Source organism: Lactuca serriola, chromosome 7 (assembly GCF_051521515.1).
Source record: "Lactuca serriola cultivar US96UC23 chromosome 7, Lser_US96UC23_V15, whole genome shotgun sequence".
Lineage (NCBI taxonomy): Eukaryota > Viridiplantae > Streptophyta > Magnoliopsida > Asterales > Asteraceae > Lactuca > Lactuca serriola.
The window spans coordinates 191518637-191590725 of record NC_136414.1 but is presented as its reverse complement, the minus strand read 5'-3'; the positions used below and the strand labels follow the sequence as shown (position 1 = coordinate 191590725).

Sequence of the window (72089 nt, the reverse complement as noted above, 5' to 3'; positions counted from 1 at the left end):
CTCACGTATAACTCTGCCAGCCTCTCCGCAAAAGAGCTCTCACTAATGGCAAGAAAATGAGCGCTCTTCGTCAACCTGTCCACAATCACCCAAATTGCATCGACACCCCTAGCATTCCTCGGCAATTTGGTGATGAAATCCATGGTAATCTGTTCCCAATTCCACTCGGGAATCTCTAACGGCTGCAACTTACCATGCGGACGCTGGTGCTCGGCCTTGACCTTACGATAGGTCAAATACCTCTCTACGAACCATGCGACATCCCTCTTCATGCAGGGCCACCAATACTCCCTTTTTAGGTCCAAATACATCTTAGTGGCCCTAAGATGGATCGAGAACTTCGATTTATGCGCCTCCTCCATCAAAATGGTACGTGCTCCACCCACAAACGGTACCCAAATCCGACCCTAAAAGGTCATAAGTCCGCAACTATCGGTAACTAACTCCGACACCTGCCCGATCACTTGTTCCCTTTTGCGGTTCTACGGTCTCACGGCCTCCGCCTGGGCCCCTCGAATGGTGTCCCACACCAGAGTCATCACTGTCAATCTCATACAAACATCCCGTATCGGGGCGCCCTCCGCCCTACGGCTCAGGGCATCGGCTACAACATTATCCTTGCCTGGGTGATACAGTATCTCGTAGTCGTAATCCTTTACCACATCCAACAATCTCCTCTGACGCATATTTAGATTGTGATGATCCATCAGGAGCTTCAAGCTCTTGTGGTCCGTGTATATGGTACACCGAACCCCATACAGATAGTGACGCCAGATCTTGAGGGCGAACCCTACTGCCCCCAACTCCAGATCGTGGGTGGGATACCTCGACTCATGAGGTTCCAGCTGCCTCGATGCATATGCTATCACATGCCCCCTTTGCATAAGCACCGCTCCCAACCCTGATATCGACGCATCATAGTACACCAGAAAATCCTCCATCCCTTCTGGTACTGCGAGCACCGGGGCTTCACACAACCTCTAGCGAAGTGTCTCAAACGAGGTTTACTGCTCCGTACCCCACGAAAAAGTAACACCCTTCCGGGTCAACTTGGTAAGTGGCACGGCGATTTTGGAGAAATCCCTAATAAATCTCCGATAATATCCAGCCAACCCAAAGAAACTCCTGATCTCAGTAGGTGACCTCAACATTCCCCAACTCATCACTGCCTTGATCTTGGCCGGATCAACCAATATCCCCTTCTGGTTAACGAGGTGCCCTAGGAACTGGACCTCTCGTAACCAAAAGTCACACTTGGAGAATTTGGTGTATAGCCTCTCCGATCTCAGAACTCCGAGAATCTCCCTCAAATGCTCCTCATGCTGCTCTCTAGATCTCGAATATACCAATATATCATCGATAAATACGATCACCGAACGATCCAACATCAGCCGACACACCCTGTTCATGAGATCCATGAACGCTGCTGCTGCATTGGTGAGCCCGAATGGCATCACCACAAACTCGTAATGCCTGTAAGGCATACTGAATGTTGTCTTCTAGATATCTTCATCCCGTACCCTCATCTGGTGATACCCCCAATCTCAGGTCTAACTTGTAGAACCAAGACGCCCCCTGCAACTGAGCGAAAAGATCGTCGATCCTCGGTAACGGATAACGGTTCTTGACCGTTAACTTGTTCAACTCCCGGTAATCAATGCACATCTGGTGTGAACCAACCTTTTTCTTGACAAAAAGGATCGGCGCTCCCCAAGGCGAGCTACTCGGTCTAATAAACCCCTTCCCCAGTAGCTCCTGGAGCTGTGAGGATAACTCCTGCATCTATGGCGGCGCAAGGCGATAGGGTGTCTTGGCAATAGGTGCCGCCACCAGAATCAAATCAAAACGAAACTCCACTTGCCTCTCAGGAGGCACACCCGACAACTCCTCGCGGAAAACATCGGGGAACTCCCACACAATCGAGACCTCGTCAATCGAACTGGGTCTCCCAGCAGCCATTCGCGTGTCCATCACATAGGCCACAAACCCCCCTACAGCCCTGCTGTAGACTCTGCCTTGACCTGGTAGCCGAACAAAATGCTAACTCAGGACGGGTACCCTCACCGTACACTGTAAGCACTCCCCCACTAGGGTCTCGTATAGTCACCAACTGACGTTCACAATCTATAATAGCTCCAAATTGACTCAACCAATCCATGCCCTCTATAACACATACATCCCCCATCGCAGTCGGGACTAGATCAATCGGGAACCCCACACCGAAGATCTCCAGACTACATCCTCGAATCACCTCGGTGGCATACACCGCTCGCTCGTTAGCTATAGAAACTCGCAGAGGCCGACTCAATGCCTCCCGACAAATACTAATATGATGACTAAAAGCTAACGACACAAAAGATCGACTCGCTCCCGAGTCAAATAGCACTAAGGCAGGTACAAAATTCACAAGAAAAGTACCTAAGCATAACATAATATAAGCATAATATCTCAACTCAAAATAAATAGAAAGAAGAATACATACCGGCCACAACGTCGGGTGCTGTGCGGACCTCCTCCGCTGTCAACTGGAAGGCTCTCCCGCGAGCCTTCGGCGCCTCGACCTTCGCTGGCCGAACCTCATAAGCCCTAGCAGCAGGCGCAGATCCCTGATGAAGCTGAGGGCACTCGTCCTTCCGATGGCCGGTCTGGTTGCAATGAAAGCAAACCGAAAACCCCTTGGGGCAATCCCTTGCGATATGCCCCTCCTTCCCGCACTTGTAGCTTAACCCCGCTCTGCACGACCCCTCTTGACTCTTGCCGCACTTCCCACAAGTACGGACCTTCGCACCCCCAGATCTCGAATCAGCGGGCCTAGCCCGCTTGGCTACCGGCTACGACTCCGCCTCCTCCCTGGCCTGAGTCACCAGCTCTATCTCCCTCTTGTGGGCATTTTCCTGGAGTTCGGCAAATGTACGGTATGTCGAATTCGCCACCAACTCCCGAATGTCCCTCCTCAGTACACTCAGATACCGGCTCATACGAGCCTGCTCTGTAGACACCTCCTCCCAGCAAAACATCGCCCTCTCATGGAACTTCCGCGTAATACCAGTAACCGAATCAGTACCCTGCTTGAGGGTCATGAACTCTTGAGCTAGTCGTTCCCTTTCCACAGGGGAACGTACTCATCCCAGAACATGGTGGTGAACCTCTCCCAGGTCACCACAGTAAGCTCAGCTGGGGTGAAATCTGCTGACTCAAACTTCCACCAGTCCTTCGCCCCCAGGCGAAGCTGGTTCAGCGCTGTCACAACTAGAAATTTTGTGTCATGTAATCTCTATACTCAAGTTAATGTGAATCAAAAACTTAAGAGCATGTGTGATACCTATTATTATGACATCAAAAACATCAATCAAATACATCATACAAGTACTACAAATAGTCATCAAACAATTGGAAACCCTAGAAGTTCTTGTTTAGGTCCACTTTGGACTAGGACTTCCTTATTGGACCCAAATGGACCAATAAGCTTCCAATTTGACTATCATGGGCTTAGAACCCTAATTGGGCTCTAATTGGACCCACAATCATTTATTTCAACATTTTGGGCCATTTTGGGCCTAGAATGAAATGAATTAAAAGCTTTGATCCATGATTAACCTAATCTAGCTCAATAAAGCATAAAAATCACAATTTTATTTTATAAGGCGAATGATCAGCCAAACTAACTTTAATATTGGGCTTAGGGGCAAAAAGCCCAAAAATCCTTTCTTCTCTCTCCATTCTCGGCCCAAGCCCAAGGAAAAGGGAGAGTTGACTTTGGATTGCCACCTCACTTTTATTTGTTGGGTATCCATGCACACAACTCATATTTCCAAGCAAGTATCACTTCAAAGATCACTTCTCCTTTTCCCTCCCTCACTCTCGGCCGAAACACACACACACACATACACAAATATCTCTCAAACTCTCTCTAGAATACTCAAGAACACATCCTCCCTCTCCACTCAAAAATCTCGAAAATTAGGAGGCTTTCAAGAGGATATTTCCACAAACTCTTCATCTAAGGTAAGGTTATGCTTGGATCTATGACTTAGATTCTTTGTTTTATCAAAATCTTTTCCTAATCCATGCAAAAATCGTGATCTTACATCCTAGAAGCACATCAAACTCGAGATCATCAAGAAAAGGGTGCTAAGGCCAAAAATCACCAAGTTTTCTTCCATCTTTTCTTCAAAAACCGAAATCACACCCTAAGGTGAGCTTCATACTCCCTATTTTTCTGTTTTATAAGTTTTGTGGGGGGGGGGGAATACAAGTGAAAGTGTAGATCTATATGTGTTTTGTATGCCTTGTATGATTTCTATGCTTATATGTGTGTTTTTGTGTGTTTATGATGTTGGATCTAGCCATAAACCCCTAAAAATCGTGATATACATTATGTTAAAGGATACTAGCATCAAATATATTTCTACATACAAAGTGTTCCAAGAAAAATAGCTAAATGGCTTAATAACATTTCCTTTGGGCTAAAAACTCAATTTTTGGACATAAAATGTTAAAAATATAAAGTTAAAGGGCCCAAAATGAAATATTTAGAAATCTGATGGGTGAGATGAGTCAAAACAGTTTCCATAATGTATTTTCTGAAAATATACTTTTTGGAGGATTAAAAACATAAATTTCAAGCTTAATGGGCTAAAAATGGCATTTTCGGCCCAATAGGGCCCAATATGCGAAATTTTCTGTTTTGGAGGACCAAAACTGTGTTTTTCTGTAAAACAGTGGACTACTAGTGTTCCAAGTACTTTTCAAAGGTTTAAAATGCTTTTCAAATTTAAAAAGGACCAAATTTGCAAAAATTTTCCAATTTGGGCCAAAATTGTAAAAACTGCGAAAAAGAGGGGTTATAACCGAGGAAACTGTATTTTCAGGGACTCAAACTGTTTTCTATGAAAAATATGCTGAAAAATATCAATTTCAATAATTTTTGGTGTTAAAATGTCAAGAAAAATGGTTTAAGGACCAAACCGGAAAGTTATTTAATTAGAGGGTTGAAAAATGTAAATTTACAAACAAAGAGGGGCTGAAAACAGAAAATTTTCAAGGCTAATTCAATACACTCAACTTGATCAAATATTGGCACCGCAACTACCGACGAAATACAATACACAACAATACCAAAAATCGTTGTTAAACGAATTGGTTCGGTCTCGAACCAATAAAAATCTGAAACTACTAACGCGACGATACCTCGATTCACACAAGTAACATTTGGGAATTTAATACACACGTGAGAGTGCACAGACGTCGACGCACCATCTTTGGGCCCCAAAGTGTAAAATCTTGTTTGTTGGGCCTAGCTAGCCCAATGACCTGATCTTAAGGCCCGAAGACTTCTACCTCACGAGTTGTTGGGTCTTACACGATCTAACACAGCGTAAAAGGATTTTCAATGGCTTTTATACTATTGTTCCCCAAGGGTCCTTTGGTATTGCTAGTAAAGTCGGTATTTTATGCGAGGCGGGTCAAGGGTCCCTCGTACTCTTTTTTTTTATCCCCAACCGGCTAATGGAGTCATCGAGGTCTTCGTGCCCTGTTTCTCTTCGGATGTGGGATTACTCGAAGTCAGGGCGGTTGGATAATGTGATTAGTACGGATGACGCCTACGGGATCGTTAGTATAGTTATAAACTGGTCGTTTGTGTAACGCGTGTTTATAGCAATTTATCATGCGAAAAAATAATCCGACGTCGCCTGGAATTAATGACTTCACACGCTGCAATGGTTTTATTTTCAACTTCATGGAATTCAAAGAATTAGGAAAACATCGGGTTTTCCTAGGGTTTTCTTTCAATACATACGGTTTTGAAATGTACACAAGTTTGATGAACATTTTTTTTACAACTATAGAAACAAACAAGCATACTTATGGATCTTCACAAATGTTTTCAAAAACTCTTTTCAGAAAATATCGGATTTTCTGGTGGTTTTCAAAATTATACAAAACGTTGCTTTTCAAAAACTGCTTATGAACTCACCAACATTTCACATGTTGACGTTTTTCAAAATGCTTGTATTTCACATGTTGACGTTTTACATACTCGCGCAGACAGCATGGCTGGTTTTCATCACCCTGGAGACCCCTATTTCCCTAATTAGGGAAACAATGGATGGCTAGAGGAGGAGGAGCCTGAGGAAGAACCTGAAGAGGAACCTGAGGAAGACCCCGAAGAGGAATCTGACGGGGAACCGGAAGCAGAAATCAAGGGCGAGCCTGCCGAACCCGAAGAAGACGAAGAGAATTTCGAAGAGGAGCTCGATGACAGCGAAGGGGATGATTCGGACGCAGAGTCCGAGGTCATCAACCCCCCTTACCCGATCAGGGTGCCTGCTTACCGTGTGGGCCCCACTGGTCCTACCCCTCCTTGGGGCATTGATCTTTGGAGATGGAGTAGACATCAGGGACAGTGACCCCCGTTTGGCATGTCACGTGAGTTCTTTGACCTGAGGGACGGAGGACCGGCCGACCGATCCCTACCGGTCATGGTGAGACGATTACGGGACACCGGCGACCTTGCTCAGGGCACTGCTGATCAGGTACGCCAGCTGTGGACTAGGGTCGAGCGTGCGGAATAGGAGACGCGTGACGTCCTTTGGGAGTTTCACATGAGGCAGGTAAGGTGGGAGTCTCGACTTCAGGACGCAGAACGCTTGGTGGCTCGTCTTCAGGGAGCATCCACATCCTCGGCACCACCTCCGGATGCAGCTCATCACGGTTAGGGATAGACTTGTCTTAGTAGGTCGTTAGGAACTATGCTATGTACTCCGACTCTATGTTTAAGTGACTACACTACTCATAGAGCCGTTATGCTGTCGAAATAGCGTCACTTATGTATGCTCTTACGAGCAAAATTTTCTTGTATTAAATGCGGATAATATTAATGAACTTTTGTGTGCTTTGCTATGATATTACAAATTGCTATGTGTTGACAAGTTATGATTGTATGTCCGATGGTAGTAATGTCTAAGTTCGTACCATGCACCTAGTTAGTAGGATCACAACCTCACAGAAACCACATACCCTCAACATCTTTTCGTTTCGTGACAGAAAGATGCCTCTCCGACCTACTCGTGGAAACCCAGGACCAACTCCACCCGAGGTTGACTCCACTGCATTCCAGGCAGCCGTGTCTGCTGCAGTCACCGCAGCTATGGCACAACTCCATCAGGGGAATAACGGAGGAGGCAACGGGCAAGGGGCAGGAAGTTCGAACAACGGGATGAATCAAGGACCTACCAAAACATGTACCTACAAGGACTTCACGAACGCCAAACCACGAACTTTTAACGGCACTGGAGGGGTGATCACTCTGAAGCGATGGATCGAGAAGGTGGAATCGGTATTCGAGATATGCGAATGCCCCGAGTAGATGAAGGTGAAGTTCGCGGCCTGCACTTTTGTGGACCAAGCACTCACTTGGTGGAACGGACACGTGGAAGCCATGACGCTCCCTGTAGCCAACTCTATACCATGGGCAGAAATGAAAGAAATGTTAATGGCTGAGTACTGCCCACGAGGCGAAATACAGAAGATGGAGCAAGAGCTATGAACCTCACTGTGCAGAATGAGAATATCGATGCCTACATATCGAGATTTAGTGAACTATCTCTGCTGTGCCCGGGTATGATCACCTCGGAAGGAAAGAAGATTGAGCGATTCATCTGGGGACTGACATCACCCATTCAAGGGAATGTGATAGTTGCGAACCCTGAAACATTTGAAAGTGCGAAGAGATTGGCGAAGAGGCTGTATGATCATAACAACAAGAAGGGCAAGAAGCCAGTGGAGGCTGAGAAGAAAAATGCGGGTGATGGCAAGAAAGGGAAGAACAACAAGAGGAAGGGACGTCAGGGCCCCGAGACCTCTAAAAAGCAGCAGACAGTGGCAGTTAACGCTGTCACCGCACCGGTTCCAGCCGCACCACATGCTCCAGCCTCAGCTGCTTCAAATGCTTCAAGACCTTATTCCGGTAATCTTCCCAAATGCAATAAGTGCGGTCTCCATCATAACGGAGAATGCAGGGATTTTCATTGCACCATTTGCAACCGAAGGGGACACACTGCAAGGTACTGCAGGAATTATCCTCCCCAGAATCAAAATAAGGGAAACAACCACAACAACAACAACAACAACAACCATCGCAATAACAACAACACCAATGCCGGCGGCAATAATGCAGGGCCTAGCCACCTGCTTCGGGTGTGGAAGGACGGGGCATTTCTGCCGAGATTGCCCTAACAACAACAATTCAGGAAACAAAGGAGCAGGAAGGATACTGACTATGGGTCAGGGTGAGGCGGTTCAGGACCCCGTAGTTGTGACCGGTACGTTCCTCTTAAATCACACTTATGCATGCATCTTATTTGACACCGGAGCGGAGCGAAGTTTCGTAAGCGAGAAGTTTAAACATTTATTAAAACAACAACCCCAAAAGCTAAATGAAACCTATACGGTGGAAATGGCCAATGGGAAAACTGAATCCACTGGGGAAATCTACATCGGATGTACCCTAACCCTTAACCAACACGTCTTTCGAATAGACCTAATGCCAGTGTCAATTAGGAGTTTCGATTTGATTATCGGCATGGATTGGTTAAGCCCCCACCATGCTGAGATTATGTGTCACGAGAAGGCCGTTCGCCTTCGTCTCCCAAATCACGAAACCCTAGTAATTTACGGAGACAAACCCAGCATGAATCTTCGCCTCATCTCGTGCATCAAGGCACAAAAACATCTACGAAAGAACAACTTGGCGTTCTTGGCTCACATAGTGGATAAGGCCAAGGAAGAAACTAACATCCAAGATATTCCGGTAGCGTGTGAATTTCCAGACGTGTTTCCTAAAGATCTTCCGGGAGTACCCCCAGAGAGACAGGTTGAGTTTCGAATCGACCTCGTTCCAGGAGCAACTCCTCTCGCTAAATCACCCTATCGGTTGGCTCCTACTGAAATGCAGGAATTGTCCAACCAACTCAGTGAGCTTCTGGACAAGGGATTTATCCGACCTAGCTACTCGCCATGGGGAGCTCCAGTGCTCTTTGTCAAAAAGAAGGACGGATCTTTTAGAATGTGCATCGACTACAGAGAGTTAAATAAACTCACTGTTAAAAACCGCTACCCACTCCCATGAATCGATGATCTATTCGACCAGCTCCAAGGAGCTAGTTATTTTTCAAAAATAGATCTACGGTCCGGATACCACCAACTCAAAGTCCGGGAAGAGGATATTCCTAAAACCACTTTCCGAACCCGCTACGGACATTATGAATTCGTCGTAATGCCCTTCGGTCTAACAAATGCACCTGCCGCATTTATGGACCTAATGAATCGAATCTGTCGACCGTTCCTCGACAACTTCGTCATTGTGTTTATCGATGACATCCTCATCTATTCTCGAAGCAAAGAAGAGCATGGCCAACATCTCCGACAAGTCCTAGAAACTCTACGATCAGAAAAGCTTTACGCCAAACTCTCCAAGTGTGAGTTATGGCTCCGGAATGTGAACTTCCTAGGCCACGTAGCTAGCCAAGATGGAATTCATGTGGATCCCTCTAAGGTCAAAGCTGTGGAAGGATAGGCAACCCCGACGACGCCCACAGAAATTCGTCAGTTCTTAGGCCTAGCGGGCTACTATAGGAGATTCATTCAAAACTTCTCTAAGATCGCCAAGCCACTTACCTCGCTTACGCAAAAGGGCGTACCATTCAAATGGACAGACAAACAAGAGATTGCGTTTCGAACCTTGAAGCAAGCTCTCTGTAGCGCTCCAGTACTATCTCTACCTGAAGGAACGGAAGATTTTGTAGTCTACTGTGACGCGTCGAATCAGGGCTTAGGTTGCGTTCTCATGCAACGTGGAAAGGGTGATAGCATACGCGTCCCGCCAATTAAAGACGCACAAAGTAAATTATACGACCCATGACCTAGAATTGGGAGCCGTGGTCTTCGCTCTGAAAATTTGGAGGCACTACCTGTACGGTACGAAGTGCACCATCTTCACGGACCACAAGAGTCTCCAGCACATCTTGAACCAGAAGGAGCTGAACATGAGACAACGAAGATGGGTTGAATTGCTAAACGACTACGAGTGCGAAATCAAGTACCACCCAGGCAAGGCCAACGTGGTAGCTGATGCATTAAGTCGGAAGGAGTACTCTAATCGCCGTGCTAAAGCTCTCTCGATAACCATTCAATCTCATCTGGCCACTCAAATTGCATCAGTCCAGTCGGAGGCCATGAGGACGGAAAATAGAGCTAGCGAGGCATTACGCGGGATGGAGAAGAATCTTGAGGCAAGGGAGAATGGAGTATACTACTTCATGAACCGTATTTGGGTCCCAAAAATCGGAGGATTTAGGGAGGTTGTTATGAAGGAAGCCCACAAGACACGATACTCCATTCATCCCGATTCAGACAAGATGTATTTGGACATTAAACAACACTATTGGTGGCCTAACATGAAGGCGGAAATCGCGACCTACGTTGGTAAGTGCCTTACGTGCGCCAAGGTAAAGGTGGAGTACCAGAAACCCTCAGGATTGTTACAGCAACCGGTAATCCCTGAGTGGAAATGGGAGGGGATTTCTATGGATTTTGTGACCAAGCTACCCAAGACGTCGCACGGACTGGACACCATATGGGTAATAGTCGACCGAATGACGAAGTCCGCCCATTTCCTGCCTATAAAGGAATCCTACAAGATGGAAAGACTGACACGTTTGTACATTCGAGAGATCGTGAGACTCCATGGAGTACCAGTGTCTATTATCTCGGATAGGGATAGTAGATTCACTTCGCGCTTTTGGCAATCACTCCACAAGGCAATGGGAACTCATCTCGACATGAGCACCGCGTATCACCCACAAACGGACGGTCAAAGTGAGCGAACCATTCAAACGCTTGAAGACATGCTTCGTGCATGTGTGATAGACTTTAGGAAGTCTTGGGATACCCACCTACCTTTGATCGAGTTCTCATATAACAATAGTTATCATTCGAGCATCAAGGTGGCTCCTTTCGAAGCACTGTACGGACGTAAATGTAGATCACCGTTATGTTGGGCGGAAGTAGGTGACACCCAGCTAGCAAGAACACCTACGTCGGACAAGGCACTAACGGGACCGGAGATCATTCACGAAACCACAGAAAAGATCGTTCAAATCAGAGCTTGATTGCAAGCATCGCGTGACCGACAAAAGAGTCACGCTGACAAACGGCGAAAGCCCTTAGAATTTCAGTTCGGTGATCGAGTACTGTTGAAAGTCTCACCCTGGAAAGGGGTTATACGTTTCGGAAAACGGGGAAAGCTGAACCCACGATACATTGGACCTTTCGAAATCGTCGCCCGAATAGGTCCGGTAGCATACCAACTGCAACTACCCGCAGAATTAAACGGTGTACACCCTGTGTTTCATGTCTCTAATATGAAGAAGTGCCTATCAGATGAAACCCTTGTCATTCCTCTTGAGGAAATCGAAATCAATGAGAATCTCCTGTTCGTTGAAGAACCAATCGAAATCATGGATAGGGAGGTGAAGCGTACTAAGCAAAGTCGCATCCCGATCGTGAAAGTACGGTGGAACGCAAAGCATGGGCTAGAATTCACATGGGAACGCGAAGACCAAATGAAGCAAAAGTACCCTCACCTATTCTAGCATTCTCAAATCTAGCTTTCAAACAGAATTTCGGGACGAAATTCCCTCTAACGGGGGGATGATGTCACAACTAGAAATTTTGTGTCATGTAATCTCTATACTCAAGTTAATGTGAATCAAAAACTTAAGAGCATGTGTGATACCTATTATTATGACATCAAAAACTTCAATCAAATACATCATACAAGTACTACAAATAGTCATCAAACAATTGGAAACCCTAGAAGTTCTTGTTTAGGTCCACTTTGGACTAGGACTTCCTTATTGGACCCAAATGGACCAATAAGCTTCCAATTTGACTATCATGGGCTTAGAACCCTAATTGGGCTCTAATGGGACCCACAATCATTTATTTCAACATTTTGGGCCATTTTGGGTCATTTTGCGCCTAGAATGAAATGAATTAAAAGCTTTGATCCATGATTAACCTAATCTAGCTCAATAAAGCATAAAAATCACAATTTTATTTTATAAGGCGAATGATCAGCCAAACTAACTTTAATATTGGGCTTAGGGGCAAAAAGCCCAAAAATCCTTTCTTCTCTCTCCATTCTCGGCCCAAGCCCAAGGAAAAGGGAGAGTTGACTTTGGATTGCCACCTCACTTTTATTTGTTGGGTATCCATGCACACAACTCATATTTCCAAGCAAGTATCACTTCAAAGATCACTTCTCCTTTTCCCTCCCTCACTCTCGGTCGAAACACACACACACACACATACACAAATATCTCTCAAACTCTCTCTAGAATACTCAAGAACACATCCTCCCTCTCCACTCAAAAATCTCGAAAATTAGGAGGCTTTCAAGAGGATATTTCCACAAACTCTTCATCTAAGGTAAGGTTATGCTTGGATCTATGACTTAGATTCTTTGTTTTATCAAAATCTTTTCCTAATCCATGCAAAAATCGTGATCTTACATCCTAGAAGCACATCAAACTCGAGATCATCAAGAAAAGGGTGCTAAGGCCAAAAATCACCAAGTTTTCTTCCATCTTTTCTTCAAAAACCGAAATCACACCCTAAGGTGAGCTTCATACTCCCTATTTTTCTGTTTTATAAGTTTTGTGGGGGGGGGGGAATACAAGTGAAAGTGTAGATCTATATGTGTTTTGTATGCCTTGTATGATTTCTATGCTTATATGTGTGTTTTTGTGTGTTTATGATGTTGGATCTAGCCATAAACCCCTAAAAATCGTGATATACATTATGTTAAAGGATACTAGCATCAAATATATTTCTACATACAAAGTGTTCCAAGAAAAATAGCTAAATGGCTTAATAACATTTCCTTTGGGCTAAAAACTCAATTTTTGGACATAAAATGTTAAAAATATAAAGTTAAAGGGCCCAAAATGAAATATTTCGAAATCTGATGGGTGAGATGAGTCAAAACAGTTTCCATAATGTATTTTCTGAAAATATACTTTTTGGAGGATTAAAAACATAAATTTCAAGCTTAATGGGCTAAAAATGGCATTTTCGGCCCAATAGGGCCCAATATGCGAAATTTTCTGTTTTGGAGGACCAAAACTGTGTTTTTCTGTAAAACAGTGGACTACTAGTGTTCCAAGTACTTTTCAAAGGTTTAAAATGCTTTTCAAATTTAAAAGGACCAAATTTGCAAAAATTTTCCAATTTGGGCCAAAATTGTAAAAACTGCGAAAAAGAGGGGTTATAACCGAGGAAACTGTATTTTCAGGGACTCAAACTGTTTTCTATGAAAAATATGCTGAAAAATATCAATTTCAATAATTTTTGGTGTTAAAATGTCAAGAAAAATGGTTTAAGGACCAAACCGGAAAGTTATTTAATTAGAGGGTTGAAAAATGTAAATTTACAAACAAAGAGGGGCTGAAAACAGAAAATTTTCAAGGCTAATTCAATACACTCAACTTGATCAAATATTGGCACCGCAACTACCGACGAAATACAATACACAACAATACCAAAAATCGTTGTTAAACGAATTGGTTCGGTCTCGAACCAATAAAAATCCGAAACTACTAACGCGACGATATCTCGATTCACACAAGTAACATTTGGGAATTTAATACACACGTGAGAGTGCACAGACGTCGACGCACCATCTTTGGGCCCCAAAGTGTAAAATCTTGTTTGTTGGGCCTAGCTAGCCCAATGACCTGATCTTAAGGCCCGAAGACTTCTACCTCACGAGTTGTTGGGTCTTACACGATCTAACACAGCGTAAAAGGATTTTCAATGGCTTTTATACTATTGGTCCCCAAGGGTCCTTTGGTATTGCTAGTAAAGTCGGTATTTTATGCGAGGCGGGTCAAGGGCCCCTCGTACTCTTTTTTTATCCCCAACCGGCTAATGGAGTCATCGAGGTCTTCGTGCCCTGTTTCTCTTCGGATGTGGGATTACTCGAAGTCAGGGCGGTTGGATAACGTGATTAGTACGGACGACGCCTACGGGATCGTTAGTATAGTTATAAACTGGTCGTTTGTGTAACGCGTGTTTATAGCAATTTATCATGCGCAAAAATAATCCGACGTCGCCTGGAATTAATGACTTCACACGCTGCGATGGTTTTATTTTCAACTTCATGGAATTCAAAGAATTAGGAAAACATCGGGTTTTCCTAGGGTTTTCTTTCAATACATACGGTTTTGAAATGTACACAAGTTTGATGAACATTTTTTTTACAACTATAGAAACAAACAAGCATACTTATGGATCTTCACAAATGTTTTCAAAAACTCTTTTCAGAAAATATCGGATTTTCTGGTGGTTTTCAAAATGATACAAAACGTTGCTTTTCAAAAACTGCTTATGAACTCACCAACATTTTACATGTTGACGTTTTTCAAAATGCTTGTATTCTCAGGTAACCAGTGAATCAAAGGAAAATGTACTCAGTGATGGCTTGCACTTTACTTATTAATGAATCGAACAATTTATTTTTGGGAATGTAATGTTTAAACAATGTACTTCATGTAAACTTTATCGGTTGTACTATATTAATGCATGGTGATCAATGTTGTTATGTTTCATATATATTCAATGTTATGGTATTCAATTAAGTCACGACAGCCCTCGGACGTTTCCGCCGTCTGGTTCGGGGGTGTGACAAGCGCGAACCGCACTCTCAGGTGCTCTGGACATGAACAAGTGTAAAAGCACCCCTCAACATCTGTAATCCACCTCATGGCAGCAATCGGATCCTGTGTCCCATCAAACTCTGGTGGTTTCGTGTTGTTGAACTCCCGGTACAGCAATGAGTCACCCCCCTGCGGCCTAGCAGCCGCACCAGCTGTGGTGTCTGCAGCAACAACAACATCAGTAAGAGCAGCATACTGCTCATCAAAAGTCTCAATCAGTGTGATCTTGATAGACCCAAACATCTCCGGTATCTCCGCCCGAATGCCCGCAGCCACCTCCTCATGAATCGGCCGACGGATCTCCTTGTCGCTGACACCGCTGCTCTCAGGTGTGTGTCGTGTCCCAACCATGATGTCTCTGAAATACAGCATAAAAACATCAGAGACTCGATCGAGAATACTCGCACTCGATAACGCAACCCTACCCGTCCTCCAGTATCCTAAGGATTCTTACTTGGACTGCTCATTGATCCGGTGTTTTCAGTAGTACGGGCCCTAAACTACCGACCACACCGCATCAGCATTCACCCCAAGTCCTCCTCCTTGGATCCCGGATCGCAAGTACTCTACTCTCTCTATGTATTGGCTACCCTCTGGTAGACCTCTCATGAGCTCCTCACTGCTACCTACTCACTCTCAAGGCATCTCATAGCAATAGTAATCTCCTAGGCTAAGGCATCACAAATCAGGCCACTCTAGTCCTAATATGAATACCTAGCCTACTTTAGCATGCATAACATAACATATCATATCTCAAAACACATAATGTAAGGGTATTTTGGGGATTCACCGTTCGGGTGCTGGCTGACCGTACACAATGCTCTGCTCTGGTTGTCTCAAAACTTCTTGCTCTTTTTATAAAACTTAGATCTTATTGTTCAAAATTTCTCAAATCCTCAGTTTGAGTTCAGATACGCCTGAAGGTGCATCCGAGTCCCTCAAACCAAGGCTCTGATACCAACTTGTAACAACGTAATTTTCAAAACAAAATTTTCATTTTTCAACAACCACAATTACATATAAAAACATTCTCAAAGGAGTATTTCACAATTTTTATTACTCAAAACATATCCCCAAGATCATAGACAAATATCCACTATGTGTGTACGGTTCACGTCGGGGCCTTCCCACGGTCCTCGCTAGTACCTGAAACACATAACACAAAAACTATAAGCATAAATGCTTAGTGAGTTCCCCAAAATACCGCATACAACACATACGCCACTCGAGGCTAAAGTACGACCTTCCGGTCGATCTGTCTCAGCGGGACCCTCCAGTCCCATAGCTCGTTGGACCCTCTGGTCCGGTCATAGCTCGTTGGGCCCTCTGGCCCATTCTGTATCGTTGGACCCTCCGGTCCGGTCTGTATCGTTGGACCCTCCGGTCCGGTCTATGCATTCATATAACAACATATATATCACATAGCACATAATATCATACATAGCACATAATATCATACATAGCACATAAGACCCTCCGATCAACATATAAATACCACTCTAGGTAACGTATAGTGAGAAGACTCACCTCAGATGTCTCGGTAAATCTCTGACTCGGTAGAAATATGGTCTAGCCTCCGCCTAATCACATAAAGCAAATACTCTCATAAATATAATCCTCGAGACTAGACTCAACCCTCTCTTGGCACCCTCAGAAGGGTAAAAGAGCATTTTACCCCTCTCTTGACACAAAGGCGCCATTGTTGACCAAATCCTAAAAGTCAACAAAAGTCAATGGTCAAACTTTGACCCGACTCGTCGAGTTCATACGAGTGACTCGGCGAGTCCATGCGGGTTCTCTGAATCCTTTTAAACCTCTCAGACATGATGAGTTCCCTCTTCACTCGTCGAGTTACTCGGCAACGAATCGTGGGGCAACCCCGACTCGACTCGTCGAGTCTTCATATGGACTTGGCGAGTTGCTCCCATGAGAACATCCATCTGACCTCCTGAGGTCAGATCTGTTCCTCCAATCCATAGATCCAGCTTCCATATAGTCCATAATCTCGTAAAGGTCGAATCTTGGGCACTCATGCAAGGTCCTCTATGCTCATTTGAGTGAAATCCCTCATTTAATGGCAACTCTAGCTAATTACTCCAAGGGGAAGGCATAAAGCCGAATAAGATGGACACTTTGGACCTCTTAGGGTCCAGATCTATGAATCATTTCACCATGGAACCTCTCTTACTCTAGATCTAAGCTAAATAAAGCATGAAGAAACCCTAAATTCGACTATAACAACAAAATAGGAGAATGGACTCGAGTTTATACCTCAAAGATGAAGATTCAAGCTGAAAGCTCTCTGGAATGAAGTCCTCTTGCCCCCTTCTTGCTGGAAGCCCTTTCTTCGTTGGCTAAATCACACCAAAAATGACAAAGGAGCTCTAAATCACTCACAACACGCTCAAGATCGAAAGGGATACTCTCTCTGGACAGGTAGCCGCAAATGGAGGCTATAAAGCCCTTTAAATAGGGCTCAGACCCGGGGAATTAGGGCTTCATTAAACAGCGCGGACTCACCGAGTCCACTAGTCGACTCGCCGAGTCCGGTCATTAACCCGGATGGAAAATCGCGACTCTACTCGGTAGTCTAAGCATCAAATTGCCGAGTCCCTCTCAAAATCTCCAAAATGAATGAATAAATAATGTACCTGGAAATCCGAATGTTACAAATCTGTAGTGTTTTTGGGGCTCCACCACCTGTGGATCCCGACGTGTTGCTTGGAGTCATTACCAGAGTTTGGAGATTTGGAGTAATTGATGAACCGGGTGAACCTAATGGTGTATTAGCTGATGTATCATATTGACTTGGGTAGCCTGGTGAGTTTGTGGGCTGAGGTGATTTGGCCCAAGCATTATTACTATGCGATGGCCCAAATTCTTACTCGGGTATATTCGACCCATTTTCATGATCAGGGGTATTCGACACCCGTTCTACATCATCGTTATTGACCTCATCCCCAAAGTCAAAGCCTTTAACAACGAACATCATCTCTGGTGTCGGTTTGATCTTAGACGTACTCTCCCATACCCATCTTCGATTTTCTTCAAAGATTACATCTCTGCTTATATATATATATCAAGCCTGAATTAGGGTCTAGAAGCTTGTGAGCCTTCATGCCTTTCTCTATTCAAATATACACCAATTTCTTGCTTCGATCGTCCAATTTCTTAAGGTGCCCCTTCGCTACCTTCATGTGAACAACACAACCAAAGATTCTCAGGTGACCAACGTGTAGCTTTCTTCCGGTCCACAATTCATATGGTGTAGCCCCATCTAGAGCTTTTGTGCTTAATTGGTTTCATACATAGACTGCATGACTCACCGCCTCGCCTCACAGTACATCGGGTACTACCATCGACTTCAGACAGCTCCAAGCCATCTCAAGCACTGTCCAGTTTCGCCTCTCTACAACCCCATTTTGTTGTGGGGAGTAGGGTGCAGTGTAGTGGTGTTCCAATCTAGTTTCACTGCAGTATTCATCAAATTGCTTTGACAGGAACTCACCTCCACGATCTGTCCTTAATACCTTTATCTTTTCACAGATTTCAATCTCCACTTTGCTTCTAAAATTCTTGAAGGTACAAAAGGCTTCATCTTTTGTTTTTATTAAGAAGACACACATAACCCTGTTGTAGTCGTCAACTAACAGCATAAAGTATCTGTTACCTGCAGGTGTTGAAGGCGAGACTGGTCCATAAAGGTCGCCATGGACTAGTACTAATTTCTTCCTAGCCCTGAAACTTGTGCTTGCTGGGAACAAGTTTCTTGATTGCTTCCCTTTCAGACACCCCTCACAAGGCTCTGATGGTATCACTATCTTGGGGATCCCATCAATTATTCCCTTTTCAGACATGGACTTCAAGGAGGTAAATTTCACATGGCCTAGCCTTGTGTGCCACAGCCACGATGGATCACTTAGATTGGCTATTAAGCACCTTGGTGTGGCCTCTTCTAGTTGGATTTTGTAGAGCTAGTTTGGAGACTTCTTCAACTTCATTAGCAGCCTTCCAGTATCATCATGAACCCATAGGAAAGGTTCGTTGATTCTGATATCATCGTCTCCTTCAGAAAGTTGGCCAAGGCTGATTATATTGCTGCAAAGATCAGATATGTAATACACATCCTTCAATTTTCTTTCTTCTCCATTCTTGCACTGGAGTAGAATCGATCCTTTCCCTTTGATTCTTACTTTGGACTCATTCCCAAATTTCACAACCCCATGGACTTTCTGTCCAGGCTTTGAAACTTGCTTTTGTCCCTAGTAATGTGTTGCTGGCCCAGTGTCAAGGTACCACACCTCTGACTGATTCAAGGCTCCCCCATTTGGCTTCACTTCAGGCTTCACTCTTTCTTCATTTAGAAATACTTCCCCTGTCTCTTCAAAGGTTGACAACAGCACAATTGGTTCATTATCATCCTGGACTAGATTACTCTCTTGATTTCTTTCTTTCTTTGGGTTCTTGCACTCTGCTGCATAGTGCCCAAACTCCTGGAAATTGTAGCACTGCACACCACTTTTATCTTGACTACTAGATGTGCCTTGGCCTCCTTGATTATGGTGACCACCTCTACCACGACCACCACGACCTCTTCCTGTGCCTCTTCCTCTGCCACGTGAACCACTGAAACCATCTCGGTTTGTCTTTTTTTTGAGTCGCCATCACCTTTCTTCTTGTTCTTCTCTGACCATTGTTGATAGGTCATGAAAAGCTTTCTATCTTCTTGCTCAACATGACACTTCATCCGTTCTTCATAGGCTTTAAGCCTTCCTATTACTTCTTTAACTGACATGGAATTTATATCTTCAAATTGCTCAATTGTTGAAGCAATTTGGAGAAACTTGGATGGTACTTCTTTCAACAGCTTTTTCACAATATAAGCCTCCTCTATAATGTCCCCAAGAGTGTGCATGGTGCTCACAATGTTGCATACTTTCGCAGCAAAGTCATCCACCCCTTCTGTCTCCTTCATTGTCATGGCTTCAACTTTTGTATTCAATGTTTGTATTCTAGCTGTCTTCACCCTATTTTCTCATATAAACATGGTTTTCAAGGCATCCCATGCCTCTTTGGCTGTCCTCTTCTCTGCCAATGAGAGTAACAGGTCTTCAGGAATACCTTGATAGATAGCTGCCAGAGCCATCTTATCTTTCTTAACTTCCACAACTGTGTTCTAAATCCTAGGCTCCACTGCCTCCCAAACTCCTTGAGCTTGCATGAAGACTCTCATTTTTATAGCCCATGCACCATAATTACTTCTAGAGAGCATTGGGTAATGAAGGGTGAGCTGGCCTTCCTTGTCGCCATTTCCATTATTTCCAGTCATTTCTTATCGAGACTGGTACTTGGGCATGCACCTAAGAGCTTTGATACCAGATGTTGGTCTTCTGCAGGGGTAACAAAGACTTTTTATCAAAATGAGAAATAGGGCACAAGAAAGCAAACTTCACAGTGGACAAAAATGGATAAATGATAGGGAAGGGTAAAACTGGAATAAACAGCTTTAAGGAAAACTGTACTGTGAACAGAGAAGCACAGATGACAATTAAAGACACACAAGACAATTTGAGGCAAAGTACTTCTTTTATTCACTGAAAACAGAATGAAACAGGGATACAAATCTATCGTACATATTCCTTGCTATTTAAAGTAGGAAATTAGCAAAAAAGTAGCAACTACCCAGCTACAAGCTAAAAACCAGGGAATCACCTTCTCACGTGGTCTTTGATTTATTCAATGAGAAAAACTTACTTAATACTAATTAAAATGTGCAGAAGACAACTGAACTCATAATTATTTCAACAAAGTCCATATCATTTTGGACTTGAGTTCTCTTGAGAACTTGATATGGAGTTGGTTATTAGACAACTTTGGTTTTGGTCAGCTTTGCTTCAGAAGTTTGTTTGCTTGGGCTAATTTTCTATGGGGTTACTTGTCCTATTTTTTAGGCACAAGTATCTACTCGTTTATGGGAATGTTATGTAATAAAGAGCAAGATTTTATTATTATTATTATTATATCCATAGTTATACAGATAATAATATATAGCAGGTTAGGTATTGAGTGTGAGTAAGTTAGGATAATAGTCTCTCATATATTTGTAATCAACTCAACAATATTTTGAATTGGTTCTTGGCATCACATACCCATGGTCCTTTGCCAGTTGAGTTTCCATGTAAACATTCTAGTGTTCTTATTCTTAATCAATTTCCGCTTGAATGATTATTCTTAAATTTGGCATGAGTATTTAGCAATTGCGACGGAGATTATGGCAGAGCATTATGACATAACATTGTGACGATCATTGTTGTAGAGCTTTCTGACAGACTTTTCTAGCAAAGCTTTCTGATGGAGGTTTCTGTTAGAACATTGAAAAGCACTGTGGTGCTCTCTTTGATGGTAGACAGCTCTTCTGGTGAGAGAAATCTCCCTTTGGTGGCAGAAAGCTCTCTTGGTGAGATAAAGGTGCTCTTGGTGCAAAGGTGTTCTCCAAAGTCAAAGATAGAAGATTCTAAAAGCAGCTGGATGATGTCTTATGATTGGTTGACACCTTTCATGGACCTATATATATACCAATAGACATGGCTCATTAGGGTTTTAGATCTGACCGTATAGTCTATAAACAGGGATGCATGCTCATAATTTGTTAGTATCTTGAATCCTTAGTGAGTAGGGCGAATTTTTGTTGAATTGTACTTGTAATCTCTATTTAAGAACTCTTGAATAAGAATACTCGCTCCTGTGGATGTAGGTCACTTGATTGAACCACGTAAGTATTGTGCCTTTGCGTTTGTGGTTTCGTGAATTATGCGTTTTACTTCCTAACAAGTGGCATTAGAGCTTGTCAAGTGGCATCATATATGTTCTATTCAGTTGCATATTCGTTCAAAAATATATATGATTTTTTAGTTGATTTGGTTTATCTCAAGTCACTGTGATCGGTTTATCCTCAACAAGTACATTATACAATGATACAATCCAGCAACTAAACCATGTGGTAGATAAGTTTAAAAATGGAGATAATAGATCGGTGAATTTTGAAGCTGTAATAAGAAGAAAAATAATGAGGTTAAAGCTTCGTATGTTCTTTTTACCGAGCAACTACCTCTGTAACAGTTAAATCATTGGTTGAAATCGTTGGGTAACTGCTTGAAGAAATATCAGCACCATGTAAGATTTCTTTTGTGAAAAAAGCTGGCTGCTTAGGTTTCAGCAATGCACCCTCGTTGCCCAACATCACAACAACAGATGACATGTCTGGCCTGTCTTCTGGACTTTGTTGAACACACAACAAGCCCACTATAATTGATCTTATAACTTCTGATGAATTGATTGATTGGCCTAAACTTGTATCAATAAGCTCCATTGACCTGCCTTCATGATGCAATCTCCATGCCTGAATATATAGTTAATGTAGAAATACTTACAGGACTATATTATTGTAAATCAAACAAGTAGTTTATGTAGAAATAGTTACAGGACTATATTAGTGTACTTACATGTCCAATGAGGTTATTGCCATGTTCAGAATGAATAAATCCCCTGTTTCTCTTCCCACTCACTATCTCCAGCACTATAACACCAAAGCTAAATACATCCGATTTAACTGAGAAAACACCATTTATTGCATACTCGGGGGACATGTAACCACTGCACACAGGAAGATGCTTATAAGACTCAAAAATGAACTTAAGAGAATAAAATGTATATACAGTTAATATATATAGCTTACTATGTGCCAACAACTCTCTCTGTTTTTGCTGGAGTAGTCTCATTTCCTCCAAAGCTTCTAGCCATGCCAAAGTCTGATATCTTAGGGTTCATGTCTTTGTCAAGTAAAACATTGCTAGCTTTAAGATCTCTATGGATGATTCTTAATCGTGAATCTTGATGCAGATAAAGAAGTCCTCGAGCAATTCCTTTGATAATGTTAAAACGTGTAGTCCAATCAAGTAGGGTGCTTCGTGTCTTATCTGCTCAAGATGAAGGTATGAATGCTTTGTTCGAAAACATTAAATTAATAGACATTTAAGTGATTCTGACCAAATATACAAGAGTCTAAGCTTCTGTTTGGCATGTATTCATAGATCAACAACTTTTCGTCTCCCTGTATGCTACATCCAAGGAGTTTAACAAGATTTCGGTGCTGAAGTTTTGAAATGAAAATGACTTCATTCTTGAACTCATCAAGTCCTTGGGTTGAAGTCTTAGATAAACGCTTAACTGCAATCTCTAGTCCTTCTTCTAACATACCCTAGAGATCATCATTTTCCATGTGAGAAACAATAGAAACAATGATGAATTTCATCTGTCTTTTTGTATAAGTGGCATGCTTATACTGCATGGATTGTGTTTCAATTCTTATCATTACATACTATTATTACCTTATAAACTGATCCAAATCCACCTTCACCAATTTTATTCTCTGGTGAAAAACTAGCAGTAGCTCTAGCTAATGTAGAAAAGCTAAACAATGGTAGCTCCATGGAATCTGTGCATTGAAAATACAAGAATCTGCTTCAAGAATTCATATTACTGTTGAGAATTCAACAACATACTTCAAGAATCTGTATTTTTCTTACCTTTCCTTGGTTGTGGATCCTGTCTTTTTCTCCATGCATACCAGAACCATGTAGAGCTTAAGACTATCAGAAGAAACCCTACAGAAACTACCAGTAAGATGATTTTGAGGTTTAGTCTCTTCTTCTTCTTCTTCTCGTGTAGTGACTGAGCTGCAGTTAGGATCATGAAATAAGTAATATTACATGGTGAGAAATATCTTATAAACCTATTCAAGGTATGTGTAATTTGGTAAAGAGATCGATACCTAATTCTGAGGAAGCCATTCTTATAAAGATATCTTGACCATCATTGCCTGGAGGGAAGACTCTTACGTCCTTGAGTTCATTGAACCAAAGCAAGCAGCCACTTCCCCCACCTCTGATGTCTGTATCTGAATAAGCCATACAACTACAATTCTTCATGCATTTTTCTTCACATTGTTTCCTGTTCATGCTCATGTTATACCATGAAGTCCTTGTGTCGGGTAGTTTCACATAAGAATACTTGATAAACCCATCTGTTCTACAATCCAATGGTGTTCGTCTCACACAACCACCCGACCAATCAGCTACCTCCCATGCCTTTTGGTTTCTGGGCACGAACCTTTCCTCATCTAAACAACCACATCTTTGTGGGGTCAAAACGCTGCAGGTTCCATGAGCATAACAGATGTTGTATTCATCACAGAAATCTCTTTGTAACTGTAAGAAAAGCTGCCATTTCTTAGCTTCAACCACCCACACCCAACGTTCTATCTGGCCAGATGAACTCACGACAAGTCTTGAGATGACAGAAGAATTGATAAGAGAATAACTGTAAGACACCTCCGTTGCATTAATAACCATGTCGGCTTTAATGATGTTCCGGTTGACTGGAGAAAACCCACTAAACCATATACCATTCCATGGTCCAATCCGGAACTTGATTGATGTATCTTGTTTTAGTAGGTCCTGAGGAAAGCCGTTTGTGTCCGTGCTCCATGTGAATTCACCTGGAGCTGGATCTTGACTATTCTTCCATGAAGATAGCTGCCATTCCTTACCAGTCAAGAAACTTCTCCCTAACTTCATTCCAGGTAGAAGTGTATCAGTTGGATAATCAAAACTCTGCCAGAGAATCTTCTCCTCGATTCTTTCTTTGACAATTAGATTTCCGGTGTCGTCAAGCTGTGCAATTGCGTTGACTGATGACTTTGTATTGGTTGACCATATTATATCATTAGTGTCGTTGATGATGACAAGATTTCCTGGAGAGATGATTTTCAGTATGCCGGATGATGCATCAGGGAGTGGGAAGTCTCTGTTGGCGACCCAAACCACCGTTTGAACGGAGATTTTCTTGTACCATATACCAACGTATTTGTTCTCAGAACTTCCTGGCCTGAAAAACCCAAGTTCAAAAATTCCGGCCGGTGAGACCAACGTGTCTGCTTCTGTCAAGAACCTTGAATCTGAAATCAAGTCAATTTCAGCAGTGTAGATTCTATGAATGTGGAGTGAAACAAGTGAAAGAACAAGTATAGTTGCTTTCCCCATTAAAATTCTCACGTTGAAGCTTCTCATTCTTCTCTGTGTTATGTTTCATTTCATTGCTAATTCTATATTTGTGAGTTTTAAATCTGGTATTTGGTGGATGAAAGTCTGATTCATTAGTTGAATAAACATTATAAACCAAGGATTTTACTGGTTAAAGAGTTTGACCGATTCTTACACACATGCTTCGACAACAATTATTGTTTGGAAGACAAACTCTTTTTAGTTTTCGCAACTACGATCCATAGCCACGTCATTTACTATTTTTTTTTCTTTTTTAACGTTAAAACCAATATGTTAAACATTTGATTTTTTCTTTATAAAATTATAAGAGAATTATAATTCTTAATTCTCCACGAGTATAATATTGATATTTTTTAATGTATATATATATGATAAAAACAGAAAGGGTACTTGGAATATTTGAACTCATCACCTCTTGTTGATAAATTAGTGGTAAAAATATATTGTTTTAACGGATTATGAACGCAGCCACTAATCTAATCTTAAATTTACACAACGCATTTAAAAGTTAGTTGAACCCTCATCCTTTGGTTCTCATCGTACCCTTAGCCCGAAGACCCTTTAGTTACATGTTAAAATATTATGATTGGATGATATGGGATGGTTACCGTACACTACAATCACGAGATTCCGGATTTTGAACTGTCATGCTAGTACTGAAAATCAACACCATACTTGGTAGCCGATACACGTATCGGTAGCGTTAGTCTTGTACGATACTGTGTATTCTTTTTCATCCATTTGGTATTAAGTACTTTCGGATTGGTTATTGTCATCGAAACCCTACAAACACTTACTTTTGCTTTTAAATAGTTCTTTTTGCACATTCTAAGCTATTGATGTACTAAATGACATGTTAAGCAAAACATTGGTGTATGTTAGAAGGTAATCATGTCCATTTGGAATCCACTAATGTGGCCTTACAAAATAATGCCTCCAAAAATGTCAATGCCACATGTAAATGGGTTCTAAACATCAGTAGACATGAATTCTTTAAGTCATGATGGACGAGAAATTTATAAGATAGCAAAATTTTTTTAATAACTTAGGCTATGTTTGGTGGGCTAGCTGAAAAGTTGGTTGTTAGCTGAAAAAACTAGCTGATAGCTATAAAAAACTATATGATAAAAAATAAAGTTTGGTAAAACTAGCAGAAATATATAAAATTACATGTAAAGGTATATGTTTTTATAATTAATTAAATGTATATTTGGAAATTTAAAAAATAAAAAATAAAAAAAAATAAAAAAAAAACTCCTAAAAAGGTAGTCTAAGTAGCTTTTCAAAAGCCTAGTTTATAAACTACTTTTTGGCTTACCAAACTCGAAAAATAAGCTAGCTTATCAGCTAGCTGTGGCACGCCAAACACATCCTTAGTCAACAATTGACAAAAGTTAGTGTTTTTCCAAAATTATCCACCAAAATGGCATGCCAGCTGTAATTTCTCATTCTCGTGATTTTGAGCCCATAGTTAGCCTAATAATATGTAGGTATAAAAGCCTGATTTTTCTAATCTTTTTAACTCATAGACGGTTATGACCCACCACTACAAGAAGATTGGGCAATAGCGGCGACACGTGTCGCCGCTAAAGGTTAGGCGTGTCGCCGCTAATATCTTTAGCGGCGATGTGTCGCTGCAAATGCGTCGCCGGTATTGTTTCGTTGCTAATATGCTTATTGTCGCCGCTAATATTACGTGTCGTCACTAATGCCACTCGTCGCCGCTAATACGTGCGTGTCGCCACAAAAGTTGTCGCCGCTAATACTCTTTTGATTTTTTTGATTTTTTTTTTTAGTTTATTTATTTAACATTAAATTTATAATCAATCCAAATATTAATCCATATAGCATTTGAAAAATCTGATAAATTTTTATAGAAATATTAATACATATTATACAATCAATCCAAAATATTAATCCATATCACATTAAGTATTCTTCCAAATTACAAAACGTTTCATAAAATGCTAAAGTAAGTACTCGTCCTCATAATCATCTCCTTTATTATTTGGTGGCGGCAATTAGCGAAACCACTCTTCCAATGCTGCAGAACAGGTCGGGTCCTATAGTATTGTTTGCAGCATTTGCAACTAAAGGCGTCGCCGTTATTGCCCGGTGTCGCCGCTAAAGGCGTCGCCGCTAATGCTAACCTTTCTTGTAGTGCACATGCAATTTTCCTTTGGATTTGACATGTGATTTTATAGTATTTTATTTATATTTTTATGTACTTGTGATGTGTAATTTGAGGTGTACTCGGGTCGGCCATTCCAACCAATACCGACCTGGGTACATTAAAATGGTGAATAAGCGACAAAACAGTTGTTCAAAGTAACTGACCATAAGGCAATATCGATACACAATGAACAAAGTTTCCCAAAAAGACATATCACATGAATCATGTATAGGTACATGATTTTAGTAATATAAAAGTAATAAGCAATGCAATTGTTTCTTCTAGGTTAATGCAAGTTACCGGGTAGAACCCCGCAGCAAAGAAATCCACGATTCCTATAAAATCTTCTGAAGAACGCATCGATAAGTTTTTTTTAACGAGCAATCGTACTTTCTGCCTTAATCGACATCTAACTTAGGCATCGAAGAGCAATTCTGGGGTCCATCCTTCAATATAGCTTTCTAACCTAGATTTTGTCCACCTTGTGTAGTGTGACTTCTTGAGTACTCTTTAGAAGAGGTCTTTAATAACTAGCTACCATATATCCGGACGAGCACATAGCAACATTGGCATCATCTGTAGCATTAAACTAAGACTATCACTCATTTCCATAAGTAATACCCACACTCAGCACACAAAATGTCACAAGCCAACAAGGCTACCACACAATATCGTAAGCAACATAAAACGCCTTGCCATGCAAAAACGAAACTGAAGCGAGAGCTTTGTACAAAACCTTTGCAGAAAAACGGAGTCAGGAAGCTCGAATAAAGGGAGACGAACCAATACTAATCTACAGACATATCCATGATGAACGCGTCCATGAATATACTATTATAGTTGAAGTTCAACAAAAATAATTATGAACACTGTGTATTCATATTGCCAGAGTTAATGAAAAACAAACTCAAGAATCTCGATTTGCACTTAACAAGTTTCGTTGGACATTTAGTGTGGCATTTACAAATAATATCATTGCATTGACATTGAAAAATCATCTAACAAAAGCTCAAATCATGCATATATTGGATTTTATCATCATACAATCCCCATCGTCGTATACCGTAATTTTTAAAAGAAGTGCCATGAAAAAAATTCAACTAATCGAATCAACAATACACAGTTTAGTTCGATTTCGAATCTCGACGACGTATGAGACCATCCACAGCGAAGCATTAGTCATCCACCATCAACATTCATGGCAGAAAAGGAAAAGATGATAATCAAAGAACCATAGGAAAATAAAGTGGAAACATTAATTATCAGTATAAATTATGCATACCAGAGCAAGAAATTTACATCGCCGACATGTTGCCAGATAAGTTAAAAGAAAAACTGCTAAGTTTACTGAGAGAGCAGACTGGCGTGCTCATCTGGCAATCAACTGACATGGTCGGGGTCCCAAGGCATGTGATAGAACACAATTTGAGTGATACATTAGGAACGAAGCCAGTTCGACAGAAAAAAGAGGGGTCGTTCCATGGAACGGAACAAAGTAATAAATGATGAAGTGGATATGTTGGTAAGCATAGATATAGTCTGAGAATTATTGTTCCCATCCTGGGAGGCTAATCCGGTATTTAGTAAAAAAGAAGGTGATGGTTAGTGGAGAATGCGTGTCAACTTTACTGATTAAAGAAGGCATGCCCAAAAGATTGCTACCCTTTGCTTACCATTGATGAGAAGATTGAATCTTTAGACAAATATAAATGAAATAGAATCATTGATTCATATAAGGGATATCGCCATATACATATGTATAAAGGGGGCGACAAAAAAACATCATTCCATACGGACAGACAGACAGTTTGCTACACTAAAATGACATTCGGATTATAAAATGTAGCAGCAACATACCTAAGGTGTTCGAGCCATAGATCGGGAGGAATATCAAAGTATATTTGGATGACATGGTCAATAAAAGCGGAAATGATGGTTTTTTTCCTGAAGGACATCAAAGAAACATTTGAAAATTTGAGAACTCTTCACATGAAACTAAACCCCAATAAATGCCTTTTCGGGGCAGAGGAAGGAAAATTCTTGGGTCACATGATTATGAAAGAAGGAATAAAATCAAACCCCAAGAAAATAGGTTCTTTACTACAATTATTTTCACCACAAGCTATGAAGGAGGTGCAAGCATTGAATGGGAAATAACAGCATTAAGACGATTCCTGGAAAAATCGACATAAAAGACAACTAATTCCTTTCTATAAAACCCTGAAAAGAGTTCTAGATAAAACACAATTTCTAATGGACAAACGAGGCAAAAACAGTGTTGAAAAAACTCAAGGTAGAATCATTGGATCTACCAACGTTGGCATCGCCAATCCTAGGAGAAACACTAACAATATATCTATCAACATCAAAACTGGTGGTAAGTGTAGTTTTGGTGGTCAACAGGGGGGACAAACATATACACATATACTTCGTAACCAAAGTACTACAAGGAGATGATATAGGTTGTACAGACATGGAAACACTAGCATTATTACTCGTTAATACAACAAGACGATTATAGGTGGTGGAATAGGAGAACATAAAATCAACTTCAAACCACGTGATAGTATCAACGCTCAAGCTCCAGTGGACTTCATAACTTACATAACCGGTATAAGGGAAAGTATATGTAGTAGAGGGAATCAACACCAATAGTAAAGAAACCATGCAAGATAGTGAGGTAGAGGGGACCCTACAGATGGATCGGTCTTCTAGCATAGAAGGGGAGTAGTAAGGAAGAGTGGAACCTACACATGGATAGGTCTTCAAGCATAGAAGGGGTTGATAGTATGGAGAGGGCGGGATTGAGTGATGATGTGATCTGAGAGATAATCTCTACTCTGGTGACTTTGGCAATTAGAGCGGCGATTCCAGAGTTGTTCGGGTTTGCCAGGACCACTCTGATTGAGATTTTTGATGAGTATTATTCTTCAGTGACTAAGGTTGTCGTTGATGCAGGGCTTGAAGGAGGAGATCTACGCAATACTATGAGTTCGGCAACATGCATGAAGCCCCCGGAGTTCGACGGGGTCAAGGACTAGATTGTGGCCATGTGGTGGATATCTGATGTTGAGAGGCATTTTTACAATTGTTCATATCCTAAGAACCATAAGGTGAAGTTTACGCTGAACCTTCTTTGATTGGGGATGAAGGAATAGTGGAAGTTTGCTACTTAAGCTTGTTCTCCTATGGAGAAGGCCACGGTGACATGGGAGTAGTTCTCGAAGATGTTCTGGACCAAGTATGTTTCATTGGTGGAAAGAAAGAGATTGGCTAATGTAACATCCCAAGTCAGAATCAAGAGTTCAGGGGGCAAAGTGTATGTTTGGAAAAGAGGAACTCGGCGAGTAGGAGCTGCAACTCGTCGAGTGTAAGCGTGTGTTGGGCACGTGTTAAGTGACCGAACTCGCTGAGTCGGAGGCTGGACTCGACGAGTTCGTGCTGGAATGAGAAACCCTAATTCCTAGGGTTTGCACCCTATTTAAGGAGCCTTAAGCCCCTATTTTAGTCCCTTATTACTCCCTTGAGAATCAGCAGCCCTAAAATTATAAGTGAGAGCCTTGGGAGCATTTTGGAGCTTGATAAGTGGATTTAGGAAGGAAGTCTTGAAGATTAAGAAGCTTGGATCAAGGAGGCTTGTGGAGATTTGGTTTACTCTTCAGTTGGAGGTTGTTTTGAGGTAAGGATTCGTCATCTTGGCTTTATTTCTTCTAGATCCACCTTTCATGGAGCTTTAGGGTTTGTTTGGAGGAATTTATGATGAGATCTTGATGCAAGAGCTAGATCTGGAGTTGAAAGTCCAGATCTGAGTTCTTTATGGATTCTATGTGAAGAACGCCCTTTGTTTAGCTATGTAAAAGCCAGCCCTAATGAGTTAAGTCCCTTTCTAGCTTGGTTTTAGGTATTATGGGGCAAGAAGCACATAAAGGTAGCAACTTTATGTTGCTAATGGACCTTAGAGACCCAGATCTATTGTTTGGAGCAAAGGAGTAGCTCTGTGATTCGAGATTATGAGAATGCACGTATGGACTCGACGAGTCTGGGAGATGACTCGACGAGTCGGGCTAGAGATCCAACTTTGAGTCGCGTAGTAACTCGGCGAGTCGCATGGGTGAATCGGTGAGTCTTATGATGATGAGCTTGGACTCGACGAGTTGGAAGAACAACTCGGCGAGTCTGATGAAGATTGCCGTTGACTCGGCGAGTTTGTTCTTGGACTCGGCGAGTCTGGTCGTGGAACCCTAGCCTTTTCTGGTTAAGTCATGTCTCGGTGAGTTGAGGGACAACTCAGTGAGTTGAGCGGGATGGGACTCGAAGATTATTGGACTCGACGAGTCTCGGGGTGACTCGGCGAGTTGAGTCGTGATTGGGAGTTTCAAAGTATAGGGACTCGATGAGTCAACGCGTTGACTCGGCGAGTAGGGTCAACTAGGAAGGTTGACTTTGTCAAAGGACTTTGACTTTGACCAAAGGTTAACCAGTTGACTTCCAGGGGTATTTTGGTAATTATTGGTATTTATTGGATTTGGTTATTTGGTAATGTTCAGTGGTGGATTTCGTGTCGGTGGTCGGAGCAGCGTGATCTTATTCTTCAGTTAGCAGTTGCAGGTGAATTATCCTCACTATATCAACAGGGTCTAAGGCACCAAGGCCGGCCCTTTATCGGATTGAAATCTGGGTATCTGTTTGATATGTTATTGCCTTCTATGTCTGTATCCTGGTTATTAGGATGGCGTATGTTAGAGACTTGGTTAAGGTCAGTATCCTGGTATATAGGATGGTGCTATGTTAGTGACCGGTTAGGTCGGTATCCTAGTTAGGATGTTGTTATGATATGTGATCTGCTAGATCGGTTTGATTAGATGTTAATTGTTATATGATTATATGTTTATGTGCACATGGTTGTTTGGACTGGGGTTGGGTTGAGGCAGGTCCTGCTTTGTGCTATAGGCCAACATACCCAGGGCGGACCGGTTAGACCGAAGGCCCGGCGAGCGGTACGGATAGGCTAAAGGCCCTAAGAGGGCAGTCCAGACGTGCCGAGGCTCGGAGAGTGGACCAGGTGGACTGAAGGCCCGGTGCGGGCAGACCAGTCACACTGTAGACTCGGAAGGAGAGTGGACCAGGTGGACTGAAGGCCCGGTGCGGGCGGACTAGACACACTGTAAACTCGGAGTGCATGGTTGTTCTGTTTATGATATGATATGTGTATGGTATTGTGGTTGGTATTTTGGGGATAACTCACTAAGCTTTCGGGCTTATAGTTTCAGTGTATTGTTTTAGGTATTTCAGGAGACCGTGGCAAGGCGAAGGCGTGATCGTACCGCTCCTCAGTTTTATGTTGATGTTTATGGGATACTCTGATAATAAATGAACTGAAAACTTTTTTGTAATAACTTAATGAATATGGGTTGTTTTTGAAAAGTTTAAATCAGTTGTAAATTTTCATGGTGTTACAGCTAAGGAGTATCTATCGCTCAAGCAAACGACAAAATCGGTGATGAAGATCACCAAGATTTGTAACAACCCAAAAATACAACCCAAAATTTTCATTTTTAATTGCATAAAATCAGTATTCCAAAAACAACATCAATATAACCCCAATGAAATAAGTGTATGGAACATCATCTCGAATCAAAGTAAAACACGAAAGGCAGAACTACGTGGTGTGTGCTTTGCAATCATCATGAGCCCTTCCCTTTGGAACTAGAAGTACCTAAAATATAAACTAAAAACCGTAAGTAAAAAAATTAGTGAGTTCCCTAAACTACGCCATACCATACACAATAAATCACATACTGGGCCCCCACCCTCCATCAGGCCTCGCTCCGTATCAAGTCCCAGTTCGCTTCGGGCCCGCTCAGCATCGAGCCCTGCTCGGTATACAAATCTGTTATTCTTAGGCCCTTCCTGACGTCGGGCCCCCCACCATACATATAGACAAATATCAGATAATCATACTAACACATACAATGATCATAAACAAATAGCATACAATATATTCATCGGGCCTCGCCCTACATCGAGCCCTGCTCGGTATACATAACAGCACATATCATATGTAAGGGTCACGTAGACACCCAACTGTAACAACTTAAATTTTCAAAACAATTTTTCATTTTTGAATCATATTTTCAATCATCAAAAACAATATCAAACAACTGTATCCAACGTCATCATAACAAACAAATCCCAGAATCTCAAAACATAATCTCTATGAGTGTGTACGGATCATGCTGGTGCCTTCCCACAATCCTCGCTAGTACCTGAAACACATAACACAACAACTCTAAGCATAAATGCTTAGTGACTTACCCAATATACCACATACAACACATATGTCTTTCCAGGCCATAACTCTATGGGACCTTCCAGTCTAAGTGTCTCAGGCGACTTCCGTCCCGAATCCCGGTAGACCTTCCGGTCCTACCCATATCGACCTTCCGGTCCGTAACCTCCTGGCCTTCCGGTCCATGTCATCTTGACCTTCCGGTCCCTACCATACACAACATACATAGCACATACATATCACATAACCACATATAGCACATACATCTCATAGCATACAAGACCTTCCGGTCACACATAGGTACCCTTCCAGGTACAGTATAGTGAGAAGACTCACCTCAATCAAGTCGGATAAGCTCTCGTGCTCAATGTCCCAACCTAGCCTCCTCCTATCATTCAAATAATATCCCTGGTCAATACTCTATCATAGTCTCATCTCTAAAGATTAGGTAGAAGGCCATTCTACCCCTCCCTGAACTCTCTTGAAATAGTCTTGACCAGAACCCTAAGGTCAACGAAAGTCAACGATCAAACTTTGACTCAACTCGTCGAGTGCACATGGGCGACTCGGCGAGTCCATGCGGGTCCTCTGAATCCTTCTAGCCTCTTATGGCACGTCGAGTCATCCCTTTACTCGACGGGTTCCTCCTGTCATGAATCGCGGGGAAACCCCGACTCGACTCATTGAGTACACTTATGAACTCGGCAAGTTGCTTCCATGTTCATAATCAAACGACCTTCTAAGGTCAGATCTGTTTCTCTAATCTATAGATCTGACCTTCCCCAGCATGAAATCATGTAAAGGTCGAATCTTGGTATACATGCAACACACCCAAAGCTTCTATTGGTGAAATAACCTCTAAAATGGCCTCCTAGGCTCATAACTCATAAGGTATGGCATAAAGCAGAGAGATAAGGACTCTCTAGACCTCTTAAGGTCCAAATCTATGAACCATTTCGCCTGGGGACCTCACATACTCCAAATTCAACTAAAAGAGGCATAAAGAAAACCCTAGATTCCACTAGAATCATTATAAACACGAGAATGGCACAGATTGTTACCTCCAACAGCTTCCTCTAATCAAATAGAAGCTGATCCAAGCTCCTCACCCCGCTTAGCTTGTTCTACCTCCTTCCTTCTTGCTAAAATACACAAGAAATGGTGGATTAGCCTTGCTCTTGCACCACAACGATCTCTCTGCTCTCTAGGGTTTCTTAGGGGTGAAGTGGCCGCAAATGGAGGCCATTAAGGCCTTTAAATAGGGCACAGACCCCGAGAATTAGGGTTTTAATCCACAGCGCGGACTCGTCGAGTCCACCCTTTCCGACGCGTCGAGTCCGTTCATTAATCCAGTCAGCAACGCGATCCTACTCGACGAGTCTATGGCTCAACTCGTCGAGTCCCTCTCTTTTACTCAAAAATAAATGATCAAGCATAATACCTGGAAATCCGGATGGTACAATTCTTCCCCACTAGAATCAGACTTCGCCCTCGAAGTCTTGCTCCGCAAACAACTCTGGATGCTGCTCCCGCATCTCCAACTCCGGCTCCCAAGTCAGCTCGGACCCTCTCTGATATTGCAAGTGGACCTAAACCAGGGACACCTCCTTGTTCCTCAGAAGCTTTATTTTTCGATCCCGGATCGCGATTGGCCTCTCAGCATAATTCAGGCTCGCATCCACCTGAATATCCTCCAGAGGCACCACCGCCGACTCATCGACTATACACTTCCTTAACTGAGACACGTGGAAGGTATCATGAATCTGGCTAAACTCCACAGGTAGTTATCCATGGAGAGCATGCTCAGTGTGGATCGACTCTCTGTTGAGCTGCGAGATCTATGAGATATCTACAACATGGTTGTTTTGGTTTTGTGGTTTATGTATTGGATACCAGAGAGGAGAAGAAGAGAACGATTGATGATGTGCCGGTTGTTCAGGAGTATGTATATGTGTTCCCGAAGGACTTGCTCGCGGTGCCTCCAAAGAGGCAAGTGGATTTCCAAATAGATCTAGTTCCAGGTGTGGCTCTGATAGCCAAAACTCCATATTGGTTAGCACCACCGGAGATGTAGGAGTTGTCTACACAGTTGTTGGAGCTATTAGACAGGGGGTTCATTAAACCGAGTAGTTTGTCCCGTGGAGCGCCGATTTTCTTCATGAAGAAGAAAGATGGCTCCCATAGGATGTTTATTGATTATTGAGAGCTGGACAAGTTGACGGTGAAGAAACATTATCCGCTTCCAAGGATTGATGATTTGTTCAACCAGTTGCAAGGTGAGTCTTGGTTCTCTAAGATTGACTTGCGTTCAGGGTATCACCATTTGAGGGTTCATGATCAGGATGTTCAGAAGACGGCCTTCAAGACACGATATGGTCATTACGAGTTTGTGGTGATGCCTTTTGGGCTCACCAATGCACCAACATCGTTCATGGATCTCATGAACCGGGTTTGTAGTTCGACCCTGGATCGCTCAGTCATCGTGTTTATTGATGATATATTGGTGTATTCTAAGACTAAGGAACAACATGAGGATCATCCATGAGAGGTTCTGGACACTCTGATGAGGGAAAGGTTGTTTGCTAAATTCTCTAAGTGAGAGTTATGGCTATGTGAGGTGTAGTTTTTAGGGCACCTTGTCAACCTGAAGGGTATATTGGCCGATATGCGAAAGATCGAGGTCGTGATGCAGTGGGAGATTTTGAGGTCTCCTTCTGAGATTCGAAGTTTCCTTGATTTAGCGGGGTATTACCGGAGGTTTATCAAGAATTTCTCCAGGATTGCAGTTCTGTTGACTAGGTTGACGAAGAAGTCTGCTACTTTCTATTGGGGGCCTGAGCAGTAGGTGGCGTTTGAGACTTTGAGGAAAAAGTTATGCGAGGATCCAATCTTGACCTTGTCAGAGGGTGCAAATGATTACGTAGTGTACTGTGATGCATAAATTTTGGGATTGGGGGCAGTTAAGATGCAGAGCATTCGCGTGATAACTTATGCTTCGAGGCAGTTGAAGCCTCATGATGTGAATTATCCCACTCATGATTTGGAGCTGGGGGCAGTGGTTGTTGCCCTCAAGATTTGGCAACGTTACTTGTATGGGTTTCGTTGAATTATTTACATGGACCACAAGAGCTTGAGATATTTGATGGATCAGCCAAATATGAACATAAAGCAGCACAAGCTTGAAGTTGTGAAGGATTATGATTGTGAGATCCTTTATCACCCAAAAAAAGGCAACGTGGTGGCTGATTATCTTAGCCGCAAGACGCCTGGTGCACCGATCAAGGATGTTTGTTTGAGGATGACTGTGATTACCCCACACTTGGAGTATATTCGAGAGGCTCATGTAGAGGCAGTGAAAGAGGAGCACCGTAAGAGTGAGCGCATAGTGAGCCAGGTTTCATCTTTTGATTATAATAGACGGTGATTATTGACCCTTCATTGGAGATTTTGGGTCCTATATTTTAGGGGTACTCGACAGATCTTGATGGAGGAGTCGCATAAGTCGAGCTTTTCTATTCATCAGGGGTAGATTCGATTTGGGTCATCGTGGATCGATTAAATAAGAATTCGCATTCCATCCCTATTTAGGAGAGCATTTCTGCAGAGAAGTTAGCAGATGTCTATATCCGGGAGGTCATAGCACGACATGGGGTTCCCGTCTTGGTGGTTTCCAATCGGGTTGTTCAATTCACTTCCATGTTATGGAAGAGGTTTCATGAAGAGTTGGGTACTCGGTTGCACTTCAACACATCTTTTCATCCGCAAACCGATGGTCAGAGCGATAGGACTATACAGACATTGGAGGATATACTTCGGGCATGTGTGCTAGATATTAGTGTTAGCTGGGATATGTATCTTCCCTTGGCTGAGTTTTCTTACAACAACAGTTACCACACCAGTATTGATCGACCTCCTTTTAAGATGATTTATGGTAGAAAATGTCGGACCTCAATTTGTTGGGGTGAGGTTAGTCAACGAGTTATGGGTAACATAGAGGTGGTGCTCCGGACTACTGAGTTGATCCAGTAGGTATGCGGGAGATTGCAGACCGCACATAGTCGACATAAGAGTTACGCGGATAGACACTGATCAGATTTGGAATTTCAAATTAGGGATATGGTACTCTTGAAGGTTTCACATTGGAAAGGTGTCATCCGATTCAAGAAGCGGGGAAAGCTCATCCCAAGATATATCGGCCCTTTCAAGGTTATTGCCCAGGTAGGCAGGGTTGCTTATCATTTTGGAGCCACCCGAGGAGCCCAGTCAAATTTATAGCACTTTTGACGTCTATCAGTTGTGCAAGTGTTTGGTTGATGATTTCGCAGTGGTTCCTTTGGAGGATATTCAGGTGGATGAGCGCCTGAATTACATAGAAAGATCGGTTGCGATCCTAGACAAGAAGACGAAGACTTTGCGAAACAAGGTTGTGGGTCTAGTGAAGGTGCAATGGGAACACCGAAACGGTTGAAAATGGGTATGGGAGCCTGGAGAGGAGATGATAGAGCACTATATAGAGTTGTTTGTGTGTACGGACTTCGAGGACGAATTCTGACTCAAGTTGGGGAGAATTGTAACGCCCAGTTTCTAAGTAAATTCCTGTAAATTCTAAGTGTTTAATTATTTTACATTGTGGCCTATTAAGCGAGGCGTAATTAAGGTAAGCGAGGTGTACCTTCTCGAAACTTGAACATGGGGTTTCCCCCTAGTATGTTGGGCGTACCTAGAGTACTTACGGTGTACTCGAGTAAGGGGAAAAGCCTAATTTTTGGGTTTTAGACCCTATAAATCCTCATTAACTCCTATGAGGTTGACCTTATCCTCAACCTCCATCCTCTAAGCAACTTTCCTCGAAACCCTATCCAACATTGGGGTGATTCTTGAGCATTTGAGTGATTTGGTGTGTTTATGATGCATTTTGAAAAAGAAGGAGCTTATTGAAGGTCTATTGTTTGGCTTGAAGCTTGTGGATCCAGAATCTATTCATCTGCATCATCTTCCAGAAGGTATAAAGTCTCAATCTTGGTGATTCTTTCCTTAGATCTAGGCTAGTTAGAGTTTTTGGCTTGTTTTGGTCCCATGGGTTGATTTATGTGGGCAAGAGCTACTCAGAAGGTTGGTTTATCATTTCTTGATGCTTTTGAGGTCACTTGTTAATAAAAATAGCATCTTGATGGCTTTAACTCAACTATGCAAGAGTTGATGTTTATAATGTGGAGTTAGAAGGTTAGAAACTAATTTTCGACCTCTTTTAGCCATGCAAAGTCATCAAGTTGATGACTTTATCATTTAAGACGTTTCCCATGAGAAATATCTGTGATTTGGATGTTTGGACTTAAGGCATTAAGTGCTTAATGTGATTTTTGGCCATCAGGGGAGTCCATTGAGCATACATATGTGTACGCTTAGCGTAACACGTTCATCCTTGTTTCACTTCGTTGTTGAAGCTTGTACGTCGGGTTTAAGAGGTTGGTATGCCTAGCTTACTCACCTAAAGATCTTTGGGTCATTATTTAGGCCTTGGGTACTTATGGGTTTGGGCCATAGTTGGGCCTTACGTTTTTATGGGATTCGATCATGGTTAAATGGGTCAATTGAGATAAGGGTAAAATGTTCTTTTAGCCTTAGCATGTTAGACGATAATCTGGGCCATTTTCTATAGGCTATTACCTTGATTATTTATTGGGGGTAGTTTGAATGTGTTCAATTGAGGAGCCATTGTAGCAGTAGCCTGTATGTGTGACTCTTCCTCATTTGATTGAGGTGGGTCTTCTCACAATGTTTTGGCAGGTCGAAGGAACCGATACTCACCCATTGATTATTGTTATTAGAATGATAAATGTATGTGTGACTATTGCATGTATTGTATGTGTTTGTATGTATACTGAGCGGGGCCCGATTCCAGGCGAGGCAAAATGAGTGTGTTGGGTGGGGCCAATCGCATGTTATGGATAAATCTGTACTGGGCAGGGCCCAATGTCGAGCAAGGCCCGATGGATGTCGCGTGAGGCCCATTGTATGTATGGTATGAGGTATTTTGGGGAAACTCACTAAGCTTTCTGCTTATAGTTTAAGTATATGTTTTAGGTACTTCAAATTCGATGGGGAAGGGCCCGACTTGATCCTAGTGCATCCACCCATGTTCCACATTTTTTATGATTTTGGAAATTATACTCTGATAATTATTTTCACATTGACACACTTATGGATGGTTTTATGAATACTTGATGGTTTTCGGTTGATCTAAAAATAGAATTTTTACTTACGATTTTTGAGATGTTATAAAAATGTCAAAATATCAATAGCTTAGGGGCTGAAATTGTAAATGGGTTAGTGAATTTCAATGGACGTGGATTGTTTAGTGTACGGTGGGAATTATTTTATGAGTAATTTACAAAAATAGACAAATTTCTTAATGACTTAGAAAAATATTAGTGTTTTTCCAAAAGATAAACACATAAATCATATGCCATTAGCGACACATGCGATTTGGCCTAATCCAACCGTATTTTTTCCATGTGATCTACGATTTGGCCATATAAAAGCTTGATTTTTTATATATTATTTTTTAAATCAAAGAAGGGATTTTCCTCTAGTTGCACCGGCTTTTTTATAGTATTTTATTTATTTTTTATGTATCTAATAAAATTTAGTAAGTTTGACTATAATTTTGTACATTTTGACCGCAAATTCTGTTAGAAATTTGGGTGTAGAAAGGCTTGGAAATTCTGAGAATTGTGATTATCACTTTCAAATCGAAGTATTTGGTGGTACTCCCAAATCTTTAATTGGATAAGACTCAGAGAGACAAGAACCGAGAATGTTTGATGATATTTTCGTCTGTACAGAAAATGAGACCAAAACCAACTTTAATATCTATGTCTGAAAACTGTCATATGATAGTTTTTAACTGTCATAAAACCATAAAAACTGTCATAAAACAGATATATGGATAAGGGTCAAACCAATGGTCCATTATCTGAAAAATCAATTTTCTGATGCATTTTTAATATAGTAAAACGGATATATGGATAAGCTCGATCCCAGCCAGGGGCTCTGCCCCTTGGACCCCGCCAGGGGCTGCTGCCCCTTGGACCCCGCTCCCAGGGGCGCTGCCCCTTGGACCCCGCTCCCAGGGGCGCTGCCCCCGGACCCCCGTTCGTTCAGGGGCTTCGCCCCTAAATGACAGTGTACTTTGAAACTTGATCAAACTTAAACAAGTGTGTACTCCACACCTTCCTTACTTGTTTAATATTTATCAAGATCATTTTTGGTCAACACAAAGTAATCTCATTACACTTAAATAACATTGATGATCAAAATCACCAACAAATTCTGGCATCTTTGACTCTGATTTCATATATTTTCACTATTCTATATATAAAATGTACATAAAAATTAAAATATCAACATTATTTTTTATTGTATATATTCCTGTTATATTTTTTACTAGAAATAGTATGAGGTCTACTAAATACTTCGTTGTAGTTGTAATTATAGGGAAGTTGAAAATAGTTGATTATCAAATAAGATACATGGGGGAATTTCAAGAATGTTGAATTTTGGTATGAGATTTTCGAAAAATATTAATTTCAATGAATTTTTATATCTGGTGAAAAGTAAGCTTGATTTGGTAGATAATTCTAATATTAGTTATATTTTTCAGACCAACATCCTAAAATACAATATTTTGTAGAGATAGTTGATGATGTTGGTACATATCTTAATAATGTAGGTGTATGCAATTATACAGTGAACTAGATGAAACTGAAAACCAAAAAGAAGTTATGTTTCTTAATGATGGTAATCTAGTTGGTTACGAGGATCCGGTAGAAGTCTATTTAGATATATCTGATATAGAAAGTAATTCTGATAGAGAAAATCGGATGATGAACCTAGAAATACGTTTTTAGATACTCTATTGTATAGTATGCCCCCTTTATTGTAATGTATAGGCCTTGTTCAAGTTAAACCTCCATAATAGAGCAATACCATAGTCAAAATATCAAATTTCTACAAATATTATCAAGGAAAGAATCTCTTGAAGTGGTTGTTGGAGATAAATACCTTGAGGGAGGTTTTTAGTAATAGACAACCAACCAAATGAAGATTCGAGGTTGTTTGTTATAAGAAAAATATTCTTGGTTGATTAGGGATACTACAATGAAATCCTGTGATGGACTTTAAATCACAAAAATTGTTGATGAACAAACATGTTATTCAACAGAGTTACGTCTAAAGCATCAACAAACAAACAAAATAGTTTCGAGCCACTTGATTGTTGAAGTTATGGATGGAAATTAGAGCAAAGCCTATTGGGGAAATGGCATCCTCACGTATATGAATTCAAAGTATGAAATTACACATACCAATAGGCTTGCGGGTAGAACCACAAGTGCTTACATTGTTAATGGGTAGCAACGAGGATTCATTTACCAAACCCCCCCACATATTTCTATAACTGGTAAAACATAATCCTTATGTATTCATACAAATGATGTTGATCAGTTTGAGTTCCTATATATCTCACTTGGTTTCTTGGTAAGGATTATTACTTTTTAGATGTGGATACATGATCAGTAATTTAAATACATTTTCAACGTTTTGTAGGTACGTTTTTCCCTCAAGTGTTGTAGGAGGATGCTACAAGCAGATGTTTCCCACCTAAAGGACAACTTCAAGGGTACCACATTACTTTAAGTTGCGATAGACAGGCATAACCACATATTAATTACCAATTATATATATTTTCTGATAACATTGTCATATGATTATATCAAAGACAAATTACAAAGGTTCTCAGAGAAAAGCATAAAGACTATAAGGAATAAAGCGGATACAAATACTAGCTAGACAGAAACCCTAATGGGCTAAAGACAAAAAGGGCCCATAAACAAGTGGGCTAATAATATAGACTCACATCCCCCCTCAAACTCACAATGCCGCAGCAATAAGCATTGAGAGTTTGTCACATAAGAACCGAAACCGAGAAGCCGATAAAGCCTCCGTAAAATTATCCGCAAGCTGCAAAGTTGATGAAACAAATGGAAGCGAAATGGTCCCAAGCTGCAGATGATGACGAGTAAAATGACAATCAATCTCAATGTGCTTCGTCCGCTCATGAAAAACATAATTCTTCGCAATTTGTATCACACTTTTATTATCACAATTCAAGGGAGTAGGTGAAGAAATGTAAACTCCCATATCCGCAAGCAGCCATTGTAACCAGATAATCTCGCATGTAGTTACAGCCATAGCACGATATTCAGCCTCCATGGAAGATCTAGAGACAACATCCTGTTTGTTGCTCTTCCATGAAATAAGAGACTCTCCAAGAAATACACAAAATCCAGTGGTAGACTTACGATCATGACGATCACCATCCCAATCAGCATCAGTATAGGCACGTAACTCAAGAGAAGATGTCGAGGAAAACAAGAGAGTCTGAAACTGAGTGCCACGAAGATATCTCAGAATACGAAGAACAGCTCCCCAATGAATAGAAGTAGGTGCAGTAACAAACTGACTGACAATATGAACAACATGAGCAATATCTGGACGAGTGACTGTGAGATAAACCAAACTTCCCACCACAGTACGATAAAGATTTGGATCAGACAAAGGAACACCATCAGTAGGAGAGTATCGAGCATTGGTTTCAAGAGGGGTATCAACAGTCCGATTGTCAGAAAGTCCCGCCCGTGTAAACAAGTCAGATATATATTTAGTCTGGGAAAGAAGGTACCCTTTCTTAGACTGAGCGACCTTAATACCCAAGAAATAACGCAGCAAGCCCAAATCCTTCATAGCAAATCGACGAGCTAGATCATGCTTCAAAGACTCAATACCACCATGGTCATCACCTGTAATAATCATGTCATCCACATATAAGGACATAAGAATCCATCATGCACTCGAGCATCTAACAAACAGAGAAGAATCGTGATTACTCTGAACAAATACAAGAGAGGTAATCACTGTGGAGAATTTCTCAAACCAAGCACGAGGGGCTTGCTTGAGCCCATACAAAGCTTTGCGAAGCCGAAAAACCTCGCCTGGTCGATGCTTAATTCCTAGAGGAGGGGTCATATAAACCTCTTCATGAAGGTCACCATTCACAAAGGCATTCTTGACATCCATTTGAAAGATCTTCCACTGTCGAACGGATGCAACTGCAATCATAGTACGAACTGTCGTCATCTTTGCAACTGGGGCGAATGTCTCCTCGTAGTCAAAACCATACTATTGGGAATACCCTTTTGCTACAAGTCTAGCCTTATATCGTTCAACCGATCCATCAGCTTTTGTTTTTATCTTGTACACCCAACAACAACCTATCGTATGTTTCCCAGGAGGTAGAGAAACCAAATCATATGTATGAGTCTGATGAAGAGCAGTGAGTTCTTCAGCCATAACATTCTGCCAAAGAGGATCTAAAACAACTTCTCTATATGATTCAGGTTCAGACAGATGATGGATGCTTGCTATAAATGAAGCAAACGGTCCTAAATATGTAGAGTAAGAAAAATTTGGTAGCTTGGTGGACTTGACATGAAGAGAACATCTCCTGAGGGGTGGTGGTGGAGGAGGATCCTCAACTTCAATAATCGGAGGATCTGGCTCAGGAACAGGTGGAGTCGAGGCACCCTCTGAAGAAGTGGGTGTGTCATGTGCCGAGGGATCATGTGGCATAGATGAGTCTTGAGCTTCTATATCTTCATTAAAAGGATCAATATGCAGAAGATCAGACTTTGTTACATTGTGGGTTGTAGCAGGAATCGAGTAGAAAGGAATATGTTCCAAAAAAGTAACGTGCAGAGAAACATATAACTTCTGACTCACAGGATCATAGCAACGGTATCCTTTCTGACCAATCCCATACCTCAAAAATACACAAATAGCAAATTTCGGCCCTAGCTTGTTCCTTTCAACATGAGGACGAAGAACAAAACAAGTACATCCCAAAAACTCATAAGGAAGAGTAATCTGGTGGATGACCATATAACTTCTCAAAAGGAGATATTCTTGAATTCAATGAAGTAGGGATACGATTAATCACATACACAACAGTTAGGACTGCTTCTCCCCAAAAGGCATTAGGGACCTGCGCAGACATGAGCAAAGAGTCGGCAGTCTCAACAATATAACGATGTTTTCGTTCTGCCACACCATTTTGTTGAGGTGTGTCAGTACACGAAGACTGGTGTATGGTGCCAGTAGAAGCAAGTAACTGAGTGAAATCATTAGAGGTATATTCTCCCCCTAAGTCACACCTGAAGCACTTAATCACAACCGAATGTTGAGTTTTAACAAGAGCTCTAAAATTGGTGTAAATACCAAAGAAAGCAGATCTGCGTTTCATAAGATAAACCCATGTATATCGAGTATAATAATCTATAAAAGATACATAATAGGTTGACCCACCTTTTGTGGATACTGGTGTAGGACCCCACACATCAGAATGAATAACATCAAAAGGAGTAGTAGAACAAGACATACTTTTATTGAAGGGTAAAGCATAAAATTTTGGTAGTTTGCAACCACTACAATCAGAAATATAACAAGAGTTTAAATGACCCAAAACACCACTAGATGCTAAGAAATTCAACCGTGATATAGACACATGTCCCAAACGAGAATGTCAAAGATAAAACTCAGACGACAAAGGACTCAAACGAAAAGAAGATACATCAATGCTGGAAGCAGCAACATCAGATACTTTGAGGACCTCCAAGACATATAGTTCCCCCACCCTACGACCGATCCCAATTACCTTCTGGGTGTGTTGATCCTGTATAACACATACATAATCAGAAAAGAACACCCAGTTACCAGACATGCATAACTGACTGACTGAGGCAAGGTTTAAAGTAAGTTTGGGAATGTAATAAACATCATGAAGAGTTATATGAGAAACGGAGACATACCCAACACCCTCAACAAGCATAGATGTATCACTAGCAGACTTAACAGAAATGGATGACACTTGCGACAAAGAAGTAAATGATGACAAATGAGGAGTCATATGATGGGCTGCACCAGAATCTAAAATCCACAAAGATGAGGGAATACCTGAAGTGTCAGATGAAGAAGGACCAGAGTGAGACATAGATGCAGACATGGCAGTGGGATTAGAAGCCGAATATTGTCTAAAGCTCTCAAACACCTTGGGATCCAATGCAGATGGTGGCATATGTCCAACAGATTCTGTGTCAACTGGTGGAACAGCAGCAGCAGCAAAGTTTGGTGGACGAGGGGTCCATGGAGGAGTACCAGAGGAACGAGACTGATGCTTCTGTTGACCAAACCTATTTTGTTGCCCAGACTGAGATTGACCAGATTTACCCTTGTTGACTAACAATGGACATTGAGCTTTCCAATGATTCTTCTGTTTGCAGAATGCACACTCATCATAAGCGACTCATGAAGGTTGTCGAGATTGACTGGAGGAGACAGCAAGCACAACATGAGCGGGAGTAGGAGTAGAGGTTGCTTTAAACCCTTTATCTGCATGGGACTTGATACGAGTCTCTTCTGCAATTAACTCATGGACAACTGAATCAACTGAAGGAAGAGGGGAGCGATGAAGAATTGTTCCATGAAGACCTTCAAAATCAGAACGCAAGGCCATCAAGAACTGAACCAAGCGTTGTTCTTCCCTCCTAACAATGTAAGGCTCAAAATCTTTTAACTCTTTAGATTCAGTAAGAGCCAATTGATCCCAGAGATCAGACATAACAACATAGAAATCTTGAATGCTCTGGTCATTCTGTTGAAGGGCACGAATATCATATTCCAATTGGTATTGTTTAGCAAAATTGGACAGAGTATACAGTCTCTCCAAGTGATTCCAAACTTCCTTTGTTGTATCATACTTAGCCAACTGCATACTGATGGACCGAGTAACAAAGTTATTGATCCAAGTAATTACCTTGGAGTTATCAGTCTCCCAAGCATCAAGCAACATATCAAAATTCTCAGTTTGAGGCACTGAGGGTTTGGCTTTAGTCCCAGTGACATAGCCCCACATATTCTTCCCACGAAGGAAGTTCTTCATAACGTAACTCCAATACGTATAATTCTTTCCATCCAAACGAGTACTGATTGACTGAAGGGAATCATCCTTTCCAGTCATGTTGATAGTGAATGAATAACCACAATGACAATATAATAATTTGAGAATGAAAGGAGTAACAAACCAGCGGAAGCAATCGAAGCAATTATGAACTAACAACAGCAACAAACCAACAGTAGCAACGAACAGGCAGTAGCAACGAACCGACAACAACAACGAATCAACAGCAGCAACAAATCAACAGTAGCAACGAATCAACATATCAAAAAAGACGAATACCAGTGATAATGAACGAAAACGGCATGCTACAAAGACTTCTAACAACGTATCAAACCTCAGCTCTGATACCATGATGACATTGTCATATGATTACATCAAAGAGAAATTACAAGGGTTCTCAGAGAAAAGTATAAAGACTACAATGAATAAAGCGGATATAAATACTAGCTAGACAGAAACCTTAATGGGCTAAAGACGAAAAGGGCCCATAAACAAGCGGGCTAATAATATAGACTAACATTTTCAATATACAAAAGTGAGAGTATGGATTCTTGGTCATGGTTCCGTCAAAAATTACATGGTTGCAAAGGGATTTTGAAGGTTTTTATATTAATAATTTAATATATGACAGGGCTCCATTGATAACGACATCATTTTTCCTCACGCCCGTCACGGAATACATTCTCACCATTTCTATTCCAATATAGTATATAAATATGGAAGGAGCGAAGCAGTTAATTCATTGTTTTAGAAGCCTTGCAAAGCCGTATACAATTTTATAATTTAATGTTGTTATGCGAATAAAAAAAACAATAACATAAAAACTAGCTCTTTGGGAATACCTACAAATAATAAATCCTAAAAAATGACCAAGTGCGCGTTTTCAAGGCAATCGGTACAATCTTATTATGTCTAAGAGTGTATATATAGTCCATAAATTCATTGTCATGATATACAAGGAGGATGACAATGTTAATTAATATTGATCGACTTTTTTCAATGTAGGAATGTAGTATTGGAAATTTCGAAATCACAATTTTGCATATGTTAATCTCTGATATTAATCACTATGCTTTCAGATATTTGATATTAACTTTGTGAAATGTTATCTTTTGTAGCTTCATTACCAACAACACTCACCTAATGGGTCGATGACGAGGTAAAAAAAATGAAAAAAAAATGCTAGTATTAGTTAGACGGTCCATTTGACCTCAAACCACAGACTCGAGGTTAAGGACTTCAAAAGGAATATCATACTAGACTTTTAAAAAAATGCATTTACATGTAGATAGTGGAAACTATTTGGCATACCTTGTGGTCATTTTATTAAGAGTGTTAATGATAAACAATTATGAAGAATGTGTGTTGTATGCTATAGAAACCTTTCTATACCGAGACATTGAGGAATAGCTATGAGGAGCTTGTGAAACCTTTACCAACCCCATCTGATTGGGAGATCTCCGATGGTCCGATGATTGTAAGGCCAATAATAAGAATAGACAAATATCAACCCGACACCTCGACACAGGATGTCCATAAACACAATACAGACCGTATTCTATCATAAGGCGAGCGCCCAATAAGAAAATAGTGTTATACATGGGGTCACATAAGACATATGATAAACAATTGTTCGGGATGTCGTCCCGGGAACGGAGCACGGGACACGAGAAATACTAGGGACAATGAATAACATTTCATTTAAACAACCCTTTTATTTAAACAACCCTTATATTTAATGTCCAGTATAATTGATTTTATTTTAGTGTTTCTTAAGTACTACAAATTATGCTCTAAAGTAGGCTTCATGTAAAAAAAAACTGCCAAAAAAACACAGACTGCTATTTTAACACTACTGTAAGTTATTCGTTTTAACTCCCAGTCACATGTTTTTTTTTTTTTTTTTTTATAAAATATGTTGTTTGTAAGTAGTTCTTTTCATTGATATATAACACTTCGGATATTGGGAATGCATATTTATTCAGCTCCAATGTAGTGCGCTTCATGTTAAAAATAAGTAGCAAAAAGAACATAAAGTATCATTTTAGCACTACTTCAAACTATTCGTTTTAACTCGGATTAACAATTTCTATTTTTCTAAAATACGTTGTTTGTAACTAGTTCTTTTGGTTGACATATCGCACTTGCAAATCGGATATCGGGAATGCATACTTATTAAGATCAAAAGTAGGCTTCATGTTATTTTTTTTTCTTCCAAAAAATGCATAATTAAACTATCATTTTGACACTAAACCATTGTGGTAGATAAGTTTTGAAACAGAGATAATAGAGAGCCGTACATTTGAAGGTACTAACGAAAAGAAAAAGAACAAGACTTGAAGTTGAAGCTATGTATGCTCTTTCTATCGGGCAACTACCTCTGTAACAGTTAAATCGTTGGTTGAACTCGTTGGGTAACTGCTTGAAGAAATATCAGCACCATGTAAGATCCTTTCTATGAAAAAACCTGGCTGCTTAGATTTCTGCATTATACCCTCGTTGCCCAACATTAAAACAACAGATGACATGTTTGGCCTGTCATTTGGGCTTTGTTGAACACATAACAACCCAACTATAATTGATCGTATAACTTCCGATGAATTGCTTGATCGGCTTAACGATGTATCAACGAGTTCCAGTGACCTGCCTTCGTTATGCATTCTCCATGCCTGAATAAAATTAATGTAAAAATAGTTGGAGGATATATTTTTATAAATTAAAGGAGTAGTTTGTGGCCAATAAACTTACATGTCCAAGGAGGTTATTGTCATGTTCAGAATGAATGAATCCCCTGTTTCTCTTCCCACTCACTATCTCTAGCACTAAAACCCCAAAGCTAAATACATCGGATTTGAATGAGAAAACACCATCTAATGCATACTCCGGGGACATATAACCACTGCACACAATAAAATAAATGAACTCAAGAGAAGTAGAATATATATATATATATATATATATATATATATATATATACACACACACAGTTGGATTATCTCACTTACTATGTGCCAACAACTCTTTGTGTGTTTGCTTGAGACTCGTTTCCTCCAAAGCTTCTAGCCATCCCAAAGTCTGATATCTTAGGGTTCATGTCTTTGTCAAGTAAAATATTGCTAGCTTTAAGATCTCTATGGATGATTCGTAATCGTGAATCTTGATGCAGATAAAGAAGTCCTCGAGCAATTCCTTTGATAATGTTAAAACGGGTTGTCCAATCAAGTTGGGTGCTTCGTGTCTTATCTGTCCAACATGAAGATGTAGTCATAATCAATTCCGGAGAATGCTTAGTTCCTAAATGTTAAATTAATGGCAATTATATATATGATTATGACCAAATAAACACAAGTCTAAGCTTCTGTTTGGCATGTACTCGTAGATCAACAACTTTTCATCTCCCTGTATGCTACATCCGAGGAGTTTAACAAGATTTCGGTGCTGAAGTTTTGAAATGCAAATGACTTCATTCTTAAACTCATCGAGTCCTTGGCGTGAAGTCGTAGATAGACGCTTAACTGCAATCTCTAGTCCTTCTTCTAACAGACCCTAGAGATCATTATTGGCCATGTGAAAAACAATATAAATAGTGAAGATGAATTCCTTATACAACTTCATGTATTATTATTACCTTATAAACTGATCCAAATCCACCTTCTCCAATTTTATTATTTGGTGAAAAACTAGCAGTAGCTCTAGCTAATGTAGAAAAGCTAAATAATGGTAGCTCCATTGTATCTCTCTGGCTTTGACCAACATCCAAGAATTCCCCTGTGCATTGAAAATACAAGAATATCCTTCAGGATTTCAAATTACTCTTCTTTCTATTAGGTTACAACCAGTTTACAATTAAATTCTTGAATTTTTCTTACCTTCTCTCAGTTGTTGATCATGCCTTTTTCTACATGTGTAATGGAACCATGTCAAGCTCGAGCCTATCAGAAGAACCCCAAGAAAAACTACCGGTAATACGATCTTGAGGTTTGCTCTCTCCTGCTTCTCGTGTACTGATTGAGAGTGGCAATAATAATCATGAAATAAGTAATTTAATTTTAAATGTTGAGATAAAACATGAATTTGATAACATATTCAAATTATGTTTTTGTACAGATATGAATACCTAATTCTGAGGAAGCCATTCTTACAAAAATATCCTGCCCGTTATTGCTCTGAGAGAAGACTCTTATGTCCATAAGATCATTGAACCAAAGCAAGCAGCCGCTTCCTTCACCTCTGATGTCTGTATCTGAATAGGCCATACAACTACAATTCTTGATGCATTTTTCTTTACATTCATTCCTGCTCATGGTCATGTTATACCATGAAGTCCGTGAATCCGGCAATTTCACATGAGAATACTTGATAAACCCATCTGTTCTGCAATCCAATGGTGTTCGTCTTACACAACCACCCGACCAATCTGCTATCTCCCATCCCTTCTGGTTTCTGGGCACGAACCTTGTCTCATCTAAACAACCACATCTTTGTGAGTTCAAAACGCTGCAGGTTCCATAAGCATAACAGATGTTGTATCCATCACAGAAATCTCTTTGTAACTGAAAGAAAAGCTGCCATTTCTTACCATCAGCCACCCAGACCCAACGTTCTAGCTGGCCAGAAGTACTCAATACGAGTCTTGAGACTACAGAACTATTGCGAAGAAGATAACTGTAAACCACTTCGGTTCCATTAATAACCATGTCTGCGTTAATGATGTTCCGGTTGACCCCAGAACCCCCACTAAACCATATACCATTCCATGGTCCAATCCGGAACCTGATAGATGTAGCTTGTTTAAGTAGGATCTGAGGAAAGCCGTTTGTGTCAGTGCTCCATGTGAAGTCACCTGGAGCTGGATCTTGATTACTCTTCCATGAAGATAGATGCCATTCCTTACCCGTCAAGAAACTTCTCCCTAACTTCATGCCAGGTAGAAGTGTATCAGTTGGATAATCAAAACTTTGCCAGAGAATCTTCTCCTCGATTATTTCTTTCAGAATTAGATTTCCGTTGTCATCAAGCTGTGCAAATGCGTTGACTGATGACGTTGTATTGGATGACCATACCACAACATTAGTGTCGTTGATGAGGACAAGATTTCCTGGAGAGATGATCTTCAGTATGCCAGATGATGCACCAGGGAGTGGGAAGTCTCTGTTGGCGACCCAAACCACTGTTTGAACGGATTTCTTGTACCAAATACCAATGTATTTGTTCTCAGAGGTTCCTGGCCTGAAAAACCCGAGTTCAAAAATTCCGGTCGGTGAGACCAAAGTGTCTGCTTCAGTCAAGAACCTTGAATCTGAAATCAAGTGAATTTCAGTTGTGTAGATTTTTTGTATGTGGAGTGAAACAATTAAATGAACAAGTATAGTTGCTTTCCCCATTAAAATTCTCATGTTCAAGGTTCTCATTCTTCTCTCTCTTATGTTTCATTTCATTGCTAATTCTATATTTGTGACTTTTAAATCAGGTCTTTGGTGGATGAAAGTCTGATTCATCAGTTGAATAAACAATATAAACCAACAAGATTTTATTGGTTCAACAGTTTGACGGATTCTTACACAAATGTTTTCGACAGCAATTGGTACTATTGGTTGAAAGACAATCACTATTAAGTTTTCGCAACTACGATCCATTGCCATGTCATTTACTATTTCTTTATTTATTTATTTTTTCTTTTTTAGCTTTAAAACCAATATGTTAAACAATAGATATCTTTATAAAATTATGAAAGGATTATAATTATTAATTCTCTAGGCGTATAATATTGTTATTTCTAATGTGTATATATATATATATATATATATATATATATATATATATATATATATATATATATATATATATATATATATATATAGGTAAAGGTTCAAATGAGAACAAGTAAAGGTTCAAATGAGAACAAAAAAAGAATAAGAACCATAAGAACCATCACCTGATGCATCTAAAACTTATTAACTTCAACTTCCCTTATAACATTTAGAGCAAAAACTTTCATTTATATCCTTCAACCACCAATCTGATGAACACCACCACTCTCATCGCTTGTTGCACCACCGCAACCACCGGTGACGGCGGCTTCACCACGACCACCACCAGGACGATGTCTCCACCACTGATCTAAGAGATCCACCTCCATATCTATGATTTTTGACGTTAGATCTACAATTTCCTCCTTCAGATTTATAAGTTTTTCAGCTAGATCTCGTGATGTGGAAGGAGTTCTGATAGGATCTCGAGACATGGAAGGATTTCCGAGAAAATCTAATGTTCAGACAAAGGAGTTACGGTGGAATCCAAGCCGACACCGGTGCCACCATCTAGATGTGCGATTTCCGCTCTAGATCTATGAGATCCACCACCATTCAACCACTATAGAACCACCAGTAGTGTCTTCCTCCTCCAAATCTGTAAGTTCTACTACTAATCGCCACCAGCAACGACGAGACCAGATATATGAGATCTTGCGAGTGGCAAAGCAAAATCATTAAGATTTGGTGGTGTTGCTACAACCAATTTGTCACTCATCATCGTCTTAACATCAGGTATATTATGATGAGCTTATATGAGTGTTTTTTTAACCTTTGTACAATTATCTTCATGTTTATTTATTGTGTTTTACATCTTACTCCATTTTTGCTACCTATTATGTGTTAAAAGGCTTAGTAAAATCAGAATCAAGAAACATTTCATGATGCACACAATGTGTTTGATGATTTGCCTAAATGAAAATTTGAAACTATAAATAGTGTTTGTTGTACATTAAGTTGTGAATAAGTGTATAAAACTTATGTATTAATATTTGAATAACCTAAATCCTACTCTTTGTGTGTGTGTTTTTTGTATTTATGAATAGTTTGAGTTGTATAAGTATTGTGAATGGTTTTTTTGATGCACACAAGGTGTTTGATGATTTGTGTGAATGAAAATTATAAAATTTGAAAAGTGTCTTTAAGTTGTGAACACTTGAAATTAGTGTCATAAACTGCTTTATTAAACGGTGAAGTAAAGTTTTTAAATATGAGTTTTAATTTGAGAATATAGTAATGAATGTATAATTTTTATGTATTAAACATCAAATTTATTATACTAAGTTGTGAATTTGTGTATTAAACTGTGAATTGACTGTATTAAGAATTTTAGGTTGATAATATGGATGTGAATTTATACTTTTGTGTATTAAATTATGAATGCATTGTAATAAGTTATAAATTTTATGTATTAAGCTATGGTTTTTATGCTTTAAACTGTGAATTAACTGCATTATCTATGAATTTTTTGTTTAAACTGTGCATTAACTGTATTAAATTGTGAATTTTTTGTATTACATTGTTATTTTTGTGTTTAAAAATGTGAATTAATTGCATTAATTTGTGATTTTTCTGTTTAAACTGTTAATTGATTGTATTAAGTTGCGAATTTATAATGAATTTTATGTTAAAATATAAATGATTTACGTGAGAATGTTTTTTTAGTTTTCTTGTGAATATATTTATTTTTTGTGTTGTATAAATATGTAAGAAGATATTAGTTTTATAATTATTTTGCAGTAAACTTATAAAGTGAATTAATTGGTTTACTAAATTATAAATATAATATTTAAGTTGTTAATTAACGATTTTATATACATATTTGATTTAGAAGGAATGATGATTGCGATCGTGACAATTATGGCTGGTGATGTCGTATTGTAGTTGGTGGTGATGGTAGAGTTTGACTTTATCTTCTCTGGATTTTTGAATTATTGTAAAATTGATTGTATTAAGTTGTGAATTTTTGTGTATTAAACTGTAAATGGATTGTATTAAGTTATATATTTTATATAAATTTTGCCCTAAAATATGAATGAAAGTATGCATGAAAATATAGTTGTGTATTAGTGAATTAATATGTTGATTAAACTGTGAATACGCATTACACACGATAGATTTTTTAAGGAAATCTAAAATTTAGAAAAAGAAAAATTGACTTTGTCAAGGCATAAATCTATTTTTTATTAATATTGTGTATCTTTGGTTGCAAAAATAAAAGGGTATGTATTAAAAAGTATTACCAAATAAATTAGAACTATAATATTTGTTTTATTAAGTTGTGAATATGACCTGAAAATACAATTGAACTTGATGTTAGTCCGACGGTGGTCCGACATCGGCCCGACAGTGGTCTGATGGTGGTCTGGCAACTTCCAAGAATAAGTGACAACTAGTTGTAAATAAGGGAATGAAAAAGTTTGTTTTATATAATTTTAATGTTTAATTTGTCTAAAATGTTTTTAATGAAAACATTTAAAAAATGGTTCTTAAAGTTCTTAACCTTTTGGGGTTCTCATTTGAACCACTCCATATATATATATATATATATATATATATATATATATATATATATATATATATATATATATATATATATATATATATATAATAAAAGATACATTTGAACCACTCCATATATATATAAATCAACAGCCTATCCTAATAAAAGATACTTTTGACAGTTTTATATATATATATATATATATATATATATATATATATATATATATATATATATATATATATATATATATATATATATGAAACTGTCAAAAGTATCTTTTATTAGGATAGGTTGTTGATAAATTAATGGAAAAGTTTTTTTTATCGGATTATACATACACCCACGAATCTAATATTAAGTCTATATTTGGTTTTAAAAGTGACTTCAACCGATAACCTTTGGCTCTCATAATACCCCTTGGCCAAAGACTCTTTAGTTAAATGGTAAAAATATTAATATTGCTTAATATGGGATGGTTAGCAGTATTGTACCATCATGAAATTCAGGATTTTGAGTCGTCTTTATTGTGCTAGTATGGAAAATCAATACAATATCCGGTACCGGTACAAATACACAACAAAAATTGTAGCCTTTAGCGGCGACACAAGTCGTCGCAATTGATGATCTTTCGTAGTCGCTAATAGAATTAGCGACGATATGTCGTTTCTAAAGGGTCGTCGTAAATACCACGTAGCTAATATTCGTTTGTCGTCGCAAATACGGTCTTCTCTAATACATGCCGTCTCTAATACTATTGCGTCGTCGCTATTGACGTCGTCTCTATTGATATTCCGGCAAAGCTTCCCGGAGTTATATGTCGTCGCAATTAGTCCACGTCATCCGTAAAGGTGTCGCTGCTAATGTTTTTTTTTTTTTTTGGAGGAAAAACACTTTTTTTAATATTAGTTTATATATATTATAAAATGCAGCTTTGATAAAAATACATAAATAAATACATACCGCATTACATAAAACATCAAACATACCATATTACATATCTAATAAATCTCAAATAAACATCTAATATATAATCCATAAAATATCTAATAAATCAAAAATAACATCATCCATAACATATATAAAACATGAAATACTATGTGTCTTCGTCTTGGTCTTCCCCATCATTGTTATCCTCGTTGTTGTTGACTTTGTTTTTAAAGGAGCGGATAATGTCTCCAATGGCCGTCACAAATGTCGGGTTTTGAAGAAAAGCGTTCACATCAACATCCTACAATTAAGTCACAAGCACATTAAGTCATTAACAATTCAACAAACTATCAAACCATCAAAACACCAAATGACTTAAGTCGTTAACAATTTAACAAACTATTAAACGACCAAATCAATTAAGTCTTTAACAATTTAAAAAACTATCGAGCTACCAAAAATTACTACAAATGCATCAAGTTCTTAACAATATACAAAGCTACCAAATTTTTTAAGAATTTAACAAGTACCTGTGTTGGTTGCGGTGCTTGTGACTGTCACTCCCATTGGGATGGAGCACTTATACCCACAAATGAAGAAACTTTAGGCCCAATGCCTCTCACATGCCCCCTTCATGTACCCAACACCTTATTAAATATTGTGATCCATTCAATGGTGTCTGGATCACCACCAGAGTCGGCTATGTGATGAGTCTCTAGAGCAACCTCAACAAATAAGACATTCTGTATTTCACAAAGATTGTTAATATACGTTAAAACCAACATAAAAAATCAACAATCTACTTCATTTTTAAGTAATAATAACTTACATATTGCTTTTTAACCAAAGGATCAACAAATTCCCCTTTTTTATTCACATGTGCGCGATGAAATACTTCAAGTCTATTCAAATTTTGTTTAATGTTACAAAATATTATATATTTGAATAACCATTAAAAAATATGTTATAACTGAATAAACATTATTGTAACTTACTTTCTTGAAACAAGCACTACCATAGTTGCATGCCTCTCCACGATTCTTCACTACTTGCTTGTGCCGACATTCTTTGTTTCCAGAGGATCGTTTTTGATGTTTTCTGTTAAGAAATGGTCAAGAACAGCATTCCAAGGCTGATGATCCATACCCGTAGGGGCTCGAGCCCTTGCTGCCTCCACATCCCCTACAAAATCAGTCAAACGGCTTTTTGCAATATTTTTGCGGCCTCTATACCGTGCACATATATGTGATTGTTCAGTGATGCCCAATAAGGTGGAGCCATGGGATGATTTGTAATCCCGTCAAAATCAAAACCATCTCTACAAAAAAAATAAAGAAATTAAAAATAAATAAAAATTAAAATATATTAAATATATTACTTTATAAATAATTTACTGAAAGATACTACAACATTCCAACCCTTTTGGCTTTAGATTCGTCTGTCCATGTGTCTTTATGAAAATTGATGTCCCGCCACATATAGCTCCCAACGTCCCGAATGAAACATCCGTATACCTTCCCAATCGGCATGTTAGTATTTATGTCAAATATTATATTAAGAGGTCGTTCACCGTTAGATTCAAATAGTTTGTGCATTTTTTTTATCATCATGCTTCTTTGTTTCGGAGGCACCACTGCATAAAAGAACTATTACTCCAAATATTTTTTTATATAGATACAATACGACATACAATGAATTAGAATAAATCTTAATTACCATCGTTCTGGTGATCACGAAAAGCTCCGCCGAACAGATATGGTTGCTCGTCACCAACGTCACCTCCATGGCCCATCACAGCAGCCATGAGATGGAGCAATGCAATCCAAAAAAAGGACATCCTGAAAATTATAACACAATATGAATATATATATATATATATATATATATACACATATAATATGATATGATTACAACAAATACAAACCTAATTTTACTAGTCAAATGACAATATTTTTTTTAATAATTCTCGCCCCTAGACACTTCAGTGTCTGCTGATACATCGCTATCATAATCATAATCTTCCTCATCATAATCATTCTCGCAATTAGACACATTATTGATGATGCTCGTTGGTGGGTCAACTTCAATATCATCTTCAACCAATTGAGAATTTTGAAACTACTGGGTAAAGTAGATTGAGAGAGTGAAATTAGAAGAAAAATTTATAAGAACGACATTGGTTGAATTATTGTCGACATTTTCAATGGGATCATGGTTGACATTGTTCATCGATGGATCCCAAATTCTTCTATGATTAACATTTTCAACAACCCACCGTAGGTTGTCATTTTCGTCACTTCGAGAAGGTTCTTGGATGTCAAATACTTGTTTGGCCTGCGTAGCAAATATAAGTTAATCTTCGCTACTCAATTCGCGTCGTGGGTCGATACTGGTGAAATTATTATTAGATTTAACTCCTGCAGTATCAAACCACTTGCAACGAAAAAGTACGGTGGAATATTTATGAGGATAATGCAACTCGATAATCTATTCTAGTTGGCCATAATATGTATGCTTATTCTATCCCTTAGTTAGAACCCCCCGAGTTTTGTGTTGATTGTTAGGCGTCACGCATAAGTATCATAAAACATAACACCATTCACTATGCAAGAAGTTTAAGTAAAGGCATTTGCATGCACACTGATTGAAAGAGCTGATAACTCCTTGTTAAACTTTGGAGATTTTTGTTTTTGCATATCATAGACTTTATGATGAAACCATTTAGGGAATTCGGTTTTTTATAACTTTCAGGATGTAATGATTTGAATTCACTAAGCGTACGTTTTGGGGTTCCCTCAAGAAGTCAGGATACTTCATATCGAATTTTTTCCATGAAGTACCATCAACGGGATGAAGCATCGTACCATCTTTGGATCGTCCGATATCAAATCATCTCTTTAGCTGTGTGTCTAGAACAGTACAAACGTTGTAATCTGGGGGTCACGGGAAAGTATTGTAAAACCTTATGAGCCACCTGCTTACCTTTTGTATTTTCATCAACCCACTGACTCTCATTACAAACTGGACACTTTTGCAATAACTTGTGTTCTTTCTAGAAAAGAAATTAGTCGTTATGTGTATCGACTCATAACCCAAGCCGATATTTTTTAGTGCCTTTTTTGCATTGTAATGTGACGGGGGGACCCTATGTCCTTGAGGAAATGTAGTTTGCAGCAACTCAAGAAGCTGATCGAATGAACTATCAGTCCATTTTTTGATCACATTGATATGCATCAGTTTTGGTAAAATGTCAAGGGACGAAAGCGAACATCCAATACATAATTTTAATTGGACTTCCTCTAACAGCTTTTGAAATCCATCATCGAGACCGCTATCGTCAGTATTTGGGTTCCCTTCATCGCGGTTGGTATCGTTTTCAATCACATCCCCATAACATCATCAATAACATCGACCATCTCATTACTACGCGGTGTGTCTTCGACAACCGGGTGAGTTGTATTTTCGCCATGATACTTCCATATAATATAATGTGGACTAAAACCATGTTGAAGTATATGGAATTTCATTATGGCTATAGTATAAATTTATTGATAGTACATTTGTTACACGAGCATCTGATTTGACCTTGTTGTCAACGTGTGGTTTGAACCTCTCGAGAAAAGATTCGAGTCCTTGTTGGAACAAGGTAGAGTTACGGTTTTCAATAGCAGTCCACGTTTTATCAGTAAACATGTTGCCACTGACACATAAGTTAGGTTTTAGTGTTTACTCTACAAGAACAAGAATTATGATTGAATACTTATAAGAATAGAGTAACCGCTCAATCAGATGGAATAAAAAACCAGAAAACGAAAGAGTATTCACAAGGGTAGGCTTCTAAACCCACTTTTTGAATACCTTACCTCATATGCAGATGTGTATTACATGATTAACCGTTTAAGAAAAAATTGGCAGCATTTCCCTAACTCCTAAGTATATATAAAATTATATACCGAGGAGCAAAAAGAAAATAACAATTGAATGTTTCTTAAACAATCAATCATGTAATACACATTTACATCCTAAATGAGGTAAGGTATTCAAAAAACAATCCAAAACCCGGACAACCCGAAATAAATTTCTAAATCAATTTCGGGTGGGTATTTCTAGGATTATGATGATTTAAAAAGAAGAGTCTTAAACTAAAAATAACTTACTTATTTAGTATACCATTGTAATTTAGCGTCTTAATTTTGATTTTTATTTTTTTATTATGGCATTATACTTTCAACGATATTATATGTTTGTTATTTATATCATCTTTTTTTTTTTTCCATATTTTGATATTTAATTCAAACTTATTTTTGTTTTATTTTTTCTATTTTAAGTAATTATAACGTAGTAGATTTAGCGTTTTAATTTTTCATTTTTGTATTTTCTGATACAATTGTACTTTAAACGATATTATATATTTGTTTTATATATATATATATATATATATATATATATATATATATATATATCATTTTTTTCATATTTAGCGTCGTCACATTAGTAGAATTTTTCTTGAAAAAAAATAGAGACGATATATTTTTAAGTACTCACGTCATCAAATCAACGAATTGCATATTTTTAAGATATAATGTTTTTCATTTTTAGTGTCTCTTAGTTATTACATACGTCTTTTATTTTATTTTTTATTTAAAATAGTAAGTTATTACTATTTCTGTATGGATACTATAACGTTTTATGTTATTAAATTTTTTATAATATAATTTGTTTGATGATTTTAAATAAAGTTTTCATTAAAAAAAACAAGTTTATATTTGTTTAATGATGATAACATCTTTAAAATTGTTACCCATAATTAATATTAATATACTGGCTAATAATAAAAGATATTTCATAAGTCTAAAGTTAGCCCGTGGTAGCCCTATATAAATACTTATGTTATCACATACATTTTTCATACATTTCATATAAAAATGTTTATATTTTCACATTTACTTTTCTTACATTTCATATAAATACCTATATTTTCACATACATTTTTCACATAATAATACCTACAATTTATATACATATATTTTTTTCACATACATTTTTTCATATATATACACATACACATATATTTCATATAGAAGTACACTTATACACACATTTTCATATACATTTTTTCATACATACATATACACATACATTTTTTCATACATATATACATACATATACACTTTTTTTCATACATATTGCTTATACATTTTTTTCATACATATTCACACATACATATTTGCATACACATTTTACATATACATTCATATATTTCATCTAATTTTACATACCATAATACGCAAATTTCACATTCCAAAATATATAAATTTCACATACATTTGATATATTTTATCAACAGAAAAGTAAAAAATAATAATAATAATAATAATAATAATAATAAAGAAGTCGAACCTGCTGTTGCCTATAAATGGAAAGTCGCAGGAAAAGCGAAGGTTGCCGGAAAAACTTCTAGCCGCCGGAAATTGTGAGAGCACCACCGTAGTTTACTTAAAATCACAAAAAATGAAATTAAGGTAAAATATAGGTCATAAAATAAGAGAAAGATAAAAGGGAAGAGCAAAACACCACCTTATCGGAGTTTTAATCTCGCCGGAGAACTTAGAATTCACGGGAAATGGCTGGACATTGATGGAATCTTCGAGTATCTGTTAGAAGGTAATCATATCCATGTTATGTGTTAGAAGGTAATCATATCCATGTGGAATCCACTAATGTGGCCTTACAGACTTATGCCTCTAAAATGTCAAAGTATTAACAGTTGGGGGCTAAAGCTGTAAATGGGTTAGAAATATCACTTGCCTTCTAATAGACATGAATTTTTCAGTCATGGTGGGCAAAAAAATTTAAAAATGGCAAAATATTTTAATGGCTTAGCCAATAATAGAAAAAGAATTAGTGTTTTTCAAAAAAATAGCCACCTAAAAGGCAAGATGTTAGCCTTACTTGTGATGTCATAACTGATACAAAACATAAAAATAAACTTGTCTTAAAATGCCTTACAACATCTTATTATGCTAGTGGCCTACATTTTTTCGAATCTATCATTATATCTACACATCACTACCATATACTTTCATATTGGTACCTATTATACAAAGAAACTAAAGTACACAAAGTTTTCAACCCACAATAACATAATTAATTTGTTTAACTACATATTTCAGATCAAACAATTTACCAGATTACCCATCTCTTTTTCTTATATATTGATCTCTAAGGATCTTTCCTAAGATTATAAAAAACATTAGGTAGACAATATTGCTTCGGAGATTCCATTGAAATAACGCAACCGTGGGGGGAAATAGAGTACATCACATGAACAAATAGTTGATCACATACAGTTTGCAAACCTGCTAGTGTTCCATTGGACTGTCTAGAATATTATGTGGTCATCATCTATACTTTATTAGATGATTACGTTATACATCGCAAGAAAAGGCATGGCCTCTCCTCATTAATTTTCATCTGTTATCACCAATTGCTACCCAATACATATATGGTTAAAGAAAAATCATCTCATATTGATTCATCTAATACATAATATCATAATTACATATAATAATCACACATGGTATTTAATTATCTAAATAGTTTATATATATATATATATATATATATATATGTATATATATAAGATGAAAGTAACTCTACACTCATTAATGTTGATCACTTGAGATTTGGGTAGAGCTTCACCTAATTCCTTAGTTTTTCCTTTTGTATCACCTAGGTATATACATCACTAAGTCTTAGTCTTATATTCCTGGTAACTACTGCTATTCAAGATTCCTCAGTACCTCCAATGTCTACATCAGGATCTATCAGGTAAGCAATGAATAAGTAACATCACATCGGAGGTAGCGTCCGTTTGGTATATAGATTATACTATTTTGAATACCACTTTAAACACCTCACTAAATCTAGCCTAGACATCCCTTCCGCAAGTAGGTCACTTAGTATTATCACATAGAATCACTGATAAATATTATTTATAGATTCATAATAAGTGTAGCTTATCTTATAGAGATTTCTAGCAAAAATGAGAAAGTTCGCAGGCAGAACTCCGATCTTAATGCTTCTATTTGTTGAGCTCTTAGATACCCAGAGCCTTGGTAAAATACCTTAGATACGAGAGAATTTTGTAATTTTGACCATAGAAAGTTGAGAGAGAAAAGAGAGCTGAGGGGTGAGGAGAATGAGAGGCATTGAAGCCTATTTATAAGGAATTTTCAGGAGAGGCGCACCGTGCTACCTACCAGGCATGGCGCACCATGGGTAGGTGCAGTTCCTCGACTCTAAATGTGACACATAGCATGATTCTATAGGGTCACATCGAAAAGAGAAAGTACGGGTCCAAACATCAAAAAATTTGTATCTTCATCATATAAGCTCCATTTTTACGTTATTTATTTCCATACGTAGATATTTCCGAGTACTACAACTCTCATTTAGACTCCGTTGGTAATTTTCCAAAGGATTTTCAATTTAACCATCTATTAAAATTACAATACAAAAGACTGTGTAAAATTCATAACTTATTCATGCAACCATTGTTCTTGACTGTCTTTATATCAAAGATTTCGTATTAATGAGATCTTCAATTCACGTTTACATTATTTTAGCGAAGAATCAATCGATTTTAATTTCGATTTCTTTGTTGACACATCTACGTTGAAACTTAAAAAAAATGATAACTTCCTTGTATAAAGTCAGATTCGGGCGTTTTCTATATGAATGTTCTCACTTTTACGATTACTACAAATTTTTCTTAGATTAATTAGGTTAATAACTAACCTATCTCCAATTTAATTTTTATTAGACGTATATGTCACACCCCCAAACCAGAATGGCGAAAACATTCGGGGGTGGATGACTTCATGTAGTATCATAACACTTGAGTATTTGTAAAGAAAAGAAAACACAACCATCATAAATATAATTTAAAAGTTACATTGTTGAATGTGATACATTTTCAAAATAAATTACAATATGATGATTTAATAAGTTTTGAAACTGACGCCTTAGTGTCCCTTCCCCAAAAGCTAGTGTTTACCTGTATTACTAAATCCTTGAGAATTACAAGTAGTTTTGAAAAAGTGTCAGCAATTAAGTTGGTGAGTTCCTAAGATTTTTTTTATAGGAATAGTATGCCTTTTAGTATAAAGAAATTCGAGTTTGTTTCTAGAAAATCCAATATTTTCCATAATTGAGTGGTGGTTTTAAAAGTTCCAAAAACCGGAATGCATAAGTATTTTCCATACCTATAATAGTATAAGTATATATATATATATATATATATATATATATATAATCACTAAGGCGTTTAACAGCCCCGTAAACCAAGATGTATTAATACTCCATGTGAGTTTTTATAACCGTGCTATTGACCCAGACTATCTGTAACATCGTTCTTCTGACGTTAGAATGATATGACGTTTGTCACCCCAGACCTGCTGGTGTAACTGTAGCTAAAAGTTTAGGTGTGGGATTGTCATTCCCATATAGATCTATACCCAAAAATAACGCTCTCCCTACAAGAGATTATAACTTATAAAATAGGACTTAATCTGCGAATTGAAAGGTTCGATGAAGTCAGATATCTCACAAAATTTAGTATCAACAGGTTTACATATGAAAAGTCCATTTTTCTTGTTACTATAAGAATTTCCACTTTTGTTTATAATATGTAAAACTATCATGAATATCTTATTTGTAATAATTTGTATTTTAAAAAGTGTGTTTCATTTGAATGATAAACCTTTGTGTATTACCAACTTTGCATGTAAAGTAGTCTATAACGTTAGTAGTAACGTTATTTTACGTATTTAACATTTATACATAAGATGTAGGTAAAATAGTAGAACTTATATGTAACAATTTATATTTTAACATAAGTTTTTCTTGCGTCTCACTTGTATTCCCCCCCCCCCCTTTTAAAACATAGAAAAGACGTGAAAATATAGGGGTATGAGCTCACTTGGTAGAAGTGGCCCTTTGATGAAGACGAGACTAAATTCGGGCAGCACTTCGACCGGAGAAAGTCGATTTCTCGGAAATCTCGGGGGCGTCGGGACTTGCGTCGTATGCTAGCGGTGATACCGGGGCTTCGAGGTAGTTTAGATGGGCTAAAGAGGTGTTTGATGGTGAAAGAAATGAGTAAGGAATCAACCGGGCAGCCTCACATCATATTTATAGGGATCCAAGCCAGTGATCAAACAAGTAATCAATCAAACAAACAAGAATGGAGTAGAGAGAAAGATTAGTCAAGCAATGCACACATTTATTGCACAAAACGTCAGGTACACGTTGAGCACACACACTTAGCAACGTGAACAGACTCTCTGCCAACGTTACTGACACATTCTGACAGACACCTATACATAGGGACAGACCAACCGCAAACAAGGTTCACGGCCGTGAACACCTACATGGCTGCAAACACAAAAGCAACAACACCAAAAACCCTACCAAGACCTATACATAAAGAAACCTAGCCCAAACCATAAAATGTGACTTAACAATAACGACATCCATCGCTAAAATGTTTCCTCATGCCCATCACGGAATACATTCTCACAATTTCTATTCCAATATAGTATATAAATACGGAAGGAGCAAAGCAATTAATTCATTGTTTTAGAAACCTTTAGCGTATACAGTTTTAGAATTTAATGTTGTTGTGCGAATAAAAAAAACAATAACATAAAAACTAGCTCTATGGGAATACCGACAAATAATCAATCCTAAAAAATGACCAAGTGCACGTTTTCAAGGCAATCGGTACAATCTTATTATGTCTAACAATTTATAGTCCATAAATTAATTGCCATGGTATACAAGGAGGATGACAAGGTTTATATTGATCGACTTTTTCCATGTAACAATGTAGTAGTGGAAATTTCAAAATCATAATTTTTCATGTGTTAATCTTTGATATTAATCACTATGCTTTAAGATATTTGATATTAACTTTGTGAAATGTTATTTTTTGTAGCGTCATTACCAACAACACTCACCTAATGGGTTGATGACGAGGTAAAAAAACAATGAAAAAAATGCTAGTATTAATTAGACGGTCCATTTGATCTCAAACCACATAGTCGAGGTTAAGGACTTCAAAAGGAATATCATACTAGACTTTTAAAAAAATGCATTTACATGTAGACAGTGGAAACTATTTGGCATACCTTGTGGTCATTTTATTAAGAGTGTTAATGATCAACAATTATGAAGAATGTGTGTTGTATGCTATAGAAAGATTTCTATACCGAGACATTGGGGAATAGCTACAAGGAACTTGTGAAAGCTTTGCCAACCCCATCTAATTGGGAAATCTTCGATGGTCGGATTATTGTAAGGCCAATAATAATAATAACAGACAAATATCAACCCGCACTACTAGAAAAACAGCCTTTTACGACGCGCAATGCGTGTCGTTAAACGCTCAGACGACGCGCAAATGCGTGTCAAGAAAGGCCATGTCATAACAAGAGACGACGCGATTTTGCGCGTCATCTATTTACGACGCGCATTTATGACACACAATGCATATCAAGAAAGGCCCTGTCATAAAGGAAGACGACATGCATTTGCGTGTCATAACCTTACGACGCGCGTGTTTATGACACGCAATGCGTATCAAGGAAGCCCCTATCATAAAAGACGACGACACGCATTTTTGCGTGTCATAATTTTAAATGTTTTTAAAATTACATATTTTTGATAAATTTACTAATTTTCAAATTAAATAAGACATTAAAAGACTCATGATACAAAATAAAATACCATAAACAATAAAGATAATTCATTGCACTAATATTTCAAATACAAATAATCATTCCAATAGTAAGTAATTGTAACACATTGCTAATATTGCATAATATGTATTATAGAAAACAAAACATGTAAAACACTAAAAGAAACCCATGACTTGAGAAGCAGTACGCACTCTTTTTGTTGGAATTGAGACATTTAAACTGGTGGTCGGTCTTTTCCCACTCAAAATAGAGGGTTGGGTCCCACCAGCTTGCATGAACGACACATCACCTCCCATCTCATATGATCTCCCCCCATAAATTTTAAAGTTTTTCCTTCTTTTTTGAGCGGCTTTTGAAGATTTGTGACCTTCAAACCCTCCAGGCAGATAATATGTGTTTGCTTCTCCTTCTTCCTCTTCAAATGCATTTTCTTGAAATTCAAAGACTTAATGATTATAACTTTAATTGATATATTAACAAGTTCTGAACAATTAATACTAAATCTTATAATACCTTCAACAACATCATAGCCAGATGTATCCACTTCCTCTTTGATTTCTTATGTATGTTGCTATTTCTTATAATAACTACAATAGCATCATAGGCATATAATATGTCTCCTGCTTGAGATGTACTCACAATCTGAAATGAAAATTCAATACACCACATGTGTTAATAAAAAGGAATTGGAATTGGAATGGAACCTGTCAGAGGAATTGAAATTTGAGGGAATCAGGATCAAAAGGAAATGTGTTTGGTTTGTTGGATGGATGGAATGAAATTCAATAATAAAATTGAATGATTCATAAGTTTTATTTTTTGTATATTTATTATTTCAATACATATAATGAGGATATTTTGGTCTTTTAATAAAAAAGGAAAGAATGGAACTGATTTCCATTGATTTAGCAAACAAACATGCCATGACGGAATGGAATCTGGAATTCCAGTTATATGAGTTTTAAGTGCTTTAAAAAACACACCTGGTTCGTTAATTTAGTTATCTGGGGTCATTTTTCCAATTTTTCTCCTGCATAACAAACATATCATAAAATCGCTCATATATTATTCATTGTTATTTTAAGCATTTGGTAAATAAATCCACGGTCAAATATTCAATGGATTAGATTATCCACTTCATTTTTTTGTTATTTTTACTTTATTTCAACTTTATTCAGCTCTTTTACTTCATATGAATCAAGGAAAAACCTCCTGTTAACCGGAGGTTTTGAGCTTCTAGGCCTAAGCAAATCAGATATAACTTGCAATGCAAATACATCATATCATAAGTGTTCCCATACATACATACTAACAACTAGCGGTTACACTTTTTTATGAAAAGAAGTAGTTGTAAACTTACAGTTTTGTACAGGCCTTGAGGTGACTTTTGCCTAGTGAAATTTTTGGTTGGATAGGAAAGGTCATTTTGGGTAGGAATCATTCGTCTACTCTCGTTCTCAAATTGATCCAAAAATAACTGCCTTACCAATTCACCAAGGTTTCCTACAGTCTCTTTAGCAACTACAACCTGCATCATATCATATTAATAAAAAAAAATAACACTTCTTTGTCATAAAAAATAACACTCATGTATTTAAAAATAAAAAATAAAAAAGGCATACAACTCTAGGGTGAAGCCTAACATCTCCCTCTGTATCAACATGCTCTGGAGCATGTGAGTCGTCTGAAAGGGGTAAGTTGTTGTCTGAATTTGCAGCCTGTGATTGGGTGTGTGCCCGTGCAGCTTACCAAACAAGATTCACAGCCTTGGCTTCCTGAGCAGAAGCTTCCACCATCCTCTCCATAGATTCTCTATTGAACAAAATGTATTTTTATGAAATAAAGATATATCTCTAAATAAACATATTTAACTTCTTTGGAAAATATAAAATATGAAATTCAAATCAAATAGTCAAAAATAACACTTCATGTTAGTTTTTTTTCATTCCGTCATGCACATGGAATGGAATTTTGTTACATACTAACATAACAATCTTTATGACAGGGCCTTCCTTGAAGCGCATTTGCGCGTCGTCTGAGCCTTTTACGACGCGCAATGAGCGTCGTAAAAGGCTGTTTTTCTAGTAGTGCCTGCAAGTATCCTCCAAAACAGATGCATGTCTATTATATAAAAAAATAGAAAAATAATTGTAATTTGTGAAGAGATTTAAGAATTATAGGTATAGTTTGCAATTATGTGTAAGTAGATAAGTTAAGATAACAGAACTAGATGTCATCAATAGCAACCCACCTTTCAATATTTGTTTTGCTTTGTGATAGTTTTACTTGATCATTTCAACAGAAAAAGATATAATATATCATGAAAAGAGAAAAGTTAAAAAGTAGTCACCTGTCAAGATTTCTTTTGTGCAGGCCAAGAGAGTGATGCACCGAAATCAAACACCTGCTACATGAACATGAAATCTGAACGTCAAAAAAATATAACAGGAGTACTAAAACATATTAAAATGCCATGCCATGTAACTCATTGCAGAACAAAAAAAAACATCACAATATATATATATATATATATATATATATATATATATATATATATATCTTTACTATCTTATAAAACAAATCCCACTATTTCTAAAAATAGATTGAATAAAATAATAATATTTTTTTAAGACGTCCAAATCATTAAGCTAATTGTACAACTAATCACTAATAAAATAATATTAAAATTTAAACAAACTCCTATAAATCTTCTCTTACAAGGTTTTGACCATATCTTTTTTCATCCAAATAAATACTCAACACCCTATAATTTGGTCATTTCATGAATTTTCTTTATTTTTAATATGACATGTTTCCTAAAACAAACTAATGATTGAATTGAAAATAATCATTCTCCATCGAAAAGAAATTAATTGTCGAAACAAATTATTTGTCGCCCGCCGCTTTGCGCGGGTAAACGGCTAGTATATATATATATATATATATATATATATATATATATATATATATATATATATATATACACACATACATATAAGATTAAAAGACCCACTCTTCTCTTGTCTAATTCTATGTATGCATCAAAACTCCAACTACTATCTATTAAATCTCACATTGCTACATTAAAACCAATATATTAGCATACATCATAGACCACTAACTGATGCCACCAACTTATAAGGAAAACATAGCAGCATAAATGTCCATTCTGCTAATTACCTAAACTTGGATACTCTCGGCAGCAGATTCTTCATCTGCTGCACCAGAGCCCATAACTTCCTATTCTAATTCCTTGTCTTGCTCAGATCTGGCAACAAGTATAAAATATATATTCATAGTTATTATTGTCATTATAAAAAATATATTTGTTACTACATAACACAACAAATTTATGTAAGCAACTTAAGAAACAAGTCACAAACCTTATTTTCCGAGTAGGCTTTGCAGCCCCTGTGACATTGACAAGCTTAGGCTCCAACTCCAACCCCCATAATAAGAAAAAACTGAAGAGGGATACCAATGTAAACAAAAAATCCATGAAAATATGTTGCTATTTCATGCACTTAACCTAAGCAGAAAGGAGAAATTAGTCAAATTACATACAAGCTCTTGCAGCATATTTGAGTTCAAGAAAGAATATGCCACTACAACGCTTCTTCATATATCAATGTCTTGATTACATTAACTTAGGTTTTTTGGCTTAACCCATTAAGGGGCAGCTAAATCTATAGCTGTACGATTATCTTCATCATATGTGAAATAACAACAATCTGAGAACAAAACATACTAAGATTATACATAAAAAGATAAGCAAAAAGGATAATAATGGTGGGTGTATTTTGTGATGAAGTGAATCTGTAAGAGGCCATTGATTTGATTCTGAATTTGGTGTTGGTCAGGGAGGGTTACCAACACCAGCAGCTCTGGGAGAAGTGACACAATCTGCAAGACAGTTACTGATTGAAGAAGCTGGAGAATGCTTGATGGTATCTTATTCTTATCTACTAAACTAAACTTCCTAAATTTAACTATCAAGATTATGTTGATGATTTGTGGTTGCGGCAATTGACATGACAATTAGGGAATCAGAACAATGTAAGTGATCCTGTGACACGGTTAAGGATGCAGTCAAATGCTTTGAGGTCAGGTGCTTTGTTGCAGAATTTGGGTGCTTTTCTGTTAGAGCTTGGACGAACGACCATGACACTGCGATTGGGACAGTCACCCGTGGGTTTTCATAACTTTTAACTATGTTTCCAAGTTTCTTATATTAATTAATTAAAAACAAAAACCAATATATATATATATATATATATATATATATATATATATATATATTACCTTGTTGTTGTAGACTGATGCAGTGGTGAATGTTGGACCTGATGTTTTCATATCAACATCCGGACCAAATCCAATCATGGTGCAGCCTCTACCTTTTCAACCTGGCACGAGTTTTGGAACAACCACACATCCACCTCCACCTCCACATGTAGTTGTGACAGGGTCAGCCTCTGGCACTAGTAGTTTGGGTTCTGCTTTACGTCCAAGGAATATTGATATCAGAATACGTACAGGTATGTATTACTATTCTCATATTCTGGTTTTAATGGGCTTCCATTCCGTTTACTTCTTATATGCCCTTTCTTTAGGTTCAACTTCAAATTTCATTAACAACTCTTCAACTGCAAATGGAAATGAAATCTATAGTTACAGAAACCCAAATCCATTAATATACTAAATACTATTACAGGTATAAATAGGGAACATGTGATGTAACTAATTCATCCACCCAGTAAGGCATTACCAACCACATAGTCCTCTCATCAAATTACTATAATAATATGATCTCTTATGTGAAATACCTTTTATAACCCTGACCTGGTTATGCTCAATAACAAATAATTAATAGTAAGTCAACATTCAACTATTAATTCAATTATTGAAGTGAAAGAACTCACTGACATGCTGGAATTCAGAAGCCCAACCCCAGCACCATTTTGTCGTTCAAAGGATAAAGCCCAAGCATTCCGGTCCCCATCGTGTTGTTGGGAAAATTCACTTAACAAACCTTTACAGAACAGCTCCTAGCCTTCCCTCAAAGGATCAGGATGCCCAACATAAGGATTTAAATCATAAAATACATACAGCCCCCTTGAACTCTCAGATTTCTGCTTCATAAGTCATAACAGCTTGTTTGTTTAAGTACCTACAACAACAATACCAATTTACCCAATCCATTCACCAATAATAAATATAATTATTCTTCTAATGCGTCTAGGCTCCAAGTCACTCAACTCTCAAGGACTTCAAATACATTTTGGAAAGCATAAATTATTCAACGTCAACCACCAGATGATGAATTTTATTTTCTTATTCACTTTTACTCGTATCATCATGTTTTTTATATTATTATAGTAGGACTTCTCTTGTACTTTTTCTAGACCTCTTCTCCTTGAATTTGTATCTTATTTTTATGCAGCAACTAAAACATCCCACTTATTTTAGGCTATGTGGCTAGGAATTAATAGGAAACTAATAACTTAAGAAGGAATATGGGGTCAGTAACAGGTTGGGGAAGGAATACAAGTTAGTTCTACTTCTACACCGAAAGGAAACGAGTGTTTCTCAACTCGAGGAAAGGGGGTGTTGAGGTTGCCATAAATACAAGGCGGTAGGTAGTGTTAGTC

General features: G+C 38.4%; 3 protein-coding genes across 3 annotated transcripts; all 3 read right to left on the bottom strand.

The window, feature by feature from the left end:
• Positions 1 to 18754: 18754 nt before the first annotated feature.
• Positions 18755 to 19761, bottom strand: LOC145064677 (uncharacterized). Its single transcript, XM_079012080.1, has 3 exons — positions 19372 to 19761; positions 19077 to 19273; positions 18755 to 18878 (listed from the first exon to the last, which is right to left on the bottom strand). The coding sequence occupies exons 1-3, from the start codon at positions 19759 to 19761 to the stop codon at positions 18755 to 18757; spliced, it is 711 nt and encodes a 236-aa protein (XP_078868206.1).
• Positions 19762 to 21659: 1898 nt separating this feature from the next.
• Positions 21660 to 24961, bottom strand: LOC145061186 (G-type lectin S-receptor-like serine/threonine-protein kinase At4g27290). The gene is made up of 7 exons (XM_079008586.1): positions 23611 to 24961; positions 23366 to 23515; positions 23168 to 23274; positions 22827 to 23037; positions 22516 to 22756; positions 22283 to 22433; positions 21660 to 22179 (listed from the first exon to the last, which is right to left on the bottom strand). The coding sequence occupies exons 1-7, from the start codon at positions 24905 to 24907 to the stop codon at positions 21874 to 21876; spliced, it is 2463 nt and encodes an 820-aa protein (XP_078864712.1). The 5' UTR covers positions 24908 to 24961; the 3' UTR covers positions 21660 to 21873.
• A 23696-nt stretch (positions 24962 to 48657) lies between these two features.
• LOC145061184 (G-type lectin S-receptor-like serine/threonine-protein kinase At4g27290) lies at positions 48658 to 51835 on the bottom strand. The gene is made up of 7 exons (XM_079008585.1): positions 50553 to 51835; positions 50305 to 50439; positions 50064 to 50203; positions 49771 to 49981; positions 49441 to 49678; positions 49184 to 49334; positions 48658 to 49104 (listed from the first exon to the last, which is right to left on the bottom strand). Exons 1-7 carry the CDS (start codon positions 51829 to 51831, stop codon positions 48799 to 48801), a joined length of 2460 nt encoding a protein of 819 aa, XP_078864711.1. The 5' UTR covers positions 51832 to 51835; the 3' UTR covers positions 48658 to 48798.
• Between the last annotated feature and the right edge of the window lie 20254 nt (positions 51836 to 72089).

Coding starts and splice junctions, on each gene's coding strand:
- LOC145064677 (XM_079012080.1), bottom strand. CDS start 19,761: ATGACAATGAAGGAGACAGAAGGGGTGGATGACTTTGCTGCGAAAGTA. Junction 19,274..19,371: donor AGGAAGAGGCACAGGAAGAG/GTCGTGGTGGTC, acceptor TACAATTTCCAG/GAGTTTGGGCACTATGCAGC. Junction 18,879..19,076: donor TTGAATCAGTCAGAGGTGTG/GTACCTTGACAC, acceptor TGATCTTTGCAG/CAATATAATCAGCCTTGGCC.
- LOC145061186 (XM_079008586.1), bottom strand. CDS start 24,907: ATGAGAAGCTTCAACGTGAGAATTTTAATGGGGAAAGCAACTATACTT. Junction 23,275..23,365: donor GGATCCACAACCAAGGAAAG/GTAAGAAAAATA, acceptor TTCAATGCACAG/ATTCCATGGAGCTACCATTG. Junction 22,757..22,826: donor CTTAGACTCTTGTATATTTG/GTCAGAATCACT, acceptor CATCTTGAGCAG/ATAAGACACGAAGCACCCTA.
- LOC145061184 (XM_079008585.1), bottom strand. CDS start 51,831: ATGAGAATTTTAATGGGGAAAGCAACTATACTTGTTCATTTAATTGTT. Junction 50,440..50,552: donor AATGGCTTCCTCAGAATTAG/GTATTCATATCT, acceptor ACTCTCAATCAG/TACACGAGAAGCAGGAGAGA. Junction 49,335..49,440: donor CAAAGAGTTGTTGGCACATA/GTAAGTGAGATA, acceptor TATTGTGTGCAG/TGGTTATATGTCCCCGGAGT.